Genomic DNA, 72,089 nt, shown 5'->3' on the forward strand with positions numbered 1-72,089 from the left:
AATGTACACATGTTTTGCATGATTCATTGGACCAAAATGGCCAAAGGAACTTAAAAAGCTGTCAAAGGCATCTTTACCTCTGACCTACCTAGTCATCCATCTGCTTCCTCATACTGTCAATCAAAACCCTCCCATCCTTATCACTATTCTATTACACACATTTTCCGCAACCATTTCTCCTCCAGCTCTTAAAAAATATCTTAGCAAACATTTCAATCAGTCATTAAAAACCTTGTTAAAATATGCAATGTGTCATCAAATATGCATAGAGTACTCGTGCAAAATCTGCAGAGCGTAACTCACCGTATTACATGGGATATAGCATTAATGGGAAATATCGTGGAAAGTATTACCGATAGGAACTTTGAATTACTTTCTAGGGATCGTCTTGCTCGGAGCTTGATTTTGTGTAATTTCAGTAAGGCAAAGAAAGGGCAGTTGAGTAGATTATTTTCCCGAATAATTAAATTAAAAACCCGCTCAGCACGGCTAGAATAATAACACAAATTATACTTCATGTAAAATTCATGCAGTTAGTTGCTGGTATCACAAATTCAAACTCGGGGTTTTGCTTTAACTAAACTGCAAGTATATTATCACTTACATACCCTGGGTCAAAAACCGCAGCTTTGATTCTAGGTTTATGCAGGTATTTTAACGCGTTAGCAAACGCGTGTATGGCAGATACACTCCTGCATCTCTAATGGTGGCGATAATAATAAAAATAAGTAATAATAAACGGACCTACCGACAGGAAATAGCCTTTTTTACTTCTGCAGCCTTTACCTCTTCCACTCTCCCGCAGAAAGAGTTAGGGATTTATAGCGTCCTGTCGAGATAGTTACGGAACAGCGTTAACCACTGGCTCTCAGGCGGGGGTTTTGCTCAGCCCTTCCAGGCGCTCGGTGCTCGCCCCGGCCCCCCGGGCCGCAACCCGCCGGGCAGGAGGCAGCGAGCCCCCGCCTCAGGGGCTGAGGGGACGCGGCGGGGGGCTCCTGCGGGCCCGGCGGCGGCGGGCTCACGGCGGAGGCGCCCCTCAGGGCTGCGTGACGGGACGGAGGGGGCAGCGGTCGACGGCGGGGAAAGAGGGACGAGTTTTGTTCGTGTGTTACACCTCGACGGCCCCTCGCCGCGACGCCGAGGGGGCACCGGGACCCGGGAGCAGTTGCGGGGGGCGGTAAGTGGGGAGCGCTTCACCGCGGGCCCTCTCCTCCCTCACGGCCCGGCCGCTTCCCGCCCTGCCCGACGAGGCCGCCGCCGCCATCACTTCAGCCGCAGCCCAGCGCGGGCGGCCGGGCAGTGAGTGTCGATACCGGCACCAAAGGCCCCGGCGGCGGCTTCCCAAACTCGCCGTGTCACCCCTCACACCTGCCCTAACGTCCCGGCCCCCACAGACGAGGCGCCTCACCCGGCCCGTCTCCCCGCCTCTCCCTGAGGGGGCAGCGGCGGTCCTCACCCAGCCGCCCCCCTCACCTCTGCTCCGGGGCGCGGTCGGGGCAAGCAGGGAGACCCGCACCCCCCGTGCCGTCCCTCCTCCTCCTCCTCTTCCTCCTCCTTGTCCTCCTCCGGCCGGCAGCGCCGGGCCGGGAGGGGGCGAGCCCCGGCGCCCTCGCTGCCAAGCGGCGTCCCGAGACGAGGTGAGCGTTTTGCCAGGTTTATTTTACTTGTTATACACAGACGATACAAACGGGCAAAAACCGAAACATTTCTCAATGGAGCAGGTACTTGTATAAATTATTCAGTTCCACAGACATAACAGAACAAATATAAAAATCACAACATTCGATTTACAGAAGAGTCAAAAATATACACACGTTTATGACCCTGAATTTCTATTAGGAAACTTCCCCGTCGAGTGTAACCTAGACTGAATATTTAGCCCGATGCATATTTCAGTTTGCAGTTGTGTTTCATATAAAAATGCGTTAATCGTATAGATTTGCTACTCAAAATTCGAAGACTTACTATTCTGCTTCGCCGGGGGGGAGACCTGGAGGGATATTACTTCTCCGTCACTGCCAGAATCAGAGGTTTACAGGAAAGAGCGCTCTTACTTTCGATGTGCACTTTATTCCCCAGGAAGTCAGATCTCGGTTAGCTACTTTATGAAAAAGTCAATTCCAAAACTAAATGCAGTAAAATATACAACTCACAATTCATCTTCACTGGACTACACTATGGTTACCAACAATTCAGTCGTCTATATCTTTTTTTTTTCTTTTTTTTTTTTTTCTTTTTTAGATTATTCATTACAAAGATTTACAGCAATATAAAGAAAGAGGGGAAAAACTGCAAAGAAATTTGAAAAGAGTTTGTCAGCATATTTGGCACCTGCAGGGACCAGTAATGGATTTGGCACTTGGGGGCGATGGGGGGGGGGGGGGAGGAATACCACAAAAATAATAATATTGCTGATGTCGAGCTATTCCTTTTAAAGAAAAAAATACAGAGGCAGTTAATTTTGCTTTTGGAAGGCGTCATGCTACTTTAATCGACTTTCCTACGAGACGTATTTCTGGTCTTTTGAAGGGAAAGCTCAGCTATTCCGTAGCTGTGTTAGCCCAGGGCAGTGCGTAATTATTTCATGCGAGGAATTGCGGGGAAAGTGAGAAACCCATTACTCGCTGTACGGCTACGGGGCGCTCAGCATTTCCAGAGGCGTTTAGAAAGAGTGTTCACCTGGGGAGGGGAGGCGGGGGGAGAGTGAGGGGATTTAAACAAGATCAAAGTTTTGCGACTTAACAGTGAAAACAAAAGTAAAGAGAAAGAAAAAAAAATCCGAACAAATAGGAAACAAACCCAAAGGAAAGTAATAAATTAGAACCCTATGTACAGGCATTTCACAGGCTCTTTTTCCCCACTATTACTACCATCCCCTAGTATCCATCCGTGGTAAAAGGAAGGAAGCGCTGTACGGCTGGAGAGAGTCTACACATCCTACTGACCGGCGGGGCTCGGAGGCGCGGGGGGGGCGCCCGCGGCGGGGCCGTCCGCGCCCCCGGGGCTCCGCCGGGCCTCGCGGGGCGGGCGGGGAGGGCGGCTCGGCCTCCTGCCTGCCTCCCTGCCCGCCTCCCCGCCGGGCCGGGCCGTGCCGAGCCGGGCCGGGCCGGGGGAACGGATGGGGCAGCTAGGGGCGGGGGTCAGTGCGCTAACCGCGGAGGAGTTATTGTGCAAAAGGACGGCGGGGCCGGCGGCGGGCCGCGCCTAGCTGTGCGAGTAGAAGCCGTAGTAGCCGATGTCCTTGGCGCAGGTCTTTTCGCAGTCCCGCTGGGTGAGCACCTCGCTCTTGAGGGGCGAGGAGCTCTCGGACACCGGGGTGTCCGACGGGGAGATCCGCCGCCTTTTGGCCTGCTCGTAAATCCCAGAATCGGTGGAGTCGATGGACTTAATGGACGACGGCGTCTCGATCCAGCTGGAGTCGGACAAATCTTTGGGCTTGGAGTCCTCGGCGCCCGGCAAGGGGGACCGCTCGGGGGCCAGGCTCTCCGCCTCCTCCCCCAGGTAGGGGTTGCCGGCGGCCATGCGCGCCGCCGCCGCGCTGTTGGGCCAGCAGGAGAGCACCGAGCCCGACTTGCTGCAGTACTGCGGGGGGCTGCGCGCCCCCCAGCCCGACGGGTCGGCGTAGTAGCCCAGCGGCCGCCCCGCGCAGCCGGCCGCCTGCAGCGGCAGCGCCTTGACGCCGGCCGCCGCGTAGGAAAGCAGCGTGGCCGCGTTGCCGGCGAAGTCGGTGGCCGTGTCGTAGGCGGAGGCGGCGAAGTCGAGGCGGTTGTTGGCGGGGGCGACGAACCAGCGCTGCGGCGACGGGGCCCCCGGGTCCTCGGCTTGCTGTGGGGAGAGCAGCCCGTTGGTGTGGGGCACGCTGCGGTCGGCGCCGGGCCCCGGGCCGGCTCCTGCCCCGGGGTGGAAGCGGGACTTGGCGTAGTTACTCACGAACTGGTCCTGGAGGAAGGAGCCGGCCATGGCGTAGCGGGCCCCGGGCACGATCTGCGAGCGGGGCGAGTCGTTGGGAGACGGCGTCAGCCGGTCCATATCGCAGCCCGTGTAGATCCTGCCGGAGAGAAGGGGACAGGGCTGGGTGGGCGCCGCCGTCGGGGGCACGGGCCGGCGCCGCCGCCCTCGGTGGGGCCGGGAGACAGGGCCCTAGCCGGGGAGGGCACGGCAAGCTGCTCTTTGGGACCAGGGGGTGCTTGCTGTTAGCCCAGGGGCTTCCTGCTCTCAGCCCAGGGCTTGAAATCCCCGCTCCGTCACACGCTGACCGGTCCCGCCGTGTGCGCCACAGGCAACCCGGGCGTGTGCAGCGAGCAGCGGGAGCGGCGGGCTGCGGCGTTATAGCGCCTGTTTAACACTTATTATTGAGAGTCGCAGACGAACCATCAACATTTTACTGGGTTTAAATTAGGCTAGTCTTTAAACACCTACTGGAGGAAATGCAGAACCAGACGCATCTAGTGTTCCCTGCGTGGCCTATATATAATTCTCCCATGCTGGGCTGCAATTTGCGATTATAAAAACTTTAATGGATGAATAACTACTATCTGTATTTAATTCAGGCTAAAACTGTGCTTTAATTAACCCTCCACGCCTCCTGGAATTTCTTATCCAAAATAAACTTGGCCCTTAAACAAATCCAACGTGCTAGACAACATTGAAGCTTCCCCCTCCCCCCGTCTCCTGTAAAGTGACGCCCTATAAAGTTTTTCCCCTCTGAAAAAGGGAAAAGCACTTGAGGCTGGGGGCGAAGGCCACGAACCCTCTCTGAAGGCCGCGGGTCTTGCAGAGGCCGCACAAGAAGCGACATCATGGGGCTGCCCTCACGGCGCTCGGCCCCTCGCGGCTCGCAGCGGCCGCCCGACGGGGCGGTCCCCTCGGGGAGAGCCGCTGCTCGGCGCCGGGAGCCTCTGGAGCTGCTTCAGGCCTCGGCGTCGCTTCCCCCCTGAGAGCGAAACGCCGCTGCCGGGGGGAGCTGGAGCCCTGCGAGAGGCCTTAGCAGGCGCGGGTGCTACACGCGGCCTGGGGCGCTGGGTGGGAGGCTGCTCCCGGCTGCAGCCTCCAGAGGGAGGAGGAGGTTTCATCCTTCCCTCAGGGGCTCGGCCCCGTCCTGCGGCCCCGGGGCTTGCAGAGGGACCGAGCAGCTCCAGGGCCGCCCGCCCCCTCGGGGCTCTGAGCCGTCCTGCGCCCGCCCTAAGCTGGCTGTGGGGGTGTGTGGGCAGGAGGTGCCCGCCGGCCATGCCCTGGGCCGGGGCGAGCCGCAGCCGTCAGCGCTGCTGCAGCCGGGCCCGGCTGTCCCCGTTCGGCTCCCGGGGACCGGGGCGGCCTCCCCACAGCAGCCAGGCCCTGGCAGCAGCCCCCGGGCGGTTCTGCGAGCGGGGGAGGCAGCGCGGGGACAAACCGCGATTAAAACTTCGCAGCCTTTAGCTCCACCCAGATGCAAGGAAGGAGAAAAAAATATATATACGGAACAAAAAAAAAAAAAAAAAAAAAAAAAACGCTCCAACCCCAGAGGGGAACAAAACGAGACGGAAAAGAAAATTTGCTCTGGACACAGGGATTGCGGAGCCCGGGCTTATTCAAACTCGGCGGGCGCACAGCGCGCCTTGCGCGGGGCCCTTGCGCGCAACTCAACGCGAACTTGGAAAGGGGCGCAAAGAAAGGGGCCGGGTGCGGGGGGCCCCCCAGCATGTGCTGAGCCCCAAATGGGGCAGCCCCTGTGTGCCCGCAGCCCTGAGGAGAGCAGAGAAGCAGTGGGCTCCGGCGGGGCCTCGCCCGGGGCGGCGTGGCGGGGAGGCTGCCCGCGCCCCCCAGCCTCTCCCCTTGACGGGTGCCCGCAGCCGGCAGAAGGGAAAGAAAAATGCGGTTTTACTTACGTGTCATAATTGTCTCGGAAGCCCTTGGCGAAAGGGTTGTGGTCTATTTTCAGCTGTGTGATCTAGGGAAACAGAGGAGCAGAGCGCACAGTGTGAAAAGCACGAAGAATGCACTCTGCTGCAGCCACCGCGCTTTTAAAAGCACCGAGCTTCGCTCTAGTCGGTCAAATTGCCTTTGAAACACGAAAAACGAAGCTGCGGCATGCTACTAGATACCAAAAATCGAATTTTACGATTCGCTTTATTCTAAAAATCACGCTAAAAATTCGCGTTTAACCCCATGTTTTCAGAAGTGTAATTACGCGTAGCGCATGGCCGTGAATGTATTTAAACCCAGAAACGAGGCGAAACGCCCCGCAGAGCGGTAGCTGAGAGTTGAGGCTCGCGTCGAGCCAAATAATTAACCCGGGACCGCGGCCCGAACATATGTCACCGGGGAGAGGGGCACCGCCACCCGGCCATGCCGAAACGCGGCCAAGGTGGTAACGAGGGTTTAATTCGAGGGAGCTGCTCCTTCGCCCCGGTGCGATCGATGGCCTCGCCAATTGATCTCCGCCGAGCGGGAGCTTCCCGGCGGGATCCCCGCCCGGCCCCGGGGCACAACGTGGAGGCAAAATGGGAAGGGAGCGGGGGGAGGCCCCGGTCTCCCGGTGCCGAAGCCCCGGGGGAGCGGGAGCAGCGGCCGGGCCGTGCAGGGAGCGCGAAGGGGCCGGAGCGGGGAGCTCTTTACATCGGTGTTCTGGTAGGCGGTGACCGCTATGAACTGGGTCTCGGGGAAGGTGAAGGTCTGCACTCTGCCCGGCTGGTTGGTGTCCTCCGTCCCGTCTTCGTTCACCTCCACCACATGCAGGCGGGGCTGGTACTTGTGGAGGGACTGCAGAACCACCATCTGTCAGGCAGAGGAAGAGGAGGGAGGGGGCCGCGGGGTTAGAGCAGCAGGACGGGGCAGTGATGCCCGCGGCAAAGGACGCGAGGGCTCTCCCTCCCCGCCGCCCCTTTATCCTCGTTTGGGGACACGGTCTTTAAAAATAAGGACTATTATATATATTGCATATACACATCCGACTGGAGAGTGCAGGATTCTGTCTGAAGCAGCAAAGCAAAAAAAAAAAAAAAAAGAAAAAAAGCCTAACGGAGCGTTTGCGGTTCCCCCACTGACCTGCCCGTTGTTGTTTGATGCTCCTTTATTGTTTGTAAGTTTTAGTTTCCCAAAGGAGATTTCCTGGCGCATCCAGTGGGCTCCCGTGTTGGGGGAGTCGGGGTGCATGTACACCCGGTTTCCTAAGCGAAACAACAAAAAACACCACCACATCACGGGTCTCGCATGTAGCCTGGTTCTGCCTCTGCAGCAGCACGCGGGGTCGAAGGACCCCATTAAAGTTAGCGCTATTTTTCTGCCGAAACCGCCTTCATTTAACCGAGCGGGATTAAAGCAACGTTTTCCGATCACCTCTTACTTTCTCCACCACCCTCCTTTTCTTTTTTCTAAAAAGCATCGTTGGCCCTTTCTCGTTTAAGAAGTCGCTAGAGCCAGTCCACAAAGGCTTTAATTAATCATTCTCACCTACATATGTGTCGGGAAAAGTGTTAATTGGAGGAACTTGCCTTGTACATTGGTGTCCGCCTTGCCGCAAGGAACCCATTTGCCTCCCTGAAATCTCCAGTGGTTGGGATCCGCCAAAATTACATCCACAAAAATATTGTAGTGAGCCGTGGGATCGAGACCAGAAATATTAAAACTTAGGAAAGGGAACATGCGCCTATAAAAAGGAAAGGAAAAAAAAAAAAAAAAGAAAAAAAAGAGAGGAAAGAAGGAAAGCAAGCCAGCGGCAGCGATACGCACACGCAGAGGAGCCAGCCCGCTGTGCATTATCCTCCCGGCTCCCGGTAGCGACCGGGAACCAAAAATCCAAAGCAACTCCCTCCCGAAACGTCGAGCTTTCCGCGGGGAAGGGGCGCGGGGAGCCGGGGGGGGGCTGCCCCGGAGGGGACCGGCCCCGGCGACCACCGGCCCCGGCGGCGGGCGGCTCCCCCGGGGCGGCGGCGGCGGCAGCGGGCGGCTCCCCCGGCCGAGCAGCCCCGGCGCCCGGAGAGGGTCCGCGCGGCGGCTTACCTCCCCTGCTTCGTGATGATCATCTCCGTCTGGTGCCGGTGGAATTTCAGCCAGAGCGGCCTGTTGCACAGGTAGACCTGAGCCTTGCCGGGGACGAGCCCCGGCTGGGTGGAGGAGAACTGGTAGAAAGGCGCCCCTTGGTAGGAATGGCCGTACTGCTGGGGGTAAGGGTAGCCCGCCGTGGGGTAGCCTTGAGGCGAAGAGTTGGACAGGAGGCTGTTATAAGCTCCGTTGGTGATCACAGGATGGTGAGCCATGTAGCGGCTGGGGCTGGCGATGGAGAAGGCTGGGTGAGCAGGTCCATGCTGGCCGGGGTAAGGGAACATGGTACTAGGAGCAGAGGCAGCAGACTGGGGCTGGCTGGACTGAGAGAGCAGATAGCGATCTGCAGCAGATCCATCGAAACTGTGACGAAGCTCAGAGACCCCGTCCAAGACGGGAGAGAGTTTATTTCTCTGGACGTCCCCTGGTGTGTCCTTGGAGTCAGGAAAATTGTCTGTATCTGACTGATTCGTCATCCCCCTGGTAATTTTTTTCAAAGGTGAACTTCTCTCCAGGTTGTCAGTGGTCGAGATAATGGGATGATCATGCAAGGCAAGCTCAGATCCGCCTGCATGTGGGTAACTGCTGCTCACATTGAGAAATTTCTTGGAGAGCATGATAGAGGGAGAAAGACAATGCTCCAGCTGCATAGCTCTAGCACCACAGTAATAACCCTTCAGTCCCTGGATCTGAAAGGGCTCCTCAGTATCAGAAGCTAGACATCCTGGGACCCTCACTAGACAGAAAGCACTTCATCCACCAAATGCTTCCCAAACGTTTGATTTACTTTTTTTTTTTTTTTTTTTTTTTTTTTTTCCTTCCCTGGGAGAAGAGATTGGCCAATTGACACTATGCAGCAATCAGGAAAGACTCACTTTTGATCTTGCTGCTTGCGGAGAGGATGAAACGGCTTCTGCCATTGGTTAACCGCTGACAGTAATTTAATTAGATAGACATTAATTAGGATAATCACCTGGCTCCTGGTCGCGACGATCATGGCAAATTGAAGGAGATGATTTTATTGTGAGATAGAAGGAAGGCGAAGGGGGAAGGGAAGAGTGTGTTTGCTGTAAGAGCTCATTATTATGTGACCTTTCCAGCATTTTTTTTATAATTTTTATTTTTCATTTATTTTATTTATTTATATATTTTTGACTACGGCTGCAAAATAAACCAAAAGCCCCGCGTTTCTCTAAATACTTGCGCGCCTGTCCCCCGCCTCTGGGTGCCGGGGGAGGGCCGGGCTGGGGGGGTCCGGGGGCCGCCGGCGGGGCCGGGCGCCGCTGCCCTCAGCTCACCCGGGCGGCGCCGCGCTCGCCCCGCTGCCGGGGGCGACCGGGGACCGGGAGCCCCTCGCCGGGAGCCCCCCGTCAGTGCGAGCGCCCCCCGCCCCTCCCGAGCCCCCAGCGCGGCGGCCGCGGGTCTCCCCTTGGAAGTTGCGCAGTCAGCAGCGGCCGCGCTGCCCTGGCGTGGTGTCTGCGGGTCCCCAGTAAATAAATATTTTAGCAGGGCGCTGTAATGCCGCAGATCGTCAGCAAAACAGCGGAGAAGGCGTCCCTCCGGCTCCGGATCGCTTTCCACTCGGTGTCTGTTTTCCCTCAGTGACTCAGTCCCACAGACAGCGCTGGGAGGGGAGAGCGCTTTTGTAATACATTTGTCACCCGCTGCCTCGCCTCGCCTCGCGGCAGCGGCGCCGCCACGGCCCTCCCTCAGCGAGCCGATCGAGGCCGGCGGCGGGAGCAGCCCCGGGGTCCGGGGGCAGCCCCGTAAGGGCCGAGCCGAGCTCCCCGGGGCTTAGGGGCGGGGGCAAGGCCCCCGATCTCCGGGGGACGGCGAGCGCCGTCCCTCAGCGGGGGGAGCCCCGGCGCGGCCCGCAGCGAGCTCCGCGCCGGACACTCGGCCGCCCGCCTCCCCGCTGCCCGCCGTGCCCCTTCCCAGGCGAGCAGATGAGTTTCCAGAATCACCCTTTTTTTCTCTCTCTCTCTCTTTTTTTTTTTTTTTTTTTCCTCTCCGGGAGGAGCTCTCCTGTTTCATTTTTCATAGTGTTTTCCCCTTAGCGATGTGGACCTGAGGTATGTCACGGAGCACACCTCTTTCCACTTGACACCAGCAGCCGGCTTCCAATTCCGCTCACTGTTACCGCGGCCCCGACCACCTCATAATAAAATCAAGCCCGACACGTAATCAGCTGAAGCCAGGCCGAAACTTCGCAAAGTGAAATCCAGAGAAGGCAGAAAGCAGGCTGGCTTGTCAGAATGCGTATTTCAATGCTCCCAAATCTCACAGCCGTTTTGTAATTTTTCTGTTGCTTAAAACTGTGCGCTTGTTCAATGATGTGGTGTTTCAGGAAGGCTGGCATACACAGCCTCTGCATGGAAATTATTCTAATAAAATCCTTTGTTAGGCAAAACGCGAGGAAGTAATCATACTCGCAGGCTCATGGTACAGCACGGGCAACTTCCCATACTCTACCTTCTCCTTTCAGCGGTAAGAAAATAGTTTTATCAATATCAGCCCTAACTACTGTTTCTGACACTTGTTTCACCAGCATGCCCACCCTTGCATTTCTCTGCTTGAAACCGATAAAAAGGTAATGGATTTAGATACATGGGCGGGAGATGGGTCGAAACACAGCTAAACCCTGGGAAACGCTGCCCTGAATTATGTTGCTACACCCATATACATGCAGAGCTGCAATGAATTCAGTGGTGTACTGCCAATCACATGGAAGTGTTAATATATGCCAAAAATCTTCAGTGCACAACTCCTAAACTGGTATAATAGGGGGATATGCAATGGCAGGTGGTGTTACAGAATCGTCATGGAAAGAAGGAGAGGTTTGCTAATACAATATGCCCATCCTTCGCGCTGACAGGTGATGAGGGGTCAAGCTGCTAATGAAGGTCTGCTCCACTGCGGCTGGAGGCTCAGAAGGTGGCTGCTTGAAAACCTTTCTTCCTCCAGGATGGTATATGGGCTGCTGCTTTTCAGCTTACAGCATGTGTGCACGCTTCCAAATCCCTCTGTGTAGCTCCTAAAGGACTGAACAAAAATAAGATGCCCCAAAACCCAGCCTTTTGATTATTCATGAAACATCTTAGTAAATGGAAAATTGTGCCTCCAAGTCAAACCAAGGACTGGATAGAAAGCAGGCTATTACAGCACAAGCTCATACTAAGGAGATCCACATCTCCAGCAGCTTTCCTTCAGCTATCCTCCATAAGATGTACATTTGTTAAAATAAATTTAGAAAAATGTGCAAGACTTACTGTTTTGGCTCCCAGCTTGCACTGGCCTTTCTCGCATGCATACACTGCAGCACTGCGATAGCTCCTTGCCAGTTTCGCAGTGCCACGTTACCTATGACCCCCCCCCCAAATATCCATGTCTCTCCTGGTGATACAGGAGCACAGGGATGCAGAGCTCCGCTGCAGGCTCCCATCAGCTCCTGCCCTGTCTTTCTGCAAGGTGCAGCAGAGAAGCATATACTGGACAAATGGCAGGGCCCAAATACAACCTTCCTCAGTGATACGCTGGTTTTCAGCGCAAACAGCCAGAAACATTTCCACTTATTTTAACTGCAGGCAGATCAAACATGGTTTGGTACGTCTCCATTTTCCCAGTCTGATACTCTGCTGCCTACTGTGGGGGCAGAGGGAAGGCCATAAGGAGGGCAGCTGCAAAAATCTGCATGTTCCCCTCTGAAGTAAATGCACACTAAATATACTTTGAGAGAGAGTTATTTTAAAATGGTAGAAGGCCTAAATAAGAAATTCCAAACAAAAGAAAAATGTTTGAATGTTAATGAACAAATGAATAGGAAAGTACTGGGCACAATCTGGACAATAAGACATAAATTTATGGTCCATTTGTTTATGATGCAAATAAGTCAAATAAATTAAAATCTTTAACACAAAGATGAGTTCTAAACTATTTATCTGTCACAACTGTTGCAGTTTAAAAAAAAAATCCAGCAACTAAGATATTGTGAATGAGTGATACAGAAAGAGCACTTCCACCCAGACAAAAGAACCAAATCTGCCTAAGCACCTCCAATACTTAAAATGCACCCCCCCAACCCCTGCCCCAAACCCAGTCACTCCCCAACCACAGTTACTTGGCTTTGTCTGCTTAAAACCAAGCAGCCAACCCACCTGCCCTTCCATAAGCATTTCTAGTCCATGGAAAAGGTTTAAAATGTCACATTGCAGTTGGGACTCCTTCCATATATCTGTATCTCATGTACCTCCTCTTTCACAGGAGGGAGGGTTCATATAACCCTACAGCAGCCCCCATCACTTTAATGTTTATTCTCAGAATAGTGCTATTTATGACACCGCTGGTGAGAGTTGTGTGATTCAGTTATCAGCATAACTGAATTCATTTTCTTAAGGTCAATTGTCTTCTGTGGATATTACAGCTTGAATAATATTGAAAGGGAGCTGTCATCATAATTTTCAGCACTTGCTTTTTGTATATCCTTGGAATTCAGCGCTTTTATATATGTGTGTATATATGTATATATAAAATCTTAAAAAGAGTATTTGGCAATCAATGGGAGCCAAATTTCATTAGAGATTTTTTGCTGTCCTAGCAACTAACATCTCAGTAGTTCTACAGTGGATACAAATACGTTTTACCAGCACTTTTCCTACACCATTGATTCCCCTCTTCCCCCCGCTTTCACAAAAAAGGCCTTCCAGAACTTGACAGGCTTGTAAATGTACTTTTATTATGTTGCAACGATCAAAATATATATGTACTACTGATTTTTCTCCCAAAATATTAAATGAAAATGTAATACATTTTTGCACATGTGTTCTTGAATTACTTTGGAGTCTGTAAAGACCCTGACATAAAAAAAATGAAGCAACTGCACAATTAGAGACTGAAAGGTGTTATTGAGCTGCACTTAGACTGCAAATGAAGTCAGATGTCTCTGTTTAATCAAATATAGCCTCAGCAGTCTCTGTTTTGTGAGTATTAGAAACGATAAACAAATATACACAGAAAGCATCACAAACAGTAAATTGGTTATTTAAATACAACTGTATCCAACATAGCAGCTAAACACTGGACAATGTTTGAAGTCATCAGCACATCCACATGTTCTTCTAAGTGACGTTTGGGGTCCTGAAATAAAAAGGATAGCATGCGAGAAATGAATAAAACGTATCTCTGTGAAGGATTTCAGTTACTTCATTTATATCTAAGAAGGCTGTGACTTCAGGAAGAGAGGCCAGTGAAGCTCTCAGATCTTCCTTTCTAACAAGACCTAGCAAATGACTAAATTGCCAAACAATTAGTCCATACTATCGCTCAGAGAAGCAGAGGATAGGTTTAGGAAGGAAATTTCTATCCAGCATCTGAAGAGTAACCATGACAGCTGTGAGTTTTAAGGACAAAACACAACACGTGGAATTCATTATATATCTCACTAGGTCCAATATTTTAATCTCAGTTCTGGTACACTGCAATTTGTTTTCAGATCTTTGTACAAATATGTATTCTAATCCTGTAAAGCCTCAAGCACGATCTAACACAGTCTTTGAATAGTTGTGTCGACTGAGAAAATTAACATATTTATACCTATCAAGAAAATGCACAATGAGATGTTCAAATGTTCTGACAAACAGAATGCTAAACCTGAACAGCATTCTGAAAATACGCATTCCCACACACTATTACTCAATTGAGTGCGCACTTGTGGGCATTCACATAGAATAATTACATTATTTCTGGTTGAAAACTTAACTATATTCATAAACCGTTAAAATAACTTTCAGAATCAAGATTAAGTAATTAATCTGAAAATACTGCAAAATTATCAGGCATGTTTAAAAAACATCTCTAAATTTTACTGCTGCATTGTTGTAGCATTCTTGCTTGTAAAGAAAACATGGAAGGCTATCATATGGGAATTTTATCTACTACTTTAAAAGAATTATTGTCAAAATCTAATGAACTCATTTGAGTTTACGTAAAAGTGAACTGGAAAATCCAAGTGTGAGGAATGCCATAAAATGTAAGCTTTCTTAAATAATTCATTTTCAAAGATCATGTAGTTCTCCAATATTCTGTTCTTAGCAAATGCATCCTAATTACATAATATACCTATTGCGAGCAGCTGTCTGTTTACAAAATTTTCTATATAAGTTGCAGAGAAAAAAAAATTTAGTAATTTTATCAGGAAAAAATGGCTTTTCTTTATAAAGAACTGCATCAAAATAGGTATTTTCCCCCACATATGTGTAATTATTTAAAAGACAAATGAAACTCCAGTTATGTTTGAGATGACATCAAAACTCTTAAAATACAATCCTTGTTGCAATGTTTAATTATATATATTTATGTATGTGTAGGTGTGCATAAACTTTATTGTTCTGAATGCTACAGAAATACACGAGTGACTGAACAATAGTGCAGATGTGTTATGACATAGCTGCTTGTAGCTGACACATAAGAGCAATCCAGAAGCCTTTACATTCTTCTACTGCCACTAACAATACAATATATACTGGTTCTTCAATGACATGCTTAGTATTTTTAAAGCCTTTTTTTTGTTGTTGTTGTTGTTTTTTGTTTGTTTTGTTTTCATTGCCCCTCTTGAATTTTGAACACAACCTTTTACCAAGCTGTTTTGTTCTCTCCTCCACCAAAGCACGTTTCCTCAACCTTTAGGTTAAAATGATATGTAGAAATGGTTTTCTGTCAAGTCCTCTACATCCTTACTTTGCAAAGGGATAGAATGAATTGAGTAGTTTCAGCTATGGTCCTAAACTGTTTTGCTTCAACAGCAATACAAAGCAATGCAGCTTACTTGCATATGTGCATACTGGAGCTACGCACTGACAGTGTCTTCATGAACCAAGGACAGGGGTGAGCTGGCTCTTTAGCCATGATAATGTATGAAACTACACCCCCATCTGTTTTCAGTAGTACTGTTTTTTAAAAGTCGTCATGGTTTTGGTCTCTCTGACAGTACAACAGACTAGGATATCTTTATGTATCTCCTTGGAAAGGGAAAAAAATTGGAAGAAATCTCAACACTATTCCTCTGTATCTAATATAAACACATGTAGAACATGACTTGCAGATACACTGCAGATTACCTAAGGTCAAAAGCCTTGTTCCTTACACAACAATCTTCAGCAAAAATAAATTCATTATTTAAAGAGTTGAGAATATATTGCATGTAGAACTAAAATCACCTACAAACATATAAGAAAATTAATATTTAGAATGAACGAAGCGTATCGTTCCACCTCACTCTAATTCATCGCACCTCACCTGCTTGCCAACATTTTTTATTGCCAGCTGTTCAGGTGTCATCTTATCTTCTTCTTCAACAGCCTGTGAACGAAACACAGAAAAGGTCAGTGTTTCAGATTTCATTTACTTTTTCCCCCCAACCACAAGATTCTCAAATATAATTCTCTTTCACAAAAAAAAAGAAAAAAAAAAGAGAGAAAAAGGAAAAATCAAACAGCAACACATTTCAGAAGTCAAAAGGAAAGCTACTTCAGGTTTTCAGCAGACATGGTTTTAATTACTAAGTGTTAGCACAAAAGATGAAGGTAAATACTCATGAATGGTTTTATTGTCAGATAAGCAAGATGTATTCATAAAACTTTTAAGCAAAGTGAGGAGTATTGACAGTAAAGATAATTGAAGATAATTAAACTAGTAGAGCAAAAAAAAAAGTCACCTACATTGTTTCAACTACTGGAAGTTTGATCACTAGTACATTTTATACTGTTTAGAGTCAATATATTTTTATAATGTCCTGTTGTTTTCAAACACACAGTCTGTATTATGTAAATCCAGTAACTTCACCTAATGGATGTAATACTGAATTTTATTTTTAAGGACTTCTTGGAAGTTAAAAAAAAATACCATTTATCAAGAATGACTGACAAGCTTATTATTTATTGAAAAGTTGCAGATATCTACGATTTATAAACAATATTTCTAAGTGTAAATGCCAGTATTAAAACACCACAAATAACTGTGATCCTTCTTTCTTACAACATCAATAATAATTTCTTTATTTAAAAAGAACATGAAATTAGGCATCAGAATGAGTTCTAAATATTTACTACCCACCTATCTACTGGAATAATACTGATAAACAACCTTATTCTGTTATACTGAAGTCTGGTCAAATAGTCCTTGACAGAAGAATGAACAATACAATCAGTTTTGAGCTACGGGAATCTGAAATTCTCTTCACCAAGCACAACTACAAAATCAATGTGATTACTCCAATTACTAAGCAAAACACATAATTAAACATTTTGCTAGTTTGTGGCAAAACCTTGGTGAAAACGCCTGAAGAGCTATCATAGTATTTTTAAAAAAGTTAATAGGCAACTTCACATAGTTGATTAATAAATGGGGGAAGCAATCTTCATAAGGCCATTAAAGCCCTGCTTGTGCCTAATTTAAACAAATCCCAAGAAACTCTTTGCAGAAAGCAGATTATACAAATCAGATTAACCCCCAAGGTTAAAAAGAGTTCTGCAGTGATAGTTTTCTTCTTACCATCTAGTCTTTTACAAGTCATTTTGAGTAAAGCTTGTGATAATTATCTTTGCTTCTGAAATCAAGTAATAACTTTCTTCATTTCATAAACAGTTACAGTTAAATCATTATGGGATAGGAATACCTTGTTATAATTCTTAGCTAATTCTAACATCTCCTTCACTACTGTTTCATTGAGTTTGCAGTGTTCACTGTAGTCCTGCAGTGTCAAACCTTCCATCCAACTCTTCTTATGCAAATTTAGCAACATCTGCAAAATAAAAACTGTTTAGAGCATGCATCATAAAATACATTCAAAATACTACACAGATGTCTAATTTATAGTAGTAAGAGTATAATAAAAATTATTGATCGTGCAATGTTTAAGTAACAACAGTAATCAAATATTCTGCTAAAGCAGACAATAGGCTTTCTTTAAGGTTTTAAAGACCAAACTTCTTGAACTCTAAACATGAAAATGTGGCATATACACCAGGGTCACATTTATTCTGACAGTAATGCTTTTCTTTCGTAATTCAGTATTTTTGCTGGAGGCTGAGAATGCACAATTGTATTGTTGAAGAGGTAGCAGGAAGGTGAATATTTTAGCTACCACATAAGGAATGGTTAAAGGATCTGACCTCTGATGAACTTGAAAAATATTTTAATGCTTTGATTAAATGTATGAGGTATTTATTTAGGCTTCACTGATTATCCTGAACTGTATGCAAGCAGCTGCCACAGTTGTGAAGAAGTGAACTTCAAAAGCAACCAAAGAATGACTTGTGTTTGTCCTCCTACAAAGTAAAGAGCCCTAAAAACCACATGATAAAATGAAACAGATTTTTGATGGTGATAAGTGCAGGGACTATTAGAAATATCTGAAATGTACTTGGCTCTCTGATGACATTCTGACAGTCTTGAAAAAGCGAAGAAATAACTACAAAGGTAATTTCCTGATTTTTATGCATAAGGAAAGCCTATTTTGCCTATTTTCCGCACACTCAAGCACTGTAGGGAAGATTCTTTCAGCAAACAGTTTCAGCTTGCCTTCAATTTGCAAACATTTACTACAGAAGTCTTTGAAAACCTATAAACCCTGCAATTCCTACTACCTGAATGAAAGCAGGTATTTCATCTTATGTGCTGCTTCCAAAGAAAACTCCTTTCAGCTCCCTGATTTGCAATATTATTCTTCCATTATTCAAAATTGGTTTTATTTTTATTATTCTTAGCCCTATAAAAGTAAAAATTAAGTAAGAAAACCATTCTGACCATTGCATTATAAATTCCAACTCTGAGATCAACGTATAACTGTAACAAAGCCATGAACATGCATAGTCATAACTGAGGACATAACTGAGTATTTTTTGTCAGTTACTGAACAGTATTTTTTCTGTGCAATGTGTAAAGTTTGTGTAAAGTAAGAAAGGTGTCCTGTGAGTTAAGCAGGACATCACTACTTCCTGATGCTCAGTGTAGTCTTCACGAGCTCTATCCATACCAACCAGAAACACTGTTGAAGTGATTATAGCCAATAAAAAACCTGAGACTCCTTGGTTATACAAATCCATTTCAGAAAACACATTCTTCAGTATTCTGGAATTCCAGCCTGTGAGAACCTAATGGAGGTGGTACTTTTTCAGCCTAAATCACTGAAAATTAAACTTTGCACAAACCTGTTAAGTGTGGAGAACAGCATGAGAACTTCCCATAAGACATCTGGAGAAAAATGTTGTCAAACTACTTACACGAATATTAGAATGTGTTTTTGAAAGGTTTCATCATCATTCTACACATCTAAGTGCTTTCTTATGGAAGAAAAGCCACGAACTGCAGTAGAGTTAAAACAACTACTTAAAGTATCAGCAATTAAATTAGAATATTACCACAATTCTTAAGTAGTTTGAGCAGCATTCTTTGTCCTCTGAATAGAAGCTAAAACAATTACCTTCTGTTCTAGTTCATTCTTCCTGTAGTTGATAGTGATGGAGTAGTAATGTCTGTTTAGTCCATGAATTAGTGCCTGTAAAATTCAGAGAAAGTTTGTATAAAATCTACTCACCATTGAAACAAAAGGAAGAGTTCATTTAAATACAGCCACCTTCAGATCACTTAGGGAAAGAAAAAAAAAAGCACAACACGGACTATAGGTACATATCAGGTAAATATACCTGTTCCTATTTCTATCTTTCAATGTCTGTCAACTGGCGGTTATACTTTCTGTTTCTAAAGCACGGACTCGTTCCACAAGTAACAACCATCATAGAAGAAAGTGATTAACCGCCTTCAAACTTTTGATAGATACATATGTGCAGGTATTTCTCTCAAATCTTACCTCTCTCAGTAAATTTGGCCATCTCATCTACTAAAATATAAGTCTCTCTGTTACAAATAAAAGAATGCTGAGTACTTATATTTACAACCACTGCCAACCTTTCCACATTTATATTCTGAGCTACAGTAAAAAGAGAGTAGCTTCAGCCAATTTTCAGCTTTGCAAATTTGTCCTTACTTTCTCCAACTGTCCTGTCTCTTTCCTCCCCTCTTCCCAAATCACTCTTTTAAAGAGTTGACAAATGTAAAAGGTAAACAATCATTCCACTTCAACCCTGAACAGAAGTTGTAGTTTGGCAATTGCAACAGAATAAATTGAAGCCCATAAAATAAACACTTGCTCTACATTTTAAAGTAAACCTTGCTCTTCATGCATTTTGTTTCAAATGGAAACCGTCATTCCAACATGACTTAAAAATTGTATGCACAGACAAAAAGCAAGTAAAAAGCTGTTGATAAAGAAAAACAAGAAAAAAGACAAAAAAGGGATGAAGGGATACGAAGGGGGTATTTATTTCTAAGATATTAAGAAATACCTTAAAACTACCGGCAGAGAAAGAAACAGAAATTGTCGCCTAGCTGAAATCTCTGTTAAGTTTGCTGCTGAGCTCAACTGTGTCAGAACTGCACTCATGACCTCGGAACAAAAGCAAAACTAAACTGAGTCCTTAGAGGAAAAAAAAAAAAAAAAAAAAAAAAGTGTGTGTGTGTGCTTAAGGACAGTCTCATTTTAAGCCATGATTTTAGCCTAACACTGACATTGCAACAGCTCACTACCAACTTGGAAATTAAAAAACCAACCAACCAACCAACAACAACAAAAAAACACTAACAAGAGAAACCCAAAACTCCTGTGACCAAAATATGCCATGCTATAGTGACAGTGATCTTAAAATAATGAAGCTGAACAATACTACAGGGGTTTACAAAAGGAGTCATTACACATGGTCCAGAAAAGCCCAGTTAGGATATTCTCCTGAAATATGCAAGCACAGGCTTGCCTACATCCAATCAAGAGTATTAACTGGTTATTTCATACTCATTACTGTTCATATTTTTTTTACCAATTCAAAAATCAAAAGTAAAACAACAATCTTCTGAAGCAGAAACTGTTTATCTATTGGATTTTATTATCATTATTTTAAAAAAGGATTTCAATGTGTAAGTAATAAAAGGGAACTGATCTTTTGAAAGCTAGGGGTATGGTGAGTCTCCCAGAGGACGTTTCTCTTACAGTAGAAGTTTAGCCCTTATGTCTGTCCTACCATGAGTAACGTACTGTCTTTTGCCTAGAATGTTTATCTAGCAGATATTGCTTTGATTGTTTAAGTAATAGATCAGAAGACAAAAAACGATTCTCTGATTCTATGAATTTTGACTCTTGTGTGCCAGAACACGTCTTTTAGAATGCATGGGAATAGCAAGGGAAAAAAGTTTTCTGGGGAGAAAAAAGGATAAGACACTGAGGCAGAAGAATGACACAGATAAAAGCATAAATCACTCTTGAGAATACTTTCTTCAGATCAGAAGCTTTTTCTTGAAACAAAAGTTTGCTTCACTGAAGACCAACATTTTTGTCTCACTAGTCAAACCATCAACTTTAGAAACCAAACTTTGAATGCTGAATTTCACAAATGCTTGCAGAGAAATACAAGACAATATTCTCAGAGGAAGCATTATAGTTGAAACAACCGAACAATCCACTGAATCTCCTACTCCACCATTTTTTCTCCAAATTACTATATCATCTCAAAATGATTTTTTAAGACATAATACAATGTTAAATCTAGATTACATATTAAGCAAGAAACTTTATATGCATACAGCAGAAAGGCAACATCATTAATATATGATAAACTTTTTCCATAATTTGCTTCAGAATAATTTATATTTAAGAAAGCTCAGACATGCTAATAAGGAATGTTTTAAATTACATTACTGAAAATGGATAACCTTTTACCTATCTTGCCTCACACAGTATGGCATCAATTGTTACTTTAAAAGTTTGCATTTTGGTAAATCAGTACTTTAACCTTTGCAGTATTTAATTATACAGGCATTCACGCTCAGTTAATTTAGGGCCCAACTTTAAACTCTTCATATATATAACTCTATTGATGAATCACATCAACTTCAAATGCTTGCAGAAAAATGCTAAAGAGAGAACAATAAATTTACAGCTTACTGTTTTTAGGCACCTTCCCCCAAAATTGCTGGAAAGATCCTGCAATTCACAGGACTATCAACACTGAGTTTACCTGGATAGATGGCTTGTTTAAGTGACCCAGATTTGAAGTTGTTTGTCTTGGTTCATGTCCCAAGACCATCATATTAGCATTGATCAATCTGAAGGCATCAATAACAACCTGTAAAAACAAGATGTCAAGTCAATTCTTTTTAGAAAATGCAGCTAATAGTGCCAAGCAACAGTGGACAAGGCACAATCAACTCTCATCTGTTTTTGGCCTTTATCCAGAAAATCATTTAATTATAATATTAATAAAAAAGAGCCTCCTGCTGGCTATGCTATCAGCACACTATACTACCTTGTATTGTAAGGTGACACCAATTACTACCTTTTCCATGGAGCTGTAAGTTTTATATACATGATATAATCAGATAATATTGAATTTTTATGTATGCTTACTCTAAGCTTCAAAGGTATGCATATGTTTGTCACCTAAATCTTATCCAATCAAAATGAATGACAGAGAGAGACTAAAACTGAAAGTGAGCACAAGCTAAGGGACCGAGTCTAAAGCCCAGTCCTGTCACATCAATTATACTACCACAATACTTGAAATGACAACAAAATTATAGCCAGCAAGGAACTTGCCCCATGTATTCCCTTCTAGTCAGATGCTTTTTGCTTCTTGTGACTACGAAAGGGTCTATAAACTGTCTGATGGATTAAAAAGTCCTTGTCAGTGTCATGCTCAAGAATAAAAAATAGAGTAAAAGAAAACCAAGGTCATTTATGATTTAAAAGTACACAGTAGGTAGCATTCAGTGCTATTTCTTTGCAAATAAATGAAAGCCATCACTGATTTTTATTCTGTCCTGTGCTGAATTTGTCTATTAAAATAGTTGGAAATGCATGGCCCATAGAATAAAACCCAATCACCTATCCAATGTCTATGTCAGGTGGAGCTGAGAACATACCAGCAACACACGCGAAGCTACTCTTGCTGGGTACTCGCCATTACAGATTAACCTCAAGCTGATCTTTCTTGTTTGGGCCCTGGTCTTTTAAGCCAGACTTGTGGTCAAACACAGCCGTATGCCACCCACAAATAGCTCTCACCATACTCGCAGACATCTTTTCTGTCTAGCTTCGAGGAGTTATCCCAGTTCTTTTAGCTAAATAGTTTAAATCTCACTTTAGTGCTTTTACTGCACTCATTTTTATTCTCTTCCTCTCCATACTATGACCAACAACAAATACATTTATATGACTAGTTTGATATTCTGAGGAATTAGAGCTGAATCAAATCTTTTGTCTTGAACAAGCAAAAAATCAAACACTGCTACCAGAAGTCTGCAGAGAAAGTGACATCAGGTCTCCTACATTATTCTAGCATTTTCTTCTTGATTTACAGCAATGTTAGCTAAATACATATGCAATTTGATTAAGACTATAATAGAATTATTGAGGTCACTGAGGTTATTCACGTGTAAATAAAATTAATGCAAGTTAATTGTTTAGGCAGGTATTTAAATAAAATTAATATTTATCCAACTGTAAACTCAAAAAGACTAGTAACCCATCACTGTTATTTTTTTAGACCAAACTATTTCATCTGTGTTGAGTAACTCAGTACCACTATGGCCTACAGGGCAGACTCTCAGCTACCTTGCCAGCTGTGTCTGCCCAATATATGTAATGATATATATATTCTGCATATATCACGTCTTAAAAAAGCCTGCGGAAAGTGTACAAAACATGTTTTTATTAAAATATTAGATAGCGACCCGATTAATGTCAGTTAAAAGTGGCAATCCCTTTTTGAAAAATAATAAAAACTAATTACTTTTAATATGCAGTAAAGAAAAAATGCCATCTATTAATGCTGATGAAGGGAATTATTTAAAAAAAATAATTCTCAAAATGATCTTAAATAGTTTCTATATACCTATACTTTCCTTGTTGAAAGATATAAAGTAATTGTATTTTTCCTTTTTTATTATTAACAGATTTTTCTCTATCTCAAAACGCCTGTGACAAGCTATTGTATTTATCTCTCCATGTTCCATTTTAACCAGATGCTCCAATTTATGAACACCTGGAAATGCCCAACCATAACAAACAGGCAGTATAAATTAAAAAGTCAAGCAAAAAAAAAAAAAATCCACGCTGCAGGTCTCCAGGGACAAGCTAGACAAGGGGAAAAAAATCTAGCAAATAAAAATTTACCCTGAGGAGCAAGAAACATCTGCAGGGCACTATCCCAAAATTGTGAGGAGCTGCTTTATAACTTGAGTTCTTAGTGGCCGTGCTCCTTGATTGAGTTTAAATGAGAAATTCACTAAATACTGTTGAGTTTATCCAAAAATGAATAGCTTCATAAACCATGGATTTGGTTTGGTTCTAGAGCCACGTGAAACAAGAAGGAAAATATAATAATAATGACAACAACAGATTAAACTTTTTTTGATAATAAATTCAACATTTTACTCAAGTGTTCTCAAGGCTACATTCGGATATATTTCACAGAAAAATATGAGAACTAGCTGCTGAAATATTTGAGAATGACAGTGACTATCAAGCTAGTGTCTTCTCTCTGACCACAAGTGGTTTCTGGTAGGCCTCGGGTTCTGCCTGGGCGTGAGGCCTGAAGTACCACATCTCCTCAGCTGGGCAGGCCGCACTAACAGGAAGCGGTAGGAACTACTGAGGTCAAACTGTAATTCCTACAACCTCAGAAGGGCACCACGAGTACGCAGGTGGATGGTATTTCTCATCTTAGTTGCACGATGACGACCAATGATAACTAAATATTTTAACTACACTAAGATTAAAGGAATTTGCTGCTATCACTATAGCAACCATCCTAAAGAAACTAACATGCTCAACAACCTGGAGGCTAAATTTAGACCTAATACGCAATAAAAGCATAAATACAACAACAATTCCTACATATTGGCTTCTACCAAATATAATTGCTTTTTTCATGGTGAGAACAAACCAGTTCCTCTTTTAGAGGATTATACCAAAATAAATAGACTCATTAATGTCCAGTTTACTAATGAGCAATGGGTGAACTAGGTGTTAATTATGCCACAGTAAGATTCAAGAAAAAAGCCCCAGTAAGCACTTGTAGGTGCACACAAGATGAAATCTGCCCTGTATCTTTGCATATCTTGAAGTAAAGCATGATGCAATCAGATGACAGCAACATGGTCATCCTGTATGTTATGATGGAAACTCTGGATATGGTATTTTGAACAAAGAACCTCTAAGGATTAATTAAAAGAAGAAAAAACAAAACAAAACAAACAAACAAAAAAAAAACACTTAGTTACATGGATTTTTGATAAAAGTTGGTATTTCTCATCCAAAAATTTTAAGTTGTCATTACACTTACATTATCTGATGCATCTTGTGATCTGTTAGTAAAAAGTACAGTTTCCAAGCTTCATGCTAAATTCTCTTTCTATAGACATAAAAGTTAAACAAAAGTCTGTGGCACTGGGATATTTTCCAGAAATAGGAAGGTAGGATTTTTTTCAAATGCACTTCTGCAGTGCAACTCTTTCACCACTCTGACCATTTAATTTCTCCGAGTACAAGAGTCTTCAGACTTTTCAGAGGTCATTTCAACAGCAGACAGCTTATAACAAAACCATTAGCAGTTTGGCTAGCTTAAGGAAACCTCTTACTTTCCTTTTTTGTTTATTATCACTGCATGAATCTGCAGCATATGAGAGTTTATAATTTCTCAGGCTTGTTAAATTCATGTTAAAGGTCTGTTTTCTTGTTGAATAAATTTTGTTCATATAATGCTGCCTATTTCATATACTGAGTCTTTAATAGCACCTTTGGTCTATGCGCAACTCACAGATCAAAACAGAGGACTAAAATAGGGGTTGATGATGCTATTTACATGTGTGATTCCTGCTGTCTTCTTGTTAGTAGCTTTAATATAATAGAAGACCTTGTCTGTTTTGTAATTAACACATCTTTACTGGAGAGATATTTGGAAGTGATTGCTGTGAATATACTGGTTAGTAAAATAAACACAATCACACACCACTTTCTGTTATCAGACAAATTTGTGAATTGTACACATTATACTCCAGATCAACAAACTGTGATATAACAGCCAAGTAGAAGACACATTTATATAACCCTTTATTTTTCTGAAAATATGTATTCAATCTGACCTTGCAAATATAATTAGCTTGTGGGATGTGTGGATTTCAGTACCATGGATGCTTTACTAATTGCAGCTCTTGGAAATAGATACTAAATATTTGGAAGCTGCCAATACAAAATAAAAACTGCATCTTTTTGTACATCTGTCTTAGCTTCAAAAAAGCATAATAATCTAAAAAACAATAACTATACTGCATTTTTCAAGCATTTCCCAGGGGTCACCAACCCAGAGTAGAACTTGCATAATGGATTTTTAGAAACAAAATTTACAATTATCTTTAGTTTATTTTATAAATTTGAGGATAGCTATAATTAATATGATTCATGGTTATTCACAAGTGCTGGATTCCTCGATTGGTAACTAGATAAAAATCTGGCCTTTTATAGTGAACATGGTTATTAAAAATAATGGTGTGATTAAAATTTAGAATGTTTAATAACCAGACTTATTTTAGCTTCTTCTGACAGTGTGCCATGTAGATTACCACTTTTTCTAAAACACTCTCCATAACTTTGTTTGAAAAAAATCAAGACAATTTCAAGAGTACTTTACATGCTTGATTCTATTAAATTAGTCCAATTGCAAATCTACAAATAATATTAAAAGAAACACTCTTGTTTTGCAAGGTCTACTATGTTTTAATGATAAGGTTGAGTTAGAAGTAAGCCATCCTTTTTATTGAAATTAAAAAAAAAAAATCTAGCATCAGTATTTTTTCCAGTGAAGAATGTATCACATATGGTGACTATCTTTAAAAATGTATTGTTTCCTTGGAATTCAAATAGCAATGTATTGTTTATGCCATATGTTTATGAACAAACATACTAGTGCTTAAAGAAAACTATGCAAAAGATATAACATGGTTATGCAAGGTGTGGAAAAAGAAGTAATGTCCCATCTAAAATATCTTTTATCACCTGCAACTGACCTGTTATCAACTGCTTAGTTTGTTTCTAGATTCTTTAAAAATGAAACGGAACATGTGACTTGAGAAGTGCAGCTCAGGTTTATGACCATTTCGTTATTTATGCTGCCATGCACTGTTAGACAGCTACAAGTGAAGAACATCTTCTGTCCCCTGTAAGCCCACAACATAAAAAATTCAAAGAAATCTTACTTTTTATGCCATTTCCAATGAAAAGCACTAAGAACTGAAACTGACTCATGCCAAATGCATATCACTGAATTGCTGTGATTGTGAGTTTGAAGTTTGCAACATGGAAATTATTTATAAAATGTCAATTTTAGCTCTGGAAAATATATTCCTAGGAGTATGTGCATTTTCCTTCTCTATCCTTAGAGAATTGCTTATTTGTGGTCAAATCTGCTGTACAACTTGAACATCCATACTGGGAGGGGAGAGAACTACAGTATAATACATTTATCTTGACAAGTGAGGGCATGCATCCATAACTCACAAGTAGCAAAGCCACAAGTTTTAAAGCTATATGCCTTAATGAAGATAAATGGACTATTCTACATCCACCATGGCAAAAGGAAATTAAACATTTAATACTTTTCAACAAAAAGTCTTCTTGGAACTTTTTTTTGTTTTAGGGAAGGGCATGAACCGAAGTAACCTATGTAAATGGTTTAGTAGGTAAGCATACGTTGCTAATTTAAACACAGCAAGTCCAAAGGATGTTGCACAACAAACACCAGCGTTTAGAACACCAGCACTGATATTAACAGTTTTAGCATCCCACTAAAAAAAAATTAGGAATTAACATATGCAAAACATGTTATTCTGAGTTCATGCAATTACAATTAAAACGCTGGCTTTCAAATAAAACAGTAGAAAACGAGTGGTATAGCAGCAGTAATACGGCAGTTCAATGCTTAGTCATTCATGCCTAGGTTTAGAAAACTCATATCCTGAACTGAAATGCACAGATGAACACCAAGTGTCCTACACAGTTGTGCAGATGCAACGCATCTCTTACAAATGATTCTTCAGGAAAAAAAGCGTCAGTCTTTATTGAATGAGTAGTAAATTAAAACCAACACAAATGTTGTCTACTTCCTTATTCTCCAAATCTGTCTCAGTTCTTGCCTACATCCAAGTAGGAAGTTTCAGTCCCTGTTATGGAGGCTACTACACCAAATGCACCAGTCCATGTTAAGAAGTGCCATGGATGAGTTCTACAGTTATTTGGTGGTTACTTAGCTTTTTGTTACATGGAAGACATAATCCTGCTCTTGCCAAGGATGATTGCCATTCATATCACAGGATGCTATATCAGTTGACGCTTTTGTTGACTGGGTTTAGTGACAAATGTAAATGGAAAAGTACACAAAGATGAAAAGTGGAAAGAACGGAAAACTGCACAAAGATGCAACATTGCCATAAAAGGTTTTTCTAAGAATTAATTGCAGACTTCGTTTTCGAGTTTTGGCAACTAAAAGGCTACAATCACATTACAAATGCATAATATTGTGTTCCTGTAATTATTTATGACAATAATTGTGACATTTCCTTTCTTTCCTTTGCATTATTACAATGCAAATTGTGATAATGAAAAGTATCAAAGCTTTGTGCTCCAGTGCTATTTCTCAGTTATGGTATTTATTCACTTTAATCTCCAAATTCACAAATTACTAATATATCAATATTAATGACCAGTAATGATACAATACTCAAGGATGAAAGTTTTTTATACATACTGTAAGAGTATCTCAATGTACTAAATGTTGTACAAAATGTACAGGACAATATAATCCCTGATCTCAAACAGCTGTAATCAAAATTACACAACATAAAGCTCCCTTCCGTATTTTAGAATTTTTCATTTACAACAGAAAATAACATTAGCAAGTGCAATTCTGAAAATGGTCTGTTTCAGGCATAAAATATTCTGACATAAAATTGTAGGTATTACATGCTTCAGAAGATACTTTATTGAAAAATATTATCTGCATAATAATACAAAGCAACCATGTCTCAAAGCAGCAGTGACAATATAGTCGCTTTCATTTATTTTTTAACCAATAATTTCAAGCTGCTAATGACTTGAATTTGCCTTGTTTCTCAGAAAGATTTATTAAGATAATGACTACTAAGACAAATGCATCAACTAGGGAGGGAAAATTGTCCTTGTAAAAAAACAAACCAACCAACCAAACAAACAAAAAAACTTGATAGGTGGCTCCTATGTGTTTACTCAAAGTTCTCACAAGTTTAATTCTTAATGGGCCACTTTCAATGTCAAATTTCAGGTGTTATACTAGTCTCTCCACATATCTCATTTTACCAATTGTTTTTTTCTGCCTCCTTAAAAGCAGTCACTATCTCCTCTAAATAATCAAGGGAAAAGGAAAGGTACAAAAGGAAAATAATAGTAGTGGAGAAGAGTGGAGGTCTGAAAGCATACAAACTATTAGAAACTAGCGTAAGACTTATGTTCAGCTGAAGAAAATTCTTGAGGACAGATGGCAATTCCAGCATTCAGAAGAATCATCGTTAGTTCTCTGCTTGCTTTTGGCTTCTTCTTTTAGACTACTTTTTATCAAATCATAAACAAAACCACTATTCTTATGTTCAACATCAGACAAAAAGTCCCTCTATTCCTCCAAAGAGTTAAAAACTAAAATCAGGTATTGACAAAACCGTATCACTGATACACAAGTTGACACCTAGATCTAGGATTAACACAAGTACCAAGTTGGGGGTCTTTATGGAAGACAGCACCCAAACAGGTCATTCAGCAAATAGAACAAGCCTCTGTTCAACTGTATGATACATCAGTTTTGTAGTGGCATTCTAGTCTTTCATACTATGCCTATTTAAGTTTTGTCCATTTCAAAAAATGGAAAATAAAATTCAAAATATACTGGAACACTACAAAATTCTACAGTAACTAATTTGAGCCACCATACTTATTTAAAAGGCATTATTTTTCTCCATGACCAGTTCAAAAGGATTTTAAAGCCTTGCCCTTGCTCAAGATGACCTTGACTTTGGACAAACTCGATTTTGCTCTAGATCTCCAGCAGCAGTTCAGCTAAGCTCTCCAGAAATTTGCTATTTCAGGACAAATCATACATGTATACATACAGTAAAATGGTACCTCTTTGGGACTTCTGGGAGCACAAAAAGGATATTTTTATTTCACATTTTAAAAACAAATAAAAGAATAAATGATAACTGTTCATCACATTTGTTAGACTCATTTTAGAATTAAATTAAAAAGATTTCATAAATTGAACCAAGGTAAGCAATTCAGAGGTCCCACTGGAAAAAAAAAAAATCAAACAAAATGGTTTTAGTCTAACGCTCACATTCTGGCTTCTGTTTGAAGCATCAGACCTTGCAATTGCAGAAAAGGAGGCTACTGAGATCACAGAACCAGGATCTTCACTGATGTGGAAGGAGAAAGAGACAGCAGTTATCAACTGAAATAGGGAGCTGCTGACTATATTCAGAGACAAAAATAACCACCGGAAAACATACGCACATACACAAAAAAGCCACTTGCAGACTAATAAAGCATTGGGACAGATATCCCCATAAGACTGTGGCATCACAAGACTCAAGTAGACAAAACCCTAAGTGATTTGGGTCTGAACTCAACGGAGCCTTTGTTGCACACAAAGCTGGACTAGATGATATTCTGAGTTTACTTCTGACCTGAATGATTTCTGTTACCTGGCTACCCAAATGTTATTTTTTTTTCTTCTTGCATTCTCTGAATGAGATTAAGATACACCACAGCAAAAACCTCTTTTACGGAGGTGGCAGGATACAGTCCACACATAGGATTAAGATGCACAGCATGTTTGTTTTCATCTGTCAGGAGGTGACAAACATGCAAAGTACAATTTATAAAAATTTATCAAAGACAAGTCTTCTTCAGAAAACAAATATTTTTGAAAATAGATTTTTGCCATGAAACAACAGATCTTCCTACCAATATTTCTGACAGAGCTTTGCTGGGAAAAGTAACAGCGCAACAGACATGAAATTTGCTGTATGAACAAGAGATTTTGTTACACACCATACTAAACACCAACATGTTCCAACAAACTTCTCAGATGTAGAAAACAGACTCCTGACCATTTTAGATATTTCACAAAACTTCCTGTCAGCAATTATTAATCAAGGGAAACCAGTGAACTACCTATCAGAAAAGCAAACCATTTTAAGTGGTGACTTTTTCTAAATAAAGGTTTCTAATGTAGTTAAACAAGTAAACTAAAGACTAAATTTAAAATAGTTAAAAAAAGAAAACACCTCTATATTTAACATGAGTGTTAACATATAGATAATGTTTGTAGAGTGAAAGAAATTACATTACAGTGGATTTATAGAGTGAAAGAAATTACATTACAGTGGATTTAATGTACTTATATTTTCCTTAAGAGGTGAGGAACAGCTGCTAAGTTAAGGTCCAAAAAAATTTATTTTTAACATTTGGCAAAGGTATATAGTTCTCTGTACAGAGATTTCAAAATGTATGTTGGAAAGAAATATAAAATATCAATATTTAGCTTTAATCCAGATCTTTAATGAAATTACTTCTGTGGAATATTCTAAATATGTATTATAACTCCCATTTCACAGACTGAAAAACTGAAGATTTATTTATATATTTATTTATTTATTTTTAAAAAAGGGTTTTGTAAAAAGTACAAGATAAAGTGACAGCTAGACAGGTTGCTCCACTCTCCACATTTTACCATGCTTACTTTGAATTTATTCACAAAAATCAATTACAAAAAAAAAAAAAAAAAAAAAGATAAAACAATGCTTTTTCTCTCTGGGTTCTGCTAACACTGACCTGAGTTAAAATTTTATATAACATATGAGTTTTTACAAGCAACTGGAAATCTATTAGCCTAAATATTGAATATATGGTATGTAGTCATGGAAAAGAATACTGCTTGTGTAAAAATATATATGTGTAAAGTTACAAGACCAGTACTAGAGTTGCCTGTCTTTCTTGTGTCCTACAATATTTGGGAATTTAATTTTTATATGTGGATTTCATATTCTGTGCAAGGGCTTTAAGAAGACAAGAAATGTCTTTTTTAAACAATGAGAATTATGTCTTCTTATCTTCGAATTGCAGTCCCAAACCACAGTCCTAGTAGATACTTGGAATCAGAAGATGTGTGCCCAGATTAGGAGAGCTAACAAAGAAGTTAACAAGTTTTAGCTTTCTACCAGTGACAGGGGCAAACCGCTTTCTAATGCTTTGGTTAGACGAGGTGAACCTGAGGCTCCTCACCAGAATTCATTTCAACTTCCTGACACATGAAAATAACCTGTGCCCTGCTTTATCCCTAACTAGCACCACTACTACTGCTTCACTGACTACAAGCCATAGCAATTTACCTGGGCATGGGCCTGCCCTCAGGCAGGTTTAAAATTAGCTAATGTGTTATTTTGGACTTTGTTTTTAAATACTTCTAATCTCAGTCAAAATACACCACATTAAAATCTTCTATGCCACATGTTCACTATAGTTTTTGCCAGACAGTTATGCTGGTAAAAGGTATAATGAGTAATGATCTTGGACTCATGCAGCTACATGCACTAGCAAAAGCCCACCAGTACAGTGGCTACTGCAGCAACAAAATTATCTCTACAAGCAAATTGTCTGTGATACTAAGGGGCACTAGACAGCACGTTAAGGAAGCCACACAAATAAAACAATCAAAACTGACCTAAAAAATCTCCACAGCTCTTATAAATCTGTTCTTACAGTTCATCTAAAATCAAAATACATTTGAATACAAGTGAACTTGCCAACCAAGCATATAAAGATTATATACATCCCGCAGCCCAATCTCAACCCCTAAAATCAAGAAATTAATCTGAAGTACTATTCATAATTTGGGGGATTCTTTCTATTTCTAAACTTTGGGGATGCACTTGCCAGAAACAATTTTATTATTTTTTTTTTTTTTAAAGATGTGAAACCTGAGAAAGTAATTTAATCTTACTGTAGCATCTAGACACATTAGAAACAAACATCACAAGACTTCCAGTGATCTCAAGTACTGGCAGCAATGCCATAAGAAAAGTTGTAACTGAGAATAGCTTAGATGGACAAAAATTCAAAATAAAAATGCCAAGTATTATTTACATGAGGAGAACAAAGACCCTTATTTAAGATGACATCTGTATCAAACAACAGTGGGAAAAAAAAACCCACACCACTTAGTGAGGAAGTGTGGTATAACAGTACTGTGACTTACTGGGAGGCTTTTCCCCTTAATGGATTTAATAGGTAGAGGTCTAAATTTTTGGTATAGTACCCCCAATTATATTTTGACAAAATAATTTTGTTTCAACATTCATACTTGAGTGAGAAAATAAAAGCAAGCATAAATCAAAACTTACAGAAAAAAGTCATCACTAATTAAATATTCCACTGCATTATTTTTTCCACAAGAACTACCAATATATTGTTCCACTCTTTATGCAATTTAAAAGACAGTAAGATTGATTCTGACATCTAATAGTTTCCAAACACTTTTTTTTTCAATTTCCTGTATTTACGTAAACAAATACGATAAAAGAATCAGAACTAAAAAACAAACAAACAGCAACAACAAAAAAACTTTAAGTGAAACCACAGATTCACAATATTCTATTATGAAATTAAAGGAAACCTTAGTGGAATTGTTTGGTGGCTTCTGTATAATTTCTCACAGGAAACATACTACAGCTTTAGAGAAAATGAATACTTACTTTTTAAATATTTATAAATTTACATTAATATCATCCATATATACCATGATGCATTTCAATAATTATTCTACAATACAATGGGAGTGCATGCTCAAACAAAACACCTCAGCAGTATTTTAAAGCAGTAAACCACCTAACCAATTTCTGTACGTTCTGTAGTTTTTCTAATCCACTCTCCCTGTGGTTGAGCAAAATCGAATTGCCTCTCACATTTGCAGACAGCTCTGTGAAGGTGATAATAGAGCTGCTCCCTGCTGTCATGAGGCAGGAAATAGGAAAATGGCATATGGGGCTAGAAAGAAATAAAAAGAGAACTAAACAAGAACAAAAGAGATTTCAACAAAGGACAACTATAACCCAATATGCTTTGCAAGTTAATCTCTTTTCATAATCATTTAACATACTTAATCATTTATCTGCACACTTTCTGAAAATCTTGAACGCTTGATACGGAGTCTTCTGTAAAGTTTTATTGCCGAAAGCATTTTGAATATGAAGGCTATTAAGAGCCATCATATGTAATGCCTATAAATAAATGCCTTATTGGTACCTACATTAAGGGGCTAAATCTATTCTGATCTGCTAATAATTGATCTTAGATTTTGTAGCTAAAATGAAATCTCTGAAACAATGTACGCTTAGATTATTAGTTGCAAAAATGTTGAGTCACACCTGAAAAGCAAAATATGAAGTGAGGATTGTGACCAGTTATGTGCACTTACAATATCAGAGAGTTCCAGCTTGTTTAGGTCTACTAATGTAAGGTGCAAAATAAGTGGATAAGGATGTTTTTTCATTTACAGTGAGATTATTTATTTATTTTTAAGGGAGAATGGGCCTTCAAAAATCAATAACTTACATATATATACTGTGCCTCCATGCTAATTCTGACTGAAGTACCTTAAAAAAATAAAAAATAAAAAGGCTACTATACCTTTCCTTTTACACTTTGAATGGGATCCACCACCACAGCAACAGCTCTTTCCGATAAGGCTTCAAAGCTTTGCTGAGTATTGATATCTACACCAGACAACCAACAGCCAAAGCCAGGGTGACTATGATACCAACCAACTACCATCTCAGGTCTGAAACAAAGAGAACACCAAGATTCTTTAAAAATAAAACCATGCAACACAAGAAGAAATAATAAAACACCAGGGCATAAATTAAGACGATCTGTGAAGAAACACCATTGGAAATATTTAAATTACTCTCCATATTATGGTGAAAACATGGATATGAATAAATGCGACAAAAGAGGGCTATCATTAAGGGATGCACATTAGCAGTAGAAGATCATGCTTTCAGTTTTTCACTGTTACCACACCTTCCTTGAACCAGTTTTTACCCTTTCAGCACTTGAGTAAATATCTACTCTTTAACTCCTTGGCGTCGAGGGTTGAATTTTCATGGCAGAAAGTCCATTTCAGACATGGACAACGGGAACTAACGGTGGGAAAGGATTAAATATCAATTAAACCAGCAGTAGAACTAGGAACTCAGTCAAAAAGCAATTTGCACTGTTCTGTTCAGCTGCTGAGCCTTTTGCTAACATTAATTTTGAAGTTTTTCCCACAGTAAAAGAATTTGAGCAAGCAGACGACAACTGTTGAGGTAGGAGTGAAATAAAAATTTGTTTAAATCCTAGAATCTTTTAGCAAATAATTTCTCCTTTCTTTTTATTCAAATTGCTCATAAATAAGCTAAAAATTTGTAATTTTTAAAAATCTTAATTGAAAAAAAAAAATCAATCTTTTACTAAACTGAGCAGCATTCTAATCTTTCAGTGCAATAATCAAAGATGTGGATTTAACATAACTGACAACCTCCTGACAATTGAAAGGCATGAGGTGGACTGAATTACATGCTACGTTACTCACCCATTTTCTGGACCAATTATTTCTTTTTAAAACTTAATAGCAGCTCCTACTTCACTAGTTTTGCAGAGAGCCAGCTGTTTCTTCTAAACAACATGCAGAGAGTATTTGTTATTCTCAGGTCTCCTCAGTGCGACTTACCTTCCTGTCTGTTTCAGCATATCCAACATTTTTGCTTGAAATACAGGATCAACTGCCTCCACGCTGACACCCTGATGTAAAAAGAAACAAAAATCATGGTAATTGTACATGAAGTAATACTTCAAATCTTTTTACTTGTTACTTTTCACAAAAAAAAAAAATTAAACACAATGTTACAAGCATCTGTTAAAAAAAGGAAACCTTATCACTTTAGAACACCCTTAAATGTAAAAATACCTTTTATAAATGTATGTCAATGAACGTTTTAAAATTCTAAAAAAGATTTTGAACTGTCATTTAAGTAATTTCTGCTATGATTCCTCTTTTCTACCTCTTTTTTGTTCTGTAAACTCTGGCCTGTTGTTTCTCACAACTTCAGCTCGATGGATTTTTCTCAAGAGAACTAACAGCTTTTTGCTAATTCTACGTATACTGACTATGTATGAATACACACAAAATCAGGACAAAAGAATTTAAATACTTCATTGTTGTGGAGCTCTGAGTTACAAAGGGATCTGTACTTTTTTAAGAGCAGTATTTTATTTGTTAAACGAAAAAGCACCATCAATTCCAATTTTAAAGAGACGATGAACCAATATTTAAAATATCTTTTCATAGCATTAATATTCTTACTCAAAATTAAAATGCTTCATTTTTTCACACCATGAAAAATACCATTTAAGATATACCACTATATCAGATCTGTCAAAGAGAATTTGAAGTGTATCTATAGCATCATCACAATTAAGGACACGACACATTTCTAATCAAATCTTTACAGTTTTGAATCCTTCCCTTGGCTAGTATATGAGTTTTTAAAGTTACCATGTCATAAGCCTTGTAAGTGGTATTATACCAACATAATTTACACATAAGGACACAACTGATCTCCAGTGATATACACTCATGTATAGCACAGTATATGTACTAGTCTTTGCTTCAGAACATAAGTTTTCGCTTTTTTTTTTATTGAAACCCTTAAAATACAAACAATCAAATACTATCTAAGCATAAATTTATGGTATCAATATGTGAATTAGACATGTTCAGATTATATCCAATAGGTATAGACAGCTTAAATAAGATTGAATAAATAGGGAAGAAAGGAAAAGCTTTTAAAAATTATTTACTACGTGGAAAGAAAAAAAAAAAAAGTCTAGCTGCAAGAACTCACCGTTCCAGACTGTGGCATAGCAAAAACATCAATCACTCTCACAGTGTAATCATCAACAAATTCCCCAAGCATCAGACCCATAACTTCCATAGGGACACCAGCACGACCGTGTTTCAACATCTGGAATTCAGACCAAATGACATAGTTTAATTATATATGTTTAACAGGAGGTTCAAGTTTGACCTAGGATAGTTCTTCCAGCCTTTGCTTCTTTATCGATAATTTGCACTTTTGGAAACTGTAAGGCACTGTAAGACAGTAAAAATTAAGCCACAAAAAGAGAAATAACTTACTTATTTTGAAAGTTCCACTCCATATTAAATGCATTGTAAAAATTAGTCTGAACAGCATCTAAAGAGCACAAGTCCATAAAGTCTGGGTAGGTGCCAGGTACTCAGCCTCAGCACCACACACAGCTGTAACACACACGAGACACTTACTTTCAGCAGCGCAAGGGAAGAGATATAAACCTGTTCCGCTGTATCGACCGCAGGAGCATCTGTTGGTGGCCCCTATGAAAAGAATAAATAATCAAGTATTTTCTTTACATTTATTACAGCCGTTTCTAAACATTTCCTTTAGTGTTCCACATTATGAAACTTAAAGAAAAATGCATATAAGATTGGGAATTTGTGTGCTGGATGCAGTTCTTACAAACAAACAAACAAAAAAAGCACACGCAAGCCCCAAATGCTTCTTTACAGCACCTTCCTACACTAACCTATTTTGCAATAAAAAAAACACTTAGCCTCCATCCCGTCTCCCCCATCCCTAGAACAATACCAGCCTAAACAGCAATTTTATCAGAATCAGTCACATAAAAAACTGGCAAGTATTGCACTGGGTACAAACCTGTTACAAGACATACAGGCTAACAGTCGGATTAAGTTTCCATTAGTCAGCTTTGCCGCAAAGCTAACCTTCGTCAGCTGTAAAATATGGCCAGTTCTCCAATTAACTATGTGTTTCTTACAGTGGTGTGAATGTAAATGCTGCTGGGCTAGCATGATTAACTGGCACCAACACAAACAGCAATTTCCCTTTGCTTCATCAGCTTTCAGCTAAAGAGGACTTGCAGATAAAGGCTATGGGAGTACTTTGCAGATGCACTGGTACAGTGAGAGAAAAAACGGACCTCCGATCCCTAGGTGGAAAAGCTGTGAACAAAATACTTTGCTCTTTGCCTTACGAGTAGTTATTTAAAAATTAGCACAACTGTCCCAGGTGTGAATGATTGGTTGAAACAGGTTCTCTGTACTGCTGAAAATGAAAAACACAGGAGGCAGCAGTTTAACTGTCCCCTTCTTGAAGAGCACGAGACATATTGCTCTTACATACAGAATTCCGTATCAGCTTACCTCATTACAGCCAATTAGCAGTACATTCATTACTTTGTTAACAAATTGTGTACAGCAAATTTCCAATGAAAAGACAAAAGGTTATCTCTGCACTAAGTGATGCAGAACAAACTTGTAATGGCTACAAAGCAACCATGGAGTATGGGAAAGAAAGATGCTCCTCATTAAATTAAAGAAGGAAAAGAAATGGCACCGTTATGCAAAGCTCAATTAGAACTTTGATTCCGCAGTTATACACTGTATAACTCTTACAGTGAAAAATTTACAAGCAGTTCATTAGAACATTGCACAGAACCAGACGCACGGGGCACCAAAACACTTAGTCCAAATCTACCACAACCAAAGTGCTTGGCTGGTGAAGCTTCAAATACCTAATTGTTTTCTGGTACTGTGTTTTTTTCATCTAAAGATGTAATTTTACATTTTTAAGTGTATTTTTCCTGCTTCATGTAAAGTTTATCCTAAATTTTCTTCTTTTCCCTTAATACTTGGAAAGCATGAAGACTTGTATTTCCATTTAATCACAACAAAGAAGAAGACACAGAAAAGGGTACTTTTTTAATTAAAAAAAAAAAATAGTTCGATAACAACTTTCTACATGTATAAAGCTCTTTTCCAATTTTCTACCAGTTTTACAACAGAGAGAGTCTGAAGTGCTTGCAAAAGTACAAATTAAGTGACCTTGGCTCTGTATGAGGAAGAACTGTAACATTAACACTGTGATATGACCACATATATATTCTACATTATACACCATATATATGATATCACCATATAAATATTCTACATTTCTCCTAGATTTTCTCCTAGATTTTATCTGCAAGCAAGCAGTGCATTTCAACATTCACTTTTTTTTTAAGCTGAAAAGCCGCGATTTCTGGAAATCTAATGTTCATGCTTAAGATTGGCTTCTCAAAACTCAGGAACTTAACTGAAGTTTATTCCACAGATTATGACATTTAAATTGGCTCTCCTGCATGTACTCTCTAATGTCTGTTAATACAGCAGATCACACTGACACCCTTCCTGCAGCTGAGGCATTAATCATGTCTCTGTCCCCTACACAGACACCTGTGTTCACAACTTGTAAGAGTTTAATTATTCTTCATAACTTTTCCCACTTTAAAATCTATTTAAAATCAGTCAGTAGAGTCAACACTTAGAGCAAGGAGACAAAGACAAATATTATTACATTTTGTTTCTGTAACAAGGCAGCTAAAATACTGTTAGCTTAAGCAAGGATAGGAAGAAAATCTGGGCATTAGCCTACCATGCTCCTTCCTAATCTCTCTCTTTCATTATTTCTGTACTTCAGTTAGAGAATTGAAATTTTGGCTTGCAGTAGTGACAGTCCAGAAGTATTTAATATTATACTTGCTATTGATCCTTTCAACATTCTAGAAAGTTTTAGACACAGACACTGCTTTATGGTAAAGTTCTCCTGCCAGCACCCATAGCCAGCAACTCATTTTCAGCAAAGGCAATATTGCTTATGCATAAGGGAACACTCCACTGGTATAAATTAACTTTGCCTAGCGTGTGTGTGTGTTTTTTTTTTTGTTTTGTTTTGTTTTTTGTTTTTTAAGACATAGCATTAATTTCTATGATTTTGCACATTACATGTAGTTTAAGTGTAACTACACATGTAAAAATGTAGTTTTACACACTACATGTAGTTTAACTATATGCATACACAAATAAAATGACTACACCATTAGTAGACAGCAACTGAAAACTTTACTGTTGTACTTTAAGCACGTCTTAGTTCATAAAAATATTAAAGCTCCAGCTCTTCTCATCCAGTTCAATTAATAAACTTAAAAATTACCTAATTGTAATTGACAATGCAAAGATAGTGTTGATTTATTAGCTACCAGGCTCATATAATACAGCGTGTATTAACTAGTTGCTTGTTTGTGAAGACTTCGTGATTTCCCTTTCTGTCTACTCTGTTCTCCTTGTAGATTATAATTCCTAAGAAATTATTAGAAAAAATAACTTGTTGCAGCGTACCAATCATATGTATTTATTCTCACATTAATATTCCATTCTTTGTTCTGGTTATAGGTTAAAATAACTTCTCAGACTTCTGCGCTGATGCAGATGTACTGATTCAGGAATTTTGAGGAAAACTCTATAGGTTCAAAACTTGTCCATGACCTAACTTCACAGTAGATTCAATTTCCTTTCATTTTCCTACCAAAGGTAAGCTGGCACACAAAATAGTTCAGGTATACACTTATCCTTCTACAGAATATTATAAGGCCAAAGTTCTTTAAAGATTCTTAACATAAAACTTTTAAAGATCTAACTGACAAACCCAGCAGAATGTATCTTGGGTCTTCTGAATAGTTTGCTTTAAGACATGCCATTTGAAAAAAAAAAAAAAAAAAAAAAAAAAAAAAAGGGCATTTGGAACAGGAAGCGGTTTCTTTCCACTCTGACCACCTCCTTCTCCACAAAGGGCCGAGGTTCTAAGATGGTTCTAAGATGGTGCTGGAGCAAGCACCACGGCTCCTGTAAGCACATGCACATGGCAGCCACTGACATTACAGGTCTGTTCTTGGGCCTGTTTCTGCTCATCCTCCACAGACATTTATTCATTTCCTTCATCATGAAAAAAGAGGGGGGGGGGAAAGACTATTAGCTAATCTCTACATGGAGGCAAAGTATTTTATGCTGACCCTCCACAGCATGTGCTATTATCACTGCTCATAAACTTCACTGCCTGCCAACTTTAACAAAGGAGCACCATCCTCATGAAGCAGAGTACTAAATTAAATTAACTGGTGTCAGAAACCTAAACAAGAAAGCGTTTGTATCTGTAGTGCAGAAGATCTGCTGGTATTTTTGGTTTCATTATGGTACTCAAAGGTCATGCATTTCTCCCACTACAGTTTCATAAGATTGTCCTTCTCACTGCAAAATAACATGCTGCCTTCTTTCTGCCTGCCCACAGCTTTGAGCTAAATTTTGGGATTTGAGCTAAATTTTGGGATTTAGAAAGAGCAAGGAGAATAATCTTTTTCCTAGTTACTCCTGCATAAGCTGAAGAATACAGTAATTACTAACATTTAAAGACTGCTCTTAAAATAATCTCAAAGAACAATGTTGTAGTGCTACTTATTGAAAAAGGATTTTTATCCCAAATCAGCTATACACATCAGTCCAGTGAACGGCTGTCTGAAGGCCAGTCATTGTGTACAATCTAACCAAATTCTTGTGTTGTTTTAAAGTGGTTGAATCCCAATTTAATTAACAACCAGTAACATTAACACTATTACAATGCATTTTATTTTTGCTTAAAAGTGTTTCCAAGACTTGTAATGGAAAAGGAATTCCATTCAGATTAGAATAGAAGATTATGGTGAGGTATCAAAATTATTCACTATACAATTTTTGTTCCACAGTTAAAAAGATAATCCAATATAAAAAGCAGCCCTTTACTTGGGCAGGCCTTGTTGATGAAGTGTTAAAGGCGTTTGCCATTCTAACAGGATAAAAACTAACGCCTTGAAGTGTTATCTACTCAGGCCTTTTAGCAAATTTGTTAACACTTTTAGGTATATTACTCCACCTTTCTCTTAGTGTGAACTGGTATCAATTATTTAGCCAATTTTATTATGTTATTAAAATACCTGCTGATTAAATGTGAACTAAAGTGTCATTTTAGAGCACTGCTCTTTATTTGTAGTATTTCACATTTATTCAAATTTGTAGAAGTAGTGGACTCGATTAATTACACTATCAATAGTGAGAAATACTCCACAAATAGAGACACTTTCTATTGTCTAAATGGATCTTAAATACTGTTCTAGTGTCACGCTAATAGAACAAAAGATGATGTTGAAATACAGCAGAGCAGTTTCAACAAAGAAACCCGGTTTTACAGGGGCAGCTATAATAAAAAAAAAAAAAGCAGCAAAGTGTTGTAGAGCAAATCTTAGCTTTATTGCATCAAATAACATATTGCTATGTAAAATATAAGAACCATTGCTATCATGACTTTTTTGTCTTGCAATTGGACCAATTTGAACATGAACATAGGACACACAAGTGAATGCTGACTGCTGTAGCGTTTATTTCTTTCCCAGTAAGGCAAGAAAGAACCTTTTAATAGTTTAATTCTGTGAGTATTAAACAACTAGTGTGAAAAACAAGCTGCATGTAAACTATTTCTACTGCCTCTGCTTCAATGACTAGCTGAGGCAACCTGTTATAGGAGGTGTTAATTGGCAATAGGAGTACAAGTCAGAAGCATGTTCCCCATCGTCCTAACCCAGCAAGGCTAGGTCATTAAAGTGGAAATGAATTCTTTCATGCCGACTTAACCCCTTCAGTACATATTTTCAGCTGTTATATCTGAAGACAATTGAGAAAGATTAACCAACAAAAAAAAAAAACATAAAAACTTGCCGTACTTTTGAAATAAAAAAAGGTATTCACTACCCCCCTTTTCCCTTTACTCCCCTACTGAACCACCGCCATTGTAAGTGTTCCAGATAATCATCACATTTATTATGAAGTAAGGAGGAAAAGGGCATTGAGGGTATAAAAGCAATGACAGCCACAATAAAATAATTTAGCATGTTAAAATATATGTGGAAAGATCAGGTACTTAAAAGTGATCTTAAAGCTCCCATTTTTATAAAGGTAAATCCAGTAGCAAATAGTTTGGAAAGGGGAAGGAAAAAAAACACAGAATATTACATGCAAAAATGACACAAATTCAAGCAAATATGCAAAGTAGACAGAAGTATGAGCAACGATAGACTTTATGAAGTCACCTAAGTACTCTTCTCTACTTACCCTTTGTAGAGAAGTGGTATAACGATGAATTCACAAGGATTTTCTTGGAAGAGCACAGTACTTTTTACCCATTGCTAAATCTAGAAACCTTATTTAAGTTGTGATTGTGGAGCAGTGTTTCTGTACTGAGACAATACCCTTGAAAATATTAAGTCAGTCAGTGGAAGTGCCAAAAGGGAATAAGCCACATTCCCGTATCTCAACAGTTCTAACACTGTCATGATTAACACCAAAGCAAATGATCTAATTCATAAAGAGTGAAAGATTCGAAAAAATTCATAAAAATATATTAGTTTGCACTGTGAATCACATGCTAATTAGTAGAAATTTGAAATTTTATTGCAGTTCTCCAGCTAGTACACACACAATTTTACAGTTAGTTCCACATCAACAGGATTATATTTTGAAGCAAGCATTATGTCTAAACAGTTTGTATGTTTAGGCCCATTTTTATACCAATTATAATCAAGCATACATAACAGACCACAAAATACCATAAGCTTCAACAAACAGCCTAGATTTCTGAAAGGATCACATTGTCTTGTTACACCATATGTCAGATGAAATAAAAATTTCAGTAATATGTTTAGTCTCAGACAGACTCAGGCTCCAAAATGGAGTAGGGATACTAGGGAAATATTATGGCATCAATTGCTACTTTAAATTAAAAACATCTTTGTGAAAGCCTTCACAGGCTGTATCAAAGAAAAAACTGCCTCAGTATATTTTACTAAATCCTGCCTCCTAAAAAAAGGAAAAAAGGTTTATCCAGGTTCATATTTACAGCAGAACTCAACAAAAGCAATATAGATGGACTTGAAACATACAACATTTTCCATCTCCCTCCTCTTCAAAAGCCAAAATTACAGAACACGGAACTTTGTATAGCTCTGAGCAGTTGGCTATATGGGTTGGGATCATCAGTTTACAAACACCTCTTCAGCAGAGCCAAAACTTTACTACCTATTTGACTTGTTTGTTTTAAATTAAACAGAACTTCAAACAAAAATATTCACTAGCTCATTGAGATATTCCAGAGAATCTGGTCAGAATTTTAGTTAAGAAAAAAAAAATCACTAGAAACATCCATAAAATTTAGCTTACATTTCTAGCCTGTCCATTCAAAACTTTGAGAAGAAAAAAAAAAAAATCATCCTTCTGCCAGCACTCTCTCTTGCATTACTTTCATGGAAGAGGTACAATAATCCACCTGCATGGGCACACCCAATATTTCCCATATACCTTTAGTAAGCAATTTATTTTGCTTACCTAATTACCCCAAATGACAGGCATAAAATTTAAGTGTCTTCTACAAAAAAAACAGCATTCCTGTTTTCCAATGTTCCCATAGAAAATATCATTTAAGACTACTAAGGCTTACAGCTTACTAAGAGAAAATATAAGAGCATTTAGCAATGATTGCATGCTAGTTGAGTTTTGATATAAGCTTAGTTATGCTACATGGTACTTGAGAGACTCACTCTAAGTTAGTCTGACGTTTTGTCAGAAGCACATAATTATTAACCCAATGTTAAAATGTAGCCACAATATGAAGTGATTTGCATACACCACTGATACAATTTGCAATACTCAGAATTTTCTGTTACGTTCCCAACCCAACTGCTACACAAAGAGGACACTTAAGTGTATCAATCAAATTTTATTGAGATAAAAGAAGCAAAAAAATCAAGAAAAGCAAGAAAAATTAAGGGAAGGCATGCATCAATGCAATTAACATTCCCTATTATCAGAGTTATTGTTAGCAAAAAAAGCAATAAAAACAGGGACAAAAAAATTAGTGCTGTATACATCTTTGAGAAGTACTACTCTTCACAGCTTCAAACTACTGGGGAAAAAAATACTGAAGGTTAATTTCACTCCAGAATAGAACCAAAACTAATCTGTCATCTACTCCTATCATTATAGCACCTATTGAGGTTTAAAAACAAAAGCCTCATGGCAGATAACTAATTTTTGCCTGCCTTCAGAAAGTTGTGCTTCAATCTGGACTTTTCACTATCTTATTCTAAACAATTCCACAATGCAGCAAGTCAGCCCTCAGCATGTGCTGTCTGAGGTCATCCTAAAGCACACTTTGTGGAGCACAGCAGTTAAACAGGGTTTACTTAGACTTCACTTAGGAAGTATTTGGTTCTACACATTTGGGCTTGCTGTTGTAAAGAGATGGTATTCTGGACACAAGCAGGTTAACTGGAACTCAGAAGGAAGGTTAGTTATTTGTAATACTTTAAAAAAAAAAAAAAAAAAAAAATAAAAGACCCACTGACATTAATACACAAAGAACACTAACATATGGTTCCAGGAAAACCTGAGGAGAAATCTTCTCTACCACAGGAAGAAAACAAGCCCTTGTTCAAAGGTGCTGCAATTTAGATCACTGTACAGGAGTTGTTCTCTGCTTCCAGAATGGAATGTTACAAGTGAACAGGTATAATGCAAGAGGCACAAGGATGACTGCTCTTGTTTAGTCTTTTTTGCTATTTTCTCATTATGACTACATTCATTTCCTTGCCCAAGTTCCTTTGTCTCTTCTGGGGAAAGTCAGCTGGACTGCACTGGCAATTAAATTGAGGAAAGAGAAGCTAATTGCCTAATTATTAGAAATAAAGAAGTTTAAAATCTGAGGCCAAGAGTAGACAGCTAAAAATGGTCTCCAAAGTTTACAGGAAAATAGTAGATCACAGGAAGCTGATAATGCTCAAGCACAACCCACTAGCTTTGTTATTTTTAGTAAGGCATGACTGTAGCATGGCCCATCACACTTTAAGGCATCTTTTACACCATGAAAAAAGTACACACTGTGTGTAAGTACCCATCAGCTCAGACAATTGTATGACAGTTCCTAATGCGATTCTAGCATGTCCCCATACTCCTGCCCCCATTAGCACTGTTGGATATAAATAACATTACAATTACTGAACCATATTTCAGATGTGGCAAAAATATACCCAGCCTTTAGCAATGCCCAACAACTTTCAGATTAAGCCTACACTATGCACAGAGCTGTCACCTCCAGTGTAAGCAGACCTGGGCCACACTGGTCCCCTAAATTTGATATGCAAGTTTTAGCGTTTTAATACAAGGCTGTTCAACCAACTGATGCAATAAGCTACTCATCTCAGTCAAAGTAAAAGAGAACAATTTACTATATCTTACTATATGCTAGGTGCTTTTTCCACTCCCTGAAAACATAATCATATACATAAAACAAGTATCAAGCAAGGATACCTGCTTGAGCAGGGGATGGACCATACAGCCTCCACAGACCTCTTCCAACCCAATTCAGTGATTTAACTGAGACCTTCTATAGGAGATCACACAGGCGATTAAGGTCTTTGAACTTTTTATGGGAGTTGATGTTGGATGGTTTCCAGTGGGCGACTGTTTGTCACTGAGAAAGTTTTAAAACTTCTTACTCTTTAAATGGGTCAATAGCTTCTGAGGAAAAAGGTAGAACCGGGGTCAGCCACCCACATTATATACCTAGCTTCTTCAACTGGGATGTACACAGGATATTTCAGCAATACCAGCAGCATTCTGAGCACTTGGAATTTGTGGTGGAAAACATCAAAGTGATGGCACAGCAACGATGCAGAATTTTAAGACCTATAATTCAGACTTACTGCTCTTGCAGAGTATTCTCAAAAGAAGTATCTGAAGCTGGAAACACATGGGAAGCAGCAAGCTGTGTATCCTCACAATTCAGGCCACATGAAGTGTACACACCAAGGAGACACAGGAGTAATCAAGTCATGCAGGTGCAACAGATATGAAGAACTACAAGAAGCACTCCATATCTTTCCAAAGAAAAACACAGTTCCTGATGTTAAAGACAACAGTATTCTATGAACACACCTGTATTCTCCAAGCTAAGAACAAGCTGTTTCAAGAAGCAATTAACCAAAACAAATTTCAATAAGGTGCTTTATTACACAAGGGAGTTTTAGCATGAAGATTAGCCAACTAGAACATACCATTTATTTCAATATACATCAGTTTACTCCCATGACATAACGCAAGGAAACCTGCATTTAATTGATAATTGGGAATGAGCTACTGACCCACCTTTGCCTGCCAGATCATAAACTCTTATTCTGAAGCCTCTCAGAAAACCAGACCAGTAGTAGTGCGCTTTTCTAATAACCATCCTGGCTAGATTAGCAGATGAAACAGAACTTTAAATCAGTGGCAGGTCTCCCAAGTTCCCACGGTGCCATAGATTTAGTAAATGGGATCAGTATGTTCTAAAAAACCATGATAATATGAGGGAAAAGGTTCCACAGCATCAAACAGTGCAATGCTTGAAACCTCATAATCAAAGTGACAGTTTTCAAGTGCCATTTACAATGCCCTAATCTGGAAACATCCCAGCTAACCCATCTGATCAACTATTTCACAGATGGAAGCACTTGATGGCTAATTGGCAAGTCCATTATTCAAATAAAATAGCTATCTGCACTTCTATTTTCTATATTCCAAGTCAAGGTGTAAACACTCCTTGTAAGACACAGGTCACTTCTCTCCCTTCCTTCCCATTTGGATATTTTCCCCTTCCCCTGCCATCAAATATGTTAATACAGAAGTAGAGGAACAATTTTATTTCCATATATTGCAGTAGAACGTCTGCACTGACAGAGCAATGTAAGCTATTCTCAAAAAATCATTTGAGAAATCAAAATTAAATTAAAAAAATATCATTATTTCACTGCTTCCTCTCACACCTGGACTGAGAAAAAGAGACAGGATGCATTTGCATGGACAAGAACTTGTATAGCTTGGGTTATTGTTCTCAACGTGTCAGGGAAAAAGCTCTGCTCTCAATTTACTCACACTCTGAAACAGTATCCAGTAGGATTGCCTAATAGAGGCATATGTGGAACTGATTTCACTAGCAAACAATAGTTCAGCATACAAAATGAAGAGGAGTGTTGCTCCAAATTCATGCCGGCTGCACAAGAAGAATGCTTTTACGTACCCCACAAAGCCTGTTAATTTGTCTACAGCAAATGTACAATGCAAAACCAAGTACTAAATCAGCGGTGAAATTCTGTGGTGAGCAGTGTTTCATGGGGATATGAATGTGATATAATACAGAAAAGAATAAAACAGGAAAGGGGAGATAACTAAAAAGCCCAACATGACAAGAAGCAGAGTCAGGAAGAGAAGAGACCAAACAAGAGGCCAACACAAGGAGGTACCTTCAAAATCTAAACTTCCATGAACAGAAGGGACGTGAAAGGACTAATAGATGTTTAGTTTAGGACATCACATCACTTTGTGTTCCCTAACTCTTTTTTCCCTTGCCTTTTCCCCACCCCAAGATGGCAGTGCTTCATCCATCTAAGACTGATAAAGAGGATATGGTCCACAGTTTCTAAGCCACAAGTCACTGGATGGAAAACTTATCGTTCCTAAAGTGCTATTTCAACAATAGCATGCATATTGCCTTCATCAGACTTTTATTAGCCATATGAAGATAGTCAGTGCTAAATTCCATCGACCACTAAGCATATCTCTGGACGGTTTCCAATAGTACGTTGATAGAACAAACAGTAAAAAGAAAAAATTTACTTAAAGCGGTTCCCAAGTAGAATACAAGACACCAAAAGACTTTTGAAAATAAATTCGTATCAACAAATCCAACTAGCTGCAGGAACAGCATATTGTAGTTCAGAAATAATAGGAAAAAAAGAAAAATCACAGAATAATAAATAGAACAGGTTGCATTAGGAAGGGGAAAGAGACAAGCACTGTTGAAGAACCTAAAGTAAGTCAATGAGAAACAAGTCCATGGTCAAGATCGAACTGTGCTTACCAAGCATTTGCTGTTACTCAAACATTAGTTACAAAGCAAATCAAATGGACTACTATCCAACATGATGTGATAGACCTCTTACCAATCAAACCCCTAGCTAAAAATAAAAAAGTCTCTGAATTGCATTACATAATATTCATTTGAAAGTGTTTCTTTTTCTACAAGTTGCTACATATAAACAAATCTTAGGTCTTTCCAACAGGTGTTTATCACTATGCTCAGCCTTAAATGAAGAACCTTCAAAGACAACTGTGACATAGCTATAAGAAAAACAAAGTTACATACAATTATTTAGAACACTCCAGGGCAACCAAAGGGTAGTAACTTTGTTTATTTTACAGCAGGACAAACCATTTCCAATAAATTTCCCAATTTCTCTCTTCCACCTCAGTTACCTGATTCACTCTAAATTATCTCTCAATCAATCAACATTCAAAACAGAAGTGATCTCTGAAGGTCCAATGAACAATGTATCTTAAGGATGCAGGATTATTGGTTTTGAATAGCCTTCCTGCTGTTTGAGTAAACCAAAAGACTACAACAGTAGCAGAGAGATTCAGTGCAAGCAGCAACTTGCATAAAGAGCAATTCACTTTTCCACTTTTTTTTTAATCCAAGACATACTCATCAATTCATTTAAGAGACAACTCCATATTTAAACAAACAGAGCAGTTTTGCAGGCCAAAGCTGCCAGAGGAGTTCATCAAGCTTGAGTATCATATTCTATTATCTGCCTCAATTTTCTATCAAGCCTTAAGTTAAAGCTGAGAAATTCAGAACGCAGCCGAGAGAGTTAACTGTAAATTTGAAAAACAGCTTTGATATGCGTCAAGTTCAGAGAGGACCAAGAAGTGAAAGCTTGAGTGATTAGACTGCGCAGATGTTAAAAAAATGAAGAGTCATGAAGCAGGCTGGCAGCTCAGAGGAACAAGAGAAATAAATGTTTAAGAAAGTTAAACTAAAAATAACCAAGAGCTGCTTGAAGATTCACTAAGAGAGCGTGAATAGAATTTTAGCTATAAAAAGGAAAAAAAATTATGCACAAGAAGTTACAGCTTATTTGGCAAAACACCTAGAGGCTGGAAATCAGTTTAGAATATACCACCAAATGCTTCAGTATTAAACCACTCATTTCCTAGTTACACCGGACACAAACACAACACAGAATCCAAAGAAGCTGTGGGTTTCACAATTTTAGTCATTCCAGAAAAAAAACGAACACACACATCACAAAGTCCAAGATAAGCAGAACTGATTCCTCCAGAAGAATGACAGCCTGGATTCCAGACTTAGAACCCAGCTCCTGAGGCAGATAAGGAGAAAAGAAAGAGGCCAGCTACCGTGTCCAGCTGAGACCAAAAGGACTAAAAGGAAATTCCACTGAAGACCTGTCTTTTCCTTAAAGAAATAATTCTTCCTAGAAGCTTTGGACAGAGGTTTTTGTTTGCTTGCTTGTTTTTGTTTTGTTGTTGTTGTTTTTTTTTTAAATTACCCCCTGTATTGACAGTAGCCAGGAATAAATCTCGCACCACAATGTAATAACTTCGGCTTGGTTTTATTTTTGAAGACTGCTGGCCACACCAACCAGCCCAGAAAAAAAAAAGCAAGGAAGTCTTGCGCTAGAGGTAGGAGAGGCCATACAATGTGTGTGGGCTTTGCACTGGAACAGAACAGCTGCCACAGGGGTCTTTTTGCTGTGAGCAGCATTACAGCAGCAAGGACAATAGCAAACAACATAAAACAGTAAAACACACACAAGTGGCTACAGCTACCCAAAAGTGATGAAATCATCATGCTGACATTTACATACACCTCAGTATCTTAAGAACTGTTGTGATGGGCATTATAGGTACTGAAATATATCTTAAAAGCTATAAAATAAGATTAAGAGATATATCGAAATAGCAAATGAGTATGCTCAGCCATTTTGAACAATACTGTTCGGAAAAAACACTATTATAGGAAAATGATTTTTGAATTTTATTCTCCTTTTTCACTGCTTTTGAATCCAAACTTAAACCGTTCAGACACCAAATTAAAGGTTTATAAACATTCTGTAAAATCACAGTGCCAACACAAGTGTTCATACTGACAAGAAAAACAGTCAGGCTGTAACAATGATTTGCATACATTTATATAGCATCTCTAGAGTCAGATTATTATTATGAATTCTGTGGTTGGATTTTTTTTTGTGTGGGGTGGTGGTGTTTTAAACATAATTAAACACATATTCCAGTAATTGATTAATATTAAGAAGAGAAGATATTGACAAGCTGTATACTAACCTGTCCCAGCCCGGGCATACCTCCTCCAAGTCGTAGAAGTCTATCCATATTTCTAAAAAAAACAGAAACAAAGGAAAAAATGTCCCCAGGCTCTGAAGTGTTTACTAAATTGCTATCTATATAATTCACCTTCAGTCACTCAGTATGTCAAAAATATTGGTGGTAATTACAACACAACATCAGACTTCCTGTTAATTAACACCACATATTAATTCAAGAAGCTGTCTTCCATACTAATTAACAGACCTTGTTTTATTGCTTTGGTTTTGGGTTATCCCCATTTCTGAAGATGAGTTCTCTTGTCAAACTTTTCAAAACTTCCCTATCATTCAATTAATTGGGGGAGGTTTTTTTTTGCTTGAGAACAGCACCTACATCCAGGAAGTGCTTAAAACTTATTAGATATACAGTCAAGTTTACTCCAATTTGTTCAAAAAGCATCAATAAAAATGTGAAAGTAAGGATTTTAGCATCCTCATTAGTAAGTTCTGCGCTAATTAACTTACAGCTTGTCAGTTATCATCAAAACTACATGTGAAAGACACTGAGCAGATTATGGATCTCTGAATTAGCATCAAAAGCTTTTTTTTTAATGAACTCATTATACTAAAAGAAATACTGTAAAGTAAACATTTAATGTGTATATAGTTAGAACGCTAGTGATAGTACAGTCATTTAATACATTTCCAGTGTTGCATGAGGCACTGCTTTAGTGCAAGATTATTCCAATCAACACAGCTAACTCGTTACTTTCTTGGAGAGAAAAATTGAGGTTTTCTATCTTGTACTTTTTAAAGTACTGATCTCCAGGAATAAATCATGTTAAGGTACCCAACTGAAAAATTAAACAAATGTTCATTAGTCTTCAGTTTATTCACTTTATATTGTTGAAAAACAATACTTAATTCTAGCTACCTAAGTAAGAGCTTTGTCCCAGGTGTAACAGTTCTTTTACTTGCTTACTTGACTTTACACAATAAAATCTGGTAATAAAATAGACAAAAGCTACTGAAAATTCTTATACAGCTTACACATCTTACAGAAATTAGTAAATTTTATTAGCTTAATTATGAAATAGAAAGGACAGTGAAATACCAGAAACTATCATCTTAACTCTACAAGTCCCAGTACAATACAATAAAGCCTGTTCAAGCAATGTAAGAGTGATTAAGAACAGCAAGTAATGGTATTTCCAAAATACACTCATCCTCAAACCAGATGTTACATTACGCATAACAGAATTCGACATAATCTCAGGCTGCCGTAATGATATCAGATCAAGAACCTAAGTTTAAATTCGCAAAAAATAGCTTATCTTAAAAAATTGGCTTTGCATATGAAAGATGAAGTTCTTGTGTTGAAGGAATGATGATATTCATTTTGTGAAATTAGTTAGTGGTTTTACTGACTAAATACTAGCTGGATTTATATCAGTTTAAGTTTAAAACAAATATATTAAGCTTCTCAGTAACAAATAAAAAGGAACCATTACAATCTACAACAAAACATGATTATTTAACTCTTCAATGATATATAAATATCATCCATTTCAAGCAACAATATCTATGACATATGGATCAATAACACATGCACTATTTGCAAATTTCACTCTACATTTTTAATTGGTGAATTTCACTCACAATTTTAATGCACTACCAAGCTACTAGCTTCATTTGATTCACTTATTTTATTTTGTAAAACATGTTTCTAACACATGCAAACCTTACAACTGCAGCCTCAGCTACCGGTAAGTAACAAACTTGAAATCATGTTGTAAAATTTCCATGGAAAGGTAAAGCTGTTGTATAAGCACAGGGTAAATCACTTAGGTGAAACAGCCATGAGCACAAATTAAAGCCATGTATGTCTCATTTTCCAGGGTAGATAACCCTCCATTGAAAGGCAAGATGATTCATCTTTCATGACACTAACAAGGGCTGAGGAGTAGGTAGCTGAGAAGTAGGCTTAAGATACTAAACCTACAATTTTAACCACTCATGACTGTATGCTTATTTTGGGAAATTCTTAGTCCCCACAATGGGTTACCATAAAACACATTGGTAGTTTTTCCTACACTACTGCAACTTCCATAAGCCAATGAGGTGTCTTACTTACCTTCATTTAAGAAATATCAAAAAAAAATATGCCTTTTCACATTTCAGTTTAGCAAGGGATAAGCAATATTTATTATTAGCTCATTAGTATTTTATTTACATCATTTATTCTAGTCTAACCCAAGACTGTAAATGTTTAAGTAGAAATTATGCAAGTACATCATTTATTAATCACTAAAATTGGATTAGACTCATTAGTTACAGAAACTTTTTTATTTGTCAGCTTATCTTCCCAGGTTTCAGAAGAACAAGAGTCTCATTTTCTTTCAGAACTGGAGGGATATAACATTTCCAATGTTGCTATCACAGACTAATCACTGAAGGTGTTTAGATTCTCAAGGCAACACCAGAGAGACAATCTCCACAAACCAGTTCTAGATGGAATGCAAATTATTTCGCTAGCTCCACAGCTTGACTCTGGTTAGTTTTGGCAACTAGTATTTTACATTCTTATTTGTAGCTGAAGTTGTTTTAGTAGGTTAGAGTATATTTAGACTTTCATACATATATTTAAACATATTTGTTTACTCTGTGTAAACATCTGAAGATTTTAGGTTAGCCATCCAAATTAAAAACAATTTTATTTTTTGTCAACCCACTGTGCCCAAATATTATCTCAGCAATAGCTTCAGTTTAAGAAACAATATTTGTGAAAACAACTTCAGCAAAATTTTAGACCATAACTACAATTACTTTATCAATTAAAAACAAAGCATCTCTGCATTTCTAACCTGGTACTCAGCAAGAGGTGATCGCAGAACAAACTCAGCAGCAACTCCCACTTTCAGGCTATAAAGATGCAATCAGGCTATAAAGATGCAGTCTTTCCTAGAGAAGGAAAAATGAAGGAGACGGAGGGGAAGAAAATAAAATTTAGAAACAGTAACATGTATAATAAGAAATTTTACATTGATTGTGTAAGCCCAAGTATCTGTAACACGGATAGAACTTTAAGTTTCTCAAAAGTAAAAGAAAGCGTAAAGCATTTTAATAGCCCCCTTTTTAAGCATAGTAACTTAGTCTTGGACCTATTCCTGCTTTAGCACTAGACATTCTTCAGATAGGAAGTAGAATTTCTGCTCTTTCATTGGTCAGCTAGGATTTTTCAGAAGCCCCAGATTACATACAGATTAAGGCAGGACTTAATTACCTCATGAATAAAATTTTCCTTGAGTATCATTACATCATTCAGGGTCTACCTGAAATGTATTTGTAGTGGTTAAGGCATCTTCTAGATAGAAATGGCCTTTCACAGATAGAAGCAGAACAAGAGATCCAGTGGTCAAGCTTTCTGCAACTCACTGCAGTTACACCAATCCAGACTATGCCGTCCAGAAAAAGTATGAACACAGTTTAAATGAACATTTAAATACACAAAAAATTTTAAGTACTCTTGGTATTAAAAGCAGTTTTCCTCACCAATAAAACAATTCTTACTTTTAATACAAAAACAGACAAAATAACCCACAGGAACAAGAGGTTATGTGTAACATCATTAACTTCCTGAAAGTGAAGCCACACTGCATTTTAGGATTGAAAAAAAAAATGACTTCCAACTGCATTTTCATATCACCTTAAGAACTCCACAAACCCTACCATGTGTGTTTCAGCAATTTAAACCCAATCAATAATTTCTAGTGTCACTAGACTGAAACTGTGGTCTGTTGTTACTATTTTAGGAGAATTCTGCCACAGCTGAGATGACCTAAGCACAAAGGTAAACAGCGGCCTGTAGGCACGGGGAGTGTTTTTTTTACTGTTGTTTCTAGCAGCGTGACTAAATAATCACTGAGGGCGGCAGGTTTGCCTGAATTCAAGTTGAGAAAGGCTGCTTTACATTCAGCTCAGGAGTTAAAAGTTGCGTTCTCGTTTCCACAGAGAACACTGCCCACTAATTGCCTCCGCTCAATCACTTACAGTGCAGCGTTTACAACAGATCTGTGAAGTGATCTGCGGCCATGATTTGATAGACATTTTTTTCAATGTCACTGTTAACATAAGGAGCAGTGGGGAAGCTGCTGCTGCTGCTTACCAACTTGATGCTGCTTTCTCAGTACTGCCAGGACAGCCATTTGTGCAGCCTTGCAGTAAACTGATAGGCTAACAAAAATGTTGTTTTTAACCCTGTTCATTTCCCTGATAGGATTCACACTACATCCCAGAAACAGTTGTCTTGGCATAACAGAAAAAGAGGTCTTGGAAGAGCTGACTGCTCTAAAGCTAACCCAGACTATGGAAGAAATTTATGTCGAACCGTTCTTGAAGCTAAAACTGTCCAAAGACGTCTCTGGCTGTCTTCCACTCCTCCCCAAAGTAAATGAGGTCACTTAATGGAGTCCATTCTGAACCTCATCTGAAAGAGGCACCAGAACAAAGGAGGAGGTGCTAACCTTTCTGGGAAGTCAGAGCAGAAAGAACAAGCCGGAGTTTCTCAGTGCTGACAGGCTAGGGTGCAATTCCACTGACAAGTCACAGGAAGAGGCATTAGGTTTCTGCCAGCTTTGCAGAAGGAAGGGATCCAGGAGAGCTCCGAAGAGCCAGGCCCACAAGAGGCAGCAGTTGCACCAGCACAGGCTGCAAGAGAACTGCAACCAGCCCAGAAGCCAGCTTCAGTTACAACCCAACCCACTTTTACCCGGCTGCCCACCCAGGGGTCTCACACTCCCTTCGCCACTCCCTATATTAGAGACACAGTTCACCCAGAGCTTGATTTAATGTCAGACTGAAGTGCAACAATACAGCCACTGTTACCAACAGCCAACCCTGCTGTTGGGTCGGGGGAGGCAACAGTCCTGAGGGGCCGGAGTGGAGGACAAACCTGCGGTCACAGCAAGCTCAGCACTGACAGAAGAGTGACATGGAACCACGGCTTGGTAAGCCTCAAACCATCAAATGTAATTACCAAAGACTGTTTTAGAAAAGCAAGCCAAAAAAACTACATTCTTGTATGTAAATCAGGAGCATTTTGGTTCACTGCAGGATTTAAACGACATACATTCATCACTGAAGCTATCAGCAACAACACTGATCTCAAAAAAAAAAAAAGTTAAATAGTTTCTCAGCTTATATAAGTCCATGACTGAAACAACTCAGCTAAAAGATCTTGGTCATTGTCTGGAATTTAAAAAGCAAAACAGAACAACAACAAAACAGACCTCTACTATTGCAGTCTTCTCTTTCAATTGTCCTGGCCTGTAAGGGAAAAGTCTGTGGATATTAAGAGTGCACTGGGAGTATACACAAAGCATATTTGAATTGACATAAAAACAGAAATTTTAAAACACCTATGCTTAAGGCTTGTTCATAGCACTATTATTAGATAACTAAGTCACAAAAATTGTCAGATTGGAGTGCTTTGGCTCACCATTTAGTTGTTGAGTATGGTTTTTCTGGTCACTTCATATATGTTGACTTATACACCAACTTTCAATAATGAAAGTATTTTTCCCTAGGCAACGTAGGGCAGAAGTAACATAATGCATTATGCACAATATGTATGCACACATTAGGTATAAACCCACAGTTGCTGTGTATGTGCATGGCATGTTCCAGCCCATATTCTGAAATCAATTTGAACGTCTCAAATTATTGCATCTCTGCATGAGTTTCATGCTACAGCACACTATTTTTTCATCTGTTATTAACAAACCATGGTGTAACCCCCCAGCGTACGAGAATTCTACTGGGCTGACAGCTCAAGTTATAGTCAAAAAAAATAGTATCAAAATCAGCTTCCACAGACATAGATGAAAACTGGCTACCAGGCTGCCCTAATAATGGGAAGAGCACCAGGCTAGGCTCAAGTGACAGGAACTTACTCCACAGTTGGTGCAATCTGTACTCTGTGTGACTTCATGCAAGTCATTTCACCTCCAGTAACTCAGTTTCTCTACCTGTTGCATGGGGACTACAATACTGGAAGTGCATAGACAAAGCTTAAATCTCCTGGTGAGAAGCTCAATATCGCAGACTAACTTTTTTTTTTTTTTTAATTTAAATTTGCTGCTAATTAAGTAGTTTAAGATTTCCAGTGCAAGTGTAACACAAATCCAAGAAACTGCTATGAAGGTAAAATAGTTAATGAACTGTATCTTGCAGAGGAGCACCATTTCACCTAAAAAAGATCAAATAATGCAAATAAAGTCATCAAATATGGACTGAAAGCAAAACTTGAACCAGATCTCATGTGACAGCAGGGGGAGAAAAAAAACTTCCTATGTATTTTGTATGAAAAGTGGAAAAAGAAATCCAAAGAATCTATTACAGATAATCCTCAGCTATTTGTTCATTAAAGCTAAAGCTTAACCATATAATGAACAAGTGGAGTCTCAGTAGTGCAAGTCCAGAGCTACGTGACTATTTAAGTTCCAAGAAGTGCTCAGCTTTGGAGGCTGGTCATTTCTGGACCATATAGACCTGGACCTCACTAAACCTAAGCTGGACTAGAAGGCATGCAGGTTAGGTCCTGTTTTTGCTTTCTGATTTTCAGAGGTACAGCAAACAAATGCATCTAATTCAACTACAATCATTGCTGAGCTGGAGTTACTTAAGTAACCCAGACCCAGACTGACTTCTCTAATGCACCCAAACCAAACTACCAGGTAAGAGAAGATTCCTTAACAAGTCACACCACCACACAAAGCCTCAGAATGAGCTTTTTAACTTTATGCTGCATGTACATCGTGAGCTCCCCTGAACTCCACCACAGGGACAGCAGACACACCACTGCTCTGGTGCACTTCCTCCCTACCACGCAGTTTTTCTATCATTCAAGGTATCCAAACTGCCAGTCCTTTCCCACCAGCCTAGATGCTGTGTTACCCCAGATGAGAGGAAGTAATTGCAGCTTCTACAGACCTTTTCCTTGCTTCCTAACAGCCGCTCACCGACCGCACTCCTCTCAGGAGAAGCTTCTTACCAGTGCGCTCCCTGCTTTGAGGCAGGCGGCTCGTCTTGCACTCATGGAGGGGGGGGGGGGGGGGGGTAAGAGCAATACCTTTAGGACTTTTCAGCTCATCTAGTACCCTTTCAGCTATATATAACTTTCGAATACAATTCCGTAAAAAAATAAAAAAGAAAAGGAAACCGAGCGTCTCCGCCGGGCGCTGTTGTTCCCGGAGCCGCCCAGGCCGTGCCGGAAGCAAGCAGCCGCCTGGGTGCCGACATCTGCGCACTGCCGGGGCCGCCAGCTGTTTACAGCCTGGCTCCGCCGCCTAACTTGGTTCCCTCCCCGCCGGGCCTGCCGCTCACGGCCCCTTTCCCCCTGCAGCCCCCTTCCCTTTCTCACCCCCCCCCCCAGCTGGCCGCCCCCTGCCCCCCACCCCGTCCAAGCCCCGCCGAGGCGGCGCCGCGCGGCCGTGAGCCCCGAGGCCCGGCTCGGCCTCGCCACCGCGCCGCGGCCCCCCCCGGGCCCCGCTCGCTCGCCAAGGCCCGGCCTTCCCCCCACGGACCCCTCCCCGGTCCGCAGAGCCCCCCCCGGTCCGCCGATGCCGGCCTCGGCGCGGGGGCGGCCCCGCCGGGCCCTCACCTGTGCGCGGGGCTGGGCCGGGCGGCGGTGAATCAGCCGGATCTCATTCAAAGCCCGGCCGCCCAGGCCTGCCGCCGAGCGCTTCCCGGTTCAAAGGGCACGCGGCGGGGCCTTCCGGGCCCGGAACCGGGCGGGCGGGGAGGGGAAAACATTCAAAAAAAAAAAAAGGAGGAAGGGGAGGCGGTTGCCATGGCAACGCGGCCCGCCTGGCAACGGCGCGTGCCGCTGGCGGGGCCGCGCGCAGTGCACGTGCCCACGGGCGGGTGCGACCGTTACAGCCGTTAGGGCCGTTAGGGCGTGCCGCCGGCTCGCGGCCCCGGCCGTCGGGAGTGAGGGCGAGCTTCGAGGCTACGGGGCAGCGAGGGAGGGCCCGGGGGGCCCCTCAGGCAGCGGGGAGCCGCAGCGGCACCCGCGGTGCTCGTGCTCCCACACGCCCTCGCCTGTCACAAGGGCACCTGGAGCCCGTGAGGAACGCGGCCTTTAAGTGGCGCTGACTGGAATCTGATCTGAAACTGACTGGAATCTGGTCTGAAACTGACTGGAATCTGGTCTGAGGTGCTGAAACTGCTTTGTTGTGAAGTCCCGCGCCTTCAGTTTGGCCGTAGCGCAGGGTCACGTCGTGGCTGCATGACCCCTGTGCTTCATAACTACCCAGTATGATGGCCGAGGAACTAAAGGGTGTGTCAAGTTGATAAAAGAATGATGAATTGCAACAGTACCACATGTAATCACCTCAAAAGTGGTGTTAAAGGAATTAAGAGGATTTAGAGAAGAGTAATATGCTGGTCAAATGTATGAAAGACCACAGCAGCAGAAATGGGAAAGAGTGGTAATTTTTACCACACAAAGAAGACAAATAGGACATAAGATAAAAGCATGCGTAGTGATGAATAATGCAGAGAAAGCCAACTGGATTTTTCTATTACACTTATGTTACACAGCACCAAAAATAAATAAAATAAAAGAGGAGAACATGAGACTGAGGAAATAATTTTTCAAACGCTATGTGACTGTTCTGGAACTGAGTGCCTCAAAAACTTTTTATGGCAGAAAAAATAGAGGTATATATATATAGTGCATATATATCTAGTTACCAAAAAGGTTTCCATAATGAATGTCCAAGACCGGCATTACAATTTGATTTTGAGAGCTCCTTCAAGGTCTGACAATATGACATTAGAAGATGATCACCTATGCTCACAAACAACTACTTGAAGTAAGTGGAAATATATAGTGTTGTAAATTGCACTGACATGACCATAGCCACATACAATCACCCCTTCCAGGACACTTTAGCAATCTTGGAAGTCGTTGTTTTTTTATACTGTGATGAGTAAAATGAATCAAAAAAAGAGGGAAACTCAACGTGATACATACTGCATTTTAAGAGGGGTAACTTCTGAAAAACCATATTCCCATAATTGTCTCCCCTATGTCTTTTCAGATCTTTACTAGGCTGAGAGAACTGCTAGAGCTAATTCTCAGAAGATTCTTAAAATGATAAAGAATTGAAATTTAGTTTATATGATGACTGTCATTTCTATTTCATATTATTAAGGCAAAACCTATTAGTGCATTTTATCACTGGAACAGCCATATTATTCAGGAAAAAAAAAAAAAGTGTGTGTGTATATATCAGTGTATGTTTGTCTCATACAAAAGAAAATTTGAACCCTGCTTCAAAGTGGCAGTTATATTCTATCTTATTTAACCTGGCTAAACTTGAGCTGTGATAGTCTTGTTAATAATATTGTGAGACATTTGAGTATTTTAATGTTCTCTGTTCTAAAAAAAAATAATAATACATTAATAAGGTAAAGTACGAATTAATTGAACTGAAATGCATTATAAATTTTCTTATTTTGTACTGTGTTTTTGAGAGTAATTCTTTTATTCCTTTCTGGTCACTGGAATTCTGATGCCTTAATGAGAAATACTCATTTTTAATTTTTACTCTTCAATCTTATGTCTTTTTGGAACTCAAAAGTTCTGGAGAAAAAAAAAATCTTTATGAAAATGTAGCATTCTCCTGAGATAATGTGTATGACAAGAAAAAGCAACATAGGTAGATTTTTGTAATTCATCTGTATCCACTGACTTTGACAAGCTGTGTCATTTAAGACCATCTGAAGATTCGGGCCTTCTAAATACAAAGTGAAACAGACTTTCATTGTTATTCCTAATTACATTTCAAGTCATACTATTGACTTTTTTAATATATACATTTATTGAAATTTTATAAATAATATAGTTACAGAAGAAGAAAAAAGAAGAAAATAGGAGAAATATTTACATTAGAAAGTATAGTGAATTAATTGGATACATAGAGCAAGTATCATAGTTGGTACTTACAACAGATGGTATTTTATATTTTGATATAAAAAAGATATATTCTTAATCGTATATGTCAAAGAAAAGAGACCATATGTTGTTAAACACTTCCAAATTGTTATTTAATCTGAAGGGCACTCTCTTGCATGCTACTAAATCCCTCATTGTTTTTGTCTACCCAGCATTAATCCACAGAATATTTTTATTTATTATTTTGCTGTAATGAAGCACTGAATTAAAATGTTCAAGATTTGTTCTTTTTTTTTTTTTATTATTACTTAAATGGCTTTTGAAAATCATGAAAACATATTTTGATTGAACCCTTACATTCTTCCAGTTTTCTTCATATTGAATTTTCCTTGTTTGTAGCAAAGTGATCAACAGGAATCAGGCTTGCTAAGGGATCAAACTATTTTTTCCTAACTTCCTGTTTAGCTTAAATGTGATTTTCCCACAAGTCTGTTTATGATTTACTTAAAGCAGCAATAATTATGCAGCTCTGTAATTAATGAGCTTAATTTTACAGATCTGAGTGATGAAATTGAAGAGTTGTCTACAGAACGTAAGGAATACACTGAGAGATTGGCCACTGTTTTCTTGCAAATCATGTACATAAACAAACAGAACACTATTTGTGCTAGGACAGGAGGAAGTGTCCAGGACTTTATTGTGATAATATATATATATATATTTTAAAAAATGTGGAAGTCTGGGATTAGAATATAATGTGTATGGTAGGATCAGATGCCATGTTAGAGTTGTGGACAACCACATCTACATTTAAACGTATAAACCAGCACAGGGAATGCATGTACACTGAGGTGTACAAGAGCTGACTTCATCCTTGTAAGGGAATAACAGAGTCGGAAGCAGCACACTTGTCTGTATGGTTTGTTTGTTTGTTTAGCTTTGAACTATGTTTGGTAGTCAAACATTGAAAAAATAATAGAGGAATGGTAGTTTTTTAAACTGCAGCCTTTTACCCTGGACTGAAGCTCTGTATGTAAGGACTTGGCAGACCTGTATACAGGGAAATGGTTTCTTCTGTCATACTTGGCGAGCACTCAAAGTGCTTAGGATGACCTCTGTGACATCCACAACAGCTTGTGAAATGCCTGCACAATTCTTTGCTGTATACAGACTAATAAGTGGCCTTGTCACAATTAATAAAATTTTACAAGAATATGGGTTAAAGACAGTAAATAAGAGTGAGATTACTTTTTTCAGCATTCTCAGCATTTCACAATCAGCTGCAGAAGGCTTTTAGAGGTTTGAAAGAGGATTCATTAATCATGAAGCATATGATTAATGAAAACCTGCAATCAAAACTATTTTCATCTCTCCCAGAACATAGACCTGCCCATTAAATCATGACAAGTATAAACCCAGCATCATTTGGGGTGAGAAGAATGGTAGCAAGGTATTTGGATATAATCCATCCCAATTTAGAAGGTAAGGAATATTAAGAAAGCAAAGCAAACATTTCCTACTGTGTGCCATAACTCCCCCCAAAAAATGGAGCCAAAGGGTGCTGTTTATATTGAAAGATTCAGTATTCACCAGTCAGTACACATTTCATATGCAGTCCTACAGGAAACTGGACTTTTGTCTTTTTATGTCTATTTAAAGTGATGGCTGAGTTGTGAGAACTATCTACAAACCATCTGGAGAAGATAAGGCCAAGAAAAAATCAGTCTTGCTGGAAATGCTTGTGTTGGGGGTGTCTATGGAAAATTTTTATGAGGCAACAGAGGAGTGGGTTTGTGTCCCTGGCAATTGCAAAGGTGCTACTCTGTGAGAGACAGATTATTTAAATAACTGTAGAAGACTGTAAATTGAAGACTGAAAATTAAGAGAAAGGTGGTATGTAAAGTGGACATACTGTGTTGTTTTTCTGGATTGCTGTGGGATGGAACAATGTTCAACCCATTTCTTATTTTTTTTCTTTATTCAGTGGGAGTTTTTCCACTTGTTTGTGACACAATAAAAATACATTTTATATTTCCTTTAGTACTTAAGACATCCTTGTAGTTGAACTGAAACATTCCTTTACAAAATGCTATGTAACTGGCACAATGCTTTTTACCAGTTGCAGGTAGCAAGAGCTCAGAAATTGACTATTTCTGTCACTTTGGTGGCTATGTCTGTGTTAGGAAGTAGCACAGACTGGTAGGAACAAATTGGGAGGCCTAAACAGGCAACACAATGTTTTTGTCAGATCCCCCACCCCTTTGGATAGCTCCAGTATAGGCAATGAATTGAATGAGTATTTGCAGCTGAAGCATGTTAGGCATGTTCCTGCTCTGCATTTTGTCATATAAAAGAATTCCGTTCCAGTGAGCTAAAAGCATGGGGCAAACCAAAGCCCCCAAGTGGGGGTAACAGAGAGTTTTGCTTTAAAAGCATGCTCCTTATCTAAACTTAAACATGCATCATTGAGATGCATGTCATCTTTTTTTTTTTTTTTTTTTTTTTTTTTTCTTTGTGGCAAAACTTAACCCACAGTATGAAAAGAAAATGTCAGAAAGCTGGAGAAGAGTGAAATGAGATTGAAGAAGGTGAGGTCCTCCACATTACTACTCGTGGCATGCCCAAAGCACTGCGTATATACAATATGTTCTATGGAGAGCCTGAGGGACCTGTAAACTGCTAGATAAAACCCATTCAGTGAATATTTTGATCCTCACAAGAATGTCACTTGGGAAAGGCACATTTTTTACAAGGAACCAGCTGCCAGATGAGACCATTGACCATTGTTAAGATCTTTAAAATAAAGCCAAGTAATGTGAATTGGAGCAGTTAACAGATGGATGAATTACTTGTGATATAAGTGATAACCAAGTCAAAGCAAGGTGAGAAAAGGACTTGACATTGCAAAGAACAGCGGATATTTGCAGGGCTAGTAAAGACTGCTTCCCAAATAAAAGTGTTAGCTAGTGGTGAAGGAACCGGAGTGCATCTAATTAAAAATGCATACCAAAGCATAAAGAGAAAATACAAGGGTAAACAAATGGCAGAGACCAGACTTGTTTTCAATAAATGTAAAATCAATCACAACATGGTGAAAAGGTCCCGCACAAGAGGTTCAGTGTCCTGTATACAATGAAAGCAGCCATTTTGCAGAAAATAGATTGCTCTCAACTCAACTTGTGAAGATACGCTACGGAAAAGCTGTTCAAGATTGTGCTGCTGGAAAACATAACAATGGTGACACCAGTGAAAGTAGCTATAATGCTTTTTAAAGGGATGGTAGGGATGGTACTGTTCTATAAAAATAGATTTTCTACTCAGCCAGAACTTTTTCCTTTGAAACTGCATCACAAACAGGGATGCAATTTATAGATTTTGGAAATTATCTGATGACAAAAAAGTAATAAAGAATTTTTACATAGATTCACTCCAGAGTGCTCTCTGTAAATTAATTAAATCTGTGGAGATTGCACTAATAATCACAGTGATACAGCAGAGAATGAGGTAGTTGCGGAGTCTTAATGCCTGAGGTTTTGTTTGTGATTTACATTTTTATTTAGGAAGTGAATGAACACGTGCTTTTTATTTAAATATTAATTGGATCAAAATAAACTAACTTATACATGAAACTCTTGATTCCCTAATAGTTTTAATCTTCAGAGTTATGCAAGTTATTGATGAGATGATGTTAATCTTTTCTCTTTAGGATGGTTTCAGTTAACTTACAGTACACTGAGATATACCCAATGGCATTTTTCCTCATTTGTTGCCCTGGCTCTTTCTTCTTTGTCCTCTTTATGGGACCTCTTTATTGTGTTTGGAAATTTTCTGAGAAAATGAAAATTATGAATAGCTAGCTAGATAAATACCAGTATTTTTCCTTCTTATTTCATTTAGCAAATTGTGATTTTATTGATTAAACGTATACATCACACCTCAGCCAGTTCATCTTTTTGTAGTTTCAGTCACCCGCAGAAGGAAAAGGTAAATAACACTATTGTTTCTTGACTAAGCACAATTTGTACTGTTGTCATCATGTCTTTGATGTGTCAATCATAATAAATACACTAGAAGTATGTAGAAAGGGCTTGTTTCATTCTTTCTTGTCATACCTGAATTGGCAGAAGTAATATTTTTAGAATTTTATTTTGCCGATTAGGCAAACTCCTTACAAGCATTGTTAGAAATGTAATTAGGATAGGCAGATTACTTTACAACTGACAATAAACTATTCAGGTAAGACAAGATGTTTATTTTAGTTATACTGGCTGTCTGCCATAAGTAAATACAGTAGCAATTTATCTCATCTCACTAGCTATCTTGATTCTGTTGATTAAAGGCTGTAAACTGACTTTAATTATAAGTTGTAACAGTTGGTATTTGGAGACCTAAATATTTGGGACCATGTGGTGGAAGTTTGAATCTCCATTGTAGAAATGATCTGAAGAAACTCTCTTATTATTGCCTAGATTCCTAATTTTGACCTTTTTTTTTTTTTTTTTTTTCTTTCTTTTTTAATTCACATGCCTCCAGATTTTCTTCTGCTTTTAGGAAGCACTTTTTGTTTGTTTGCTTTATGTTTTTTTTTTTTTTTATATTGAATTACTGAACACATTTTTGTAATATCTTATTCCAGGTCTGGAGCGCAGTCCAAGCACCAATTGAACCTAAGCCTTTTCTCTCCAAAGGTAGGACAAGTAATTCTTTATCTATTTCAAATATTTACTGCTAAGATAAACAAACTGTAAGATATTTTTATACTCTGCAAAGAAGGTAGATGCAAATATTATATTTGTACATAGTAAATTTTTACACAAAAATTTGCATATCTGTCTTTTGGATTCCTAAGGACTAATGATACAACTCTCAGTATCAGGTATTTCAGGCATCTTTGTTCTGTTTGGTGATAGTTTATGTTGAAAAAAAAAGTTAATTTAAATTCAGTTTCAATTGTATTTTATTTCAAATTTAGTTACTCTTCTAAACAGAGTAAACACGACTCCCTTGTTTATGCTTTCTGTTGAGGTGTTAACCATGACAGTACTGCCTAGATTATTTTATTTTGTTTAACTGATAAAAGTGAGACTAAATCCAGATAAGTGCAATATCACACAGATAAGCAGAATGTTTGAAGTGAAAGTAAATATAAAAGCTTTGTTCTAATTAAATAAAGATACTGAAACCAAATTGTTAAATACCAAGATTCGTTACATTTTTTAAATTATTGTATTGCTGGTATCTGACGTACATGGTTGTAAAAATGTACTGCAATATAAAGCACAGTCTAAAGTGTAATGAAGACAGTTTACATACTTGTAAATATGTTAAATATATTTTTGAGACTTTTTAAGACAATATATTTGAATTAACATTGTACGAAAATGTCTTAAATTTTATAGCGATTACCAGCTTCTCTATCTGCCTGGTTAAACCAATGTAATTCGTGGAGTAGCCCAGAGAACTTCATGGTTAGCTGTAAGAGACTAGTTACTGAAGTTCAAGAAAAGACTTCTGTATCTCCTGTCTGGTTTTGTTAATATTCAAATTGGTTTGATACTCACTAAAACCTTAAAATTCATCTTTGGCTCTTGTTTTAGTTCAGCAACCTATTTATATCAGTTTAAGGCAGTACCTTTTAACCTGTTTTGACTTGTAGAGTCTTGAAAAAATGCAATGGACTCCTTGATATATGTTGTTGCCTGACTGACATATTGATACTGACATCTATGAACTTGCTGTTCTTAATTGCCTTCCTTATACAGACTGCTTCAGAAGTCCTATCTGAGGACTGAGAATTAGTATTACAGGCAGTTCTATGCTTAGCCCACAGATCGCAAATTTGGATCAGTGATTTTAAAATGCTTTGGAGTCTTTGAGTAGTTTTCATGTACAGGTCATGAAATTGCAATGTTCAAAGTAATTGATATATAGCATGATAATCCATATGGCCTGTGTGCAACAGGGAATTTTGGTGGTATAAATGCAATAGTTAGTCTGAAAAATATTTTCCTTACAGTAATTATACTCCTTAGAAACTGTCCTATGGCATCAGAGCCTTATAATTGTATTTTCATGTATTTTAGGAACTTTGGGGTTTTGAGTAGTGTTTGCATATTTAAAACTCCCACTGCTTTGGCCTTTTTTTAGTACCCTTCGCAGCATTTTTCCAGCAAGCTAATATAATTATTTTCTCATTTCATTTTAGTTTTATACTCAATATTGAGAAGTTTCCCTTCTCCACACAACAAGGATATAGAAATAAATTAAATGACAGATTTCCAAGTTTAAAAATAAATTCAAGCAAGAGCAATAATCTCATCTAGCTAACAATTACCCTTTGTGTTCAATACCCTTCTCTCACTGTTTTCAGCGATTGTGGATAGCCTCTAAGTAATCACCAATCCATTGTCGCATGTTTCTTTATGGGCACAGATGCTTACAGCTTCTATTGACTGGCTGTAAATAACATCATTTTTAATTAGAAATGCACTGATGTAAAATTACCTGCTCATCTTAGCTCCATCTTTCAGGTAACTGGAGCTGCTAATTACTTTCAAAAACCCAGGTCAAATGCTCACTATCTGAATTCACTAACTCAGCAAAATATGGCTATCTCTGTGAAAAATAGGGAAACTTTACAAATATTTTTAGAGGTCAAATTTTGCACTCTACTATACATATTGACTCTGTTTGTTCCTGGTCATCTAGGATTTTATGATAGAAGTAATACAGAAATAGCTGTTACTCTTCAAATGAATGGTTGTTAAATTAGCTCTTTTTTTTTTTTTTTTTTATGAAAGACACCAACATGTATTCTTAATGGTACAAGAAATGTCAAAGCCAGCTCATTCAGATTTTCTCCATACATTCTTTTGGGTTTGTTTCTCAAGTGTGTAAGAGAAAAATGATCCCTAGTACCAACCATCACATGTAAACTACTAAAAAAACCTTTTTAAACAATTATCAAAATGGAGTATAGAGACCAAGTCTTCTGACCCTCTGCAGGAGAGACATTTTTAAATAAATGTTTTCATGTTTCAGTTATTGAAAAAGCTATTTGAAGCTGTCATAAGTTTGCATCTAGCTGACAGTAAGCATGTTGTCTAATCTAGATCTATATGTTATGTAAAAGATATTGTTATATACACAAATACTTGAGTAACAAAGAATTTTATAAATGCAGACTGTCTTTACTGTCTTGAAAGATAATATTAGACTGCCTGCCATGTGAGAACTAATCATGCTTCCAATTATTTGAACGTACACTTGATGTTGCAGTTAGTTTTCAAATTGCCGCTGCATGTATAGTTGGTGAGCTATTTACAATATTAATGTGGTTTAGGTCATTTGGTTTGGATAGGAGTTGTTTCAGCTCCTTCTGATCTCTTCCAGCTCTTTCTTTCATTTCCTGAACATTTGTTAAGTTTTCTTCATTGCTTACCAGTAAAATTCTAGCTAATCTTGATACTAATTTAAAATTAGCTCCATATATGTATGTATATTAGTTGTTTTTTTTTTTATGCTATGTTATAATATAGGTAGGTTTTGTTCCCTGTTGCTTCTAGAATTATATTTTACTATACAAAGTGGAAAAAAACACTAATAATGTCAAGTCTTTCTTATGACAGAGGAAGCAGCTATCCCTCACATATTTTGAATGAAGTGGTATTTTTAAGGAGGAAGAATCCACGCTGCCTAAATTTGGTCATACAGTATCTATTGCCTTTTGAGGTATTTGTCATTTTGCCAGTTGAATAAGAAGGGTGTTGGGCTTTTTTTTTTTCCTTTTTTTTTTTTTCCTTTTTTTTTTTTTCTGTAGAAGAAGCTAGGAATGCTAAATATGCTATTTCATGAGGCTTACCAAGGAACACTGGTTTTATTTAATTTTACAGTGACTGATGCCAGTAGGAGGGGAAGGCATGTATTATTATGTAGCGTTGCATAAATTTATTTCATCTTTGCATAGAGTATATATTTATATTTCTTTAGAAAAAAAAATGGTTAAGGTAGGTCATCAAACACAGGGAAATACTGTGAATATACTGTCATTCCCTTGTAAGAATTACAAACATATTCTATATGACTCAAGCCATGCTGTCATAAACTCTTCTAAAATGTCCACAGACTAAGACCAGTATTTGGCTATATAATGGCTATATTTATTCTATATTGGTCTTTAAAGCTCAGAAATTAGAGTGACATTATCAGCTCAGTTGACAGTCCTCTTATTTCAGACCTTTAAGAACAGCTTATAGCAGAGGTCTTGGCTACAAATGATCATCAAAACTCAATGGTATTCTGTATAATAGCTGAATGATAAATTCTCCTTTACTTAATTCTTTACCTAATTCATGATATGGCATTCAGTGAGAACCCCAGTATTATGATCTACTAACACCAATAAGATCTTTTTGGATACAATATTTTACATTTCGTATAGTAAACTATCACAGGTAATGGCTATTGAACAGCTGTATCTCAGACAGATAAAAGAATTCCTCTGTAGTGTAGTAGGTAAAAAGAGTGATGAAATTAATAGTTGATTCAAATGAAAAAAAGTTAGATTGCAAAATCATTATTGTTTATTACCATTGATATTAAATATCTATCCAAGTTGCATGCATTTATTCTGCAAATGTTGGTGGAAAATAAGGCCATGCATATTCCTACAACAAAGCTGTTCATTGTATAATTTAGTTTTCAGCTGAGTCTGAACTTACTGCAGGTGAAAATAAGATGATCCAGATCTGTCAGCACTGATATACATGTAGGTGGTTCCATTATTATAATTTGTGAAATGCTCACAAGCTGTCTTTGTGAGGGTGCTTATATAGAGTAATGTATTAAAAAGAAGCAAGATGTTCTACCTTATGATGGCATTGCAGTTGTGCAGTTTGTGTAAAGCAATCAAATGTTTCTAAAATACATATGGAAACTTTTTTTGAGCAGGAAAATTGAGTGTTATTATTATATGATTTTGTGTGTAAGGTAATATAGCATACTTTAAGAAGGAATTTCCTGCTTTTTGTGTGACAGATATGCCTCCACTAAATGGGAACGATAAGTATTTATCAAGTGGATGCTCTTTTCATGAGCTGCGAGTTACTATAAGAATAACACTGTTGTTCTTACGTGGAAAGTTAGTGTTGCAGAACTGTCCCTCTTTCTTGACTATAGAGTTGTGCTAGTATCAATAAGTCTTCTGGACTTTTTTTCGCTGTTTCAAGAAGACCACTCTCCTTCTTCCAATCTTTTCTTAAATTATACTTGTAGCTCTTGTTTAAATTAAATTTTCAGTGATAAGAATGAACAGTAGGTTTAGTCTTTTTTAGAAATGTTCTGCAACTCTCATTAAAATAAATGGTCAAACAAAATAAAACACATACTTTAAATATCTACCTTTGATAAGCTTATTTAAAAAAAAAAAAAAAGAAAAAAAAAGCTTTTAATTATAATATGACAGATAACCAGATACAATCCATTACTTTACAAGCTGGATTTCAGTTTCCCCCTCACCCCTTCCCTTCACTCCCTCTCTGTTACAGTAGTTAAAGAAAGTTTATATGAAGAGGTCATTCATGTTATTAAGGCTGGCTAATATATCCAGAAAATTAAGGACAAGGTATTGGAGTCATGGTCTTTTAATTGAGTCATTCTGTCTCATTTACTTTCAGTGAAGCAAAAAGAAATAAAATGTTTCTGAAATTACAAGGATTTAAGCTTGCACCCTTGTAACTGCATGGATATGCCATTTTGGAGCTCTGCTTGGGGTATTTGGTCCACATGTGAATCCATGCTTGGGTATCCATGCTTTTGAATACAGAAACTAGACAGCTACATAAGCCAGTAAATTCTTTATGAAAATAGGATGAGTTGATAGTCACCTAAAATGAGATAATCCCATGAGTGCTTAACAATATTCAGTACTTTAGTCACATGATTACAGATGCCTTTGGGTGAATAAGGCTTTCCTAATCTGTAATAAGTTGCTTGATGAGCACCTAAATGAGCAAGAAATTCTTCATTATGTGGGATTAAAGGCAAAGTATAGATGACCTATCCTTGAAAACAAAATTTCTGCACTGAAGTGTAGTTGACAATGTAAAAAAAAAAAAAAGTATTGATAAACAGCTTCTAATTCTGTCACTATTTTTTATCTACCTGAAATGTGAATATTGGATCCATCAAAGTTTCAAATAAATAGTAGCTCTGCTTTTCTCCTTTTTAGTTCTGGCCAGTGTGCCATTTTTGAAATATTCAAACAAAGAAACCACAAACCGCTAGTCACACCACAATACCAGCTTGTGTTTACATTTTCAGCTCTCCAGATCATGATCCTATTGAGCGCACATAGAGCGAGTGCGTGTACACGCGCCCATCCACCATCAGGAGAAACGAAACTGTAAACACAAGCTGGTATTTTGGTGGGGGCACACTAATATGGCGGTTGGTGGGGTCGGAAGGTGGAGGGTGAATTATGGATCCAGAATTTCCTTGTATTTTTCTCTTTAAGTCAGGCTGCTTGCACAGTAACTGCTTTTCAAACTGAAATGTTCAGTTGTTTTAGAACAGTAGGGCCTAGTTTTGTTAATTTTAAACTGTATATTCAGACTTGAATGGAGATGGATGAAAGCACTGATACTTGACTTACTTAAACTCGACAATGAAATACAAACTATACTATGGGACATTCTACTTGCATGAGTGTGTGGTAGGCAGGAATGATCTCACAGTCTTTACCATTTTTGGATTCTTTGGTTAACTGACTAGCAAATCATCTTGTTTAGTATTAAACCAAACGCTAAAGAAATCATAAAAAAAAATAATATGGTGAGATAAAAATGTCTCTCTTTAAACTTGGTGAATCTGAGATTTATATTTGCATGTTAACTGTTCAGGTATGAATCACCTGATGGGCAGACTGAAGAGAGGAGATGTATTTAATTAGGTATCTCAAAGATCTTCTCAATGTCATCTGTTGCTTAATTTAAATATGTCTGCAAGTCTCTAGTCTTTTTTTTTTTCCTTAATCAATGAAATTGTATTCTTGAGCTAAAGTTAGAGTGCCTGAACAAAGCTTTTATCAGAAGACTTGGTTTTGCTGCTTACAGATAAGATGTTGCCATGAATCTTTATGGGAATCTCATCAAGAAGATCCTTTTCCTACTGTCTGATGTTGATAAGGTCTTCTTCTGGCCATTTGTAACCATTTTATCCTGCCTTCTCCAAGAAGGAGGAAAAAGAGCAATATTGTGGAAAGAATATTGCTGCTTTGAGAGGACACAACGTTTTAATGCATAATAAAGCCATGGCTTTAAGAAACAAAACAGAGATATGTGACAAAAGGAAGGCTGTTGTCTTCAGAAGGAAAATATAGTTTTCCTCCAAAATCTAACTAGTCTGGTAGCTTCTCCTATGGTGAGAGCAGCATGGCCTAATTTTCAGTCCTGCTATCATATTGCCATGTTCTGTTAACTATGGCATTTCTGAGCTCACTCGTCTAAAAGCTATATGCTGTTCTTAATTCCTTAGTATATATTTTAAAGGACTACAAAAGAAATCAGATTACACATAGTAAAACAGCTACTTTAAAAACTAATTTAAAATTTTCAAAAATAGTAAAGTATAACCACTCTTTTCCTCAAAAACAGTAAACACGCATTATTATTGACAAGTTTGATTACTTAGCACATAATGCCTGCATTTATGTTTTTT

General features: G+C 38.9%; 2 protein-coding genes across 3 annotated transcripts; both read right to left on the minus strand.

The window, feature by feature from the left end:
* Positions 1–3,204: 3,204 nt before the first annotated feature.
* Positions 3,205–8,669, minus strand: TBR1 (T-box brain transcription factor 1; the record flags this gene model as incomplete). Its single annotated transcript, XM_084288936.1, has 6 exons — positions 3,205–4,048; positions 5,865–5,926; positions 6,595–6,753; positions 7,024–7,145; positions 7,470–7,624; positions 7,978–8,669. 6 exons carry the CDS (start codon positions 8,667–8,669, stop codon positions 3,205–3,207), a joined length of 2,034 nt encoding a protein of 677 aa, XP_084145062.1.
* Positions 8,670–12,729: 4,060 nt separating this feature from the next.
* On the minus strand, positions 12,730–58,213 carry PSMD14 (proteasome 26S subunit, non-ATPase 14). Of its 2 annotated transcripts, XM_084289477.1 has the most exons (13): positions 58,074–58,154; positions 55,702–55,738; positions 53,278–53,374; positions 50,433–50,484; positions 36,585–36,656; positions 36,145–36,264; positions 34,971–35,041; positions 33,887–34,037; positions 21,138–21,245; positions 18,494–18,568; positions 16,688–16,813; positions 15,310–15,372; positions 12,730–13,152 (listed from the first exon to the last, which is right to left on the minus strand). In XM_084289477.1, the coding sequence occupies exons 4-13, from the start codon at positions 50,478–50,480 to the stop codon at positions 13,054–13,056; spliced, it is 933 nt and encodes a 310-aa protein (XP_084145603.1). In that variant the 5' UTR covers positions 50,481–50,484; positions 53,278–53,374; positions 55,702–55,738; positions 58,074–58,154; the 3' UTR covers positions 12,730–13,053. The 2 variants fall into 2 exon arrangements, with proteins under 2 accessions (XP_084145603.1, XP_084145602.1); XM_084289476.1 differs by lacking the exon at positions 55,702–55,738 and having other exon boundaries at positions 58,074–58,213.
* Positions 58,214–72,089: the final 13,876 nt, after the last annotated feature.

Source organism: Netta rufina, assembly GCF_964035555.1.
Source record: "Netta rufina genome assembly, chromosome: 6".
In the NCBI taxonomy this organism is placed as follows: domain Eukaryota; kingdom Metazoa; phylum Chordata; class Aves; order Anseriformes; family Anatidae; genus Netta; species Netta rufina.

Coding starts and splice junctions, on each gene's coding strand:
- PSMD14 (XM_084289476.1), bottom strand. CDS start 50,480: ATGGATAGACTTCTACGACTTGGAGGAGGTATGCCCGGGCTGGGACAG. Junction 16,814..18,493: donor AGAATGAACTAGAACAGAAG/GTAATTGTTTTA, acceptor TTTATTTTGCAG/ATGTTGCTAAATTTGCATAA. Junction 13,153..15,309: donor TAAAAAATGTTGGCAAGCAG/GTGAGGTGCGAT, acceptor TTTTTATTTCAG/GACCCCAAACGTCACTTAGA.